This window comes from Protomyctophum bolini (genome assembly GCF_963924005.1).
Source record: "Protomyctophum bolini genome assembly, chromosome: 2".
Lineage (NCBI taxonomy): Eukaryota > Metazoa > Chordata > Actinopteri > Myctophiformes > Myctophidae > Protomyctophum > Protomyctophum bolini.
The window spans coordinates 30,325,149-30,397,237 of NC_137863.1; the positions used below are offsets into that span (position 1 = coordinate 30,325,149).

General features: G+C 41.0%; 1 protein-coding gene and 1 long non-coding RNA gene across 2 annotated transcripts; both read right to left on the reverse strand.

Moving 5' to 3' along the window:
* Positions 1 to 40,726: 40,726 nt before the first annotated feature.
* Positions 40,727 to 42,183, reverse strand: LOC308330550. Its single transcript, XR_013965496.1, has 3 exons — positions 42,110 to 42,183; positions 41,009 to 41,172; positions 40,727 to 40,849 (listed from the first exon to the last, which is right to left on the reverse strand). It is a non-coding gene; the product is annotated as an uncharacterized lncRNA (long non-coding RNA).
* Positions 42,184 to 46,328: 4,145 nt separating this feature from the next.
* LOC308333873 (1-acyl-sn-glycerol-3-phosphate acyltransferase alpha-like) lies at positions 46,329 to 47,186 on the reverse strand (the record flags this gene model as incomplete). Its single annotated transcript, XM_080790383.1, has 1 exon — positions 46,329 to 47,186. The coding sequence occupies one exon, from the start codon at positions 47,184 to 47,186 to the stop codon at positions 46,329 to 46,331; it is 858 nt and encodes a 285-aa protein (XP_080646509.1).
* Positions 47,187 to 72,089: the final 24,903 nt, after the last annotated feature.

Here is a 72,089-nt window from a genome sequence, read left to right on the forward strand (position 1 = left end):
TTTCAAAAAACATGGGCTATAACCCATCGTTTTTGTCATTTCGTCATTTTTTTCAAATCCTCAAAAATGATGAAAAACTACGCGCTATAGTATGCCGTACGATATGGGCTATAGCCCACGGTCCAAAATGATGAGAAACGAGGCTAACTTTTTTTTTCAAAATTTCAAAAAACATGGGCTATAACCCATCGTTTTTGTCATTTCGTCATTTTTTTCAAATCCTCAAAAATGATGAAAAACGGCGCGCTATAGTATGCCGTACGATATGGGCTATAGCCCACGGTCCAAAATGATGAGAAACGAGGCTAACTTTTTTTTTCAAAATTTCAAAAAACATGGGCTATAACCCATCGTTTTTGTCATTTCGTCATTTTTTTCAAATCCTCAAAAATGATGAAAAACGGCGCGCTATAGTATGCCGTACGATATGGGCTATAGCCCACGGTCCAAAATGATGAGAAACGAGGCTAACTTTTTTTTTCAAAATTTCAAAAAACATGGGCTATAACCCATCGTTTTTGTCATTTCGTCATTTTTTTCAAATCCTCAAAAATGATGAAAAACGGCGCGCTATAGTATGCCGTACGATATGGGCTATAGCCCACGGTCCAAAATGATGAGAAACGAGGCTAACTTTTTTTTTCAAAATTTCAAAAAACATGGGCTATAACCCATCGTTTTTGTCATTTCGTCATTTTTTTCAAATCCTCAAAAATGATGAAAAACGGCGCGCTATAGTATGCCGTACCATATAGGCTATAGCCCACGGTCCAAAATGATGAGAAACGAGGCTAACTTTTTTTTTCAAAATTTCAAAAAACATGGGCTATAACCCATCGTTTTTGTCATTTCGTCATTTTTTTCAAATCCTCAAAAATGATGAAAAACGACACGCTATAGTATGCCGTACGATATGGGCTATAGCCCACGGTCCAAAATGATGAGAAACGAGGCTAACTTTTTTTTTCAAAATTTCAAAAAACATGGGCTATAACCCATCGTTTTTGTCATTTCGTCATTTTTTTCAAATCCTCAAAAATGATGAAAAACGGCGCGCTATAGTATGCCGTACGATATGGGCTATAGCCCATGGTCCAAAATGATGAGAAACGAGGCTAACTTTTTTTTTCAAAATTTCAAAAAACATGGGCTATAACCCATCGTTTTTGTCATTTCGTCATTTTTTTCAAATCCTCAAAAATGATGAAAAACGGCGCGCTATAGTATGCCGTACCATATAGGCTATAGCCCACGGTCCAAAATGATGAGAAACGAGGCTAACTTTTTTTTTCAAAATTTCAAAAAACATAGGCTATAACCCATCGTTTTTGTCATTTCGTCATTTTTTTCAAATCCTCAAAAATGATGAAAAACTACGCGCTATAGTATGCCGTACGATATGGGCTATAGCCCACGGTCCAAAATGATGAGAAACGAGGCTAACTTTTTTTTTCAAAATTTCAAAAAACATGGGCTATCGTTTTTGTCATTTCGTCATTTTTTTCAAATCCTCAAAAATGATGAAAAACTGCGCGCTATAGTATGCCGTACGATATGGGCTATAGCCCACGGTCCAAAATGATGAGAAACGAGGCTAACTTTTTTTTTCAAAATTTCAAAAAACATAGGCTATAACCCATCGTTTTTGTCATTTCGTCATTTTTTTCAAATCCTCAAAAATGATGAAAAACTACGCGCTATAGTATGCCGTACGATATGGGCTATAGCCCACGGTCCAAAATGATGAGAAACGAGGCTAACTTTTTTTTTCAAAATTTCAAAAAACATGGGCTATCGTTTTTGTCATTTCGTCATTTTTTTCAAATCCTCAAAAATGATGAAAAACTGCGCGCTATAGTATGCCGTACGATATGGGCTATAGCCCACGGTCCAAAATGATGAGAAACGAGGCTAACTTTTTTTTTCAAAATTTCAAAAAACATGGGCTATAACCCATCGTTTTTGTCATTTCGTCATTTTTTTCAAATCCTCAAAAATGATGAAAAACGGCGCGCTATAGTATGCCGTACCATATAGGCTATAGCCCACGGTCCAAAATGATGAGAAACGAGGCTAACTTTTTTTTTCAAAATTTCAAAAAACATGGGCTATAACCCATCGTTTTTGTCATTTCGTCATTTTTTTCAAATCCTCAAAAATGATGAAAAACGACGCGCTATAGTATGCCGTACGATATGGGCTATAGCCCACGGTCCAAAATGATGAGAAACGAGGCTAACTTTTTTTTTCAAAATTTCAAAAAACATGGGCTATAACCCATCGTTTTTGTCATTTTGTCATTTTTTTCAAATCCTCAAAAATGATGAAAAACGGCACGCTATAGTATGCCGTACCATATAGGCTATAGCCCACGGTCCAAAATGATGAGAAACGAGGCTAACTTTTTTTTTCAAAATTTCAAAAAACATGGGCTATAACCCATCGTTTTTGTCATTTCGTCATTTTTTTAAAATCCTCAAAAATGATGAAAAACGGCGCGCTATAGTATGCCGTACGATATGGGCTATAGCCCACGGTCCAAAATGATGAGAAACGAGGCTAACTTTTTTTTTCCAAATTTCAAAAAACATGGGCTATAACCCATCGTTTTTGTCATTTCGTCATTTTTTTCAAATCCTCAAAAATGATGAAAAACGACGCGCTATAGTATGCCGTACGATATGGGCTATAGCCCACGGTCCAAAATGATGAGAAACGAGGCTAACTTTTTTTTTCAAAATTTCAAAAAACATGGGCTATAACCCATCGTTTTTGTCATTTCGTCATTTTTTTCAAATCCTCAAAAATGATGAAAAACGGCGCGCTATAGTATGCCGTACGATATGGGCTATAGCCCACGGTCCAAAATGATGAGAAACGAGGCTAACTTTTTTTTTCAAAATTTCAAAAAACATGGGCTATAACCCATCGTTTTTGTCATTTCGTCATTTTTTTCAAATCCTCAAAAATGATGAAAAACGGCGCGCTATAGTATGCCGTACCATATAGGCTATAGCCCACGGTCCAAAATGATGAGAAACGAGGCTAACTTTTTTTTTCAAAATTTCAAAAAACATGGGCTATAACCCATCGTTTTTGTCATTTCGTCATTTTTTTCAAATCCTCAAAAATGATGAAAAACGACACGCTATAGTATGCCGTACGATATGGGCTATAGCCCACGGTCCAAAATGATGAGAAACGAGGCTAACTTTTTTTTTCAAAATTTCAAAAAACATGGGCTATAACCCATCGTTTTTGTCATTTCGTCATTTTTTTCAAATCCTCAAAAATGATGAAAAACGGCGCGCTATAGTATGCCGTACGATATGGGCTATAGCCCATGGTCCAAAATGATGAGAAACGAGGCTAACTTTTTTTTTCAAAATTTCAAAAAACATGGGCTATAACCCATCGTTTTTGTCATTTCGTCATTTTTTTCAAATCCTCAAAAATGATGAAAAACGGCGCGCTATAGTATGCCGTACCATATAGGCTATAGCCCACGGTCCAAAATGATGAGAAACGAGGCTAACTTTTTTTTTCAAAATTTCAAAAAACATAGGCTATAACCCATCGTTTTTGTCATTTCGTCATTTTTTTCAAATCCTCAAAAATGATGAAAAACTACGCGCTATAGTATGCCGTACGATATGGGCTATAGCCCACGGTCCAAAATGATGAGAAACGAGGCTAACTTTTTTTTTCAAAATTTCAAAAAACATGGGCTATCGTTTTTGTCATTTCGTCATTTTTTTCAAATCCTCAAAAATGATGAAAAACGGCGCGCTATAGTATGCCGTACGATATGGGCTATAGCCCACGGTCCAAAATGATGAGAAACGAGGCTAACTTTTTTTTTCAAAATTTCAAAAAACATGGGCTATAACCCATCGTTTTTGTCATTTCGTCATTTTTTTCAAATCCTCAAAAATGATGAAAAACGGCGCGCTATAGTATGCCGTACCATATAGGCTATAGCCCACGGTCCAAAATGATGAGAAACGAGGCTAACTTTTTTTTTCAAAATTTCAAAAAACATGGGCTATAACCCATCGTTTTTGTCATTTCGTCATTTTTTTCAAATCCTCAAAAATGATGAAAAACGACGCGCTATAGTATGCCGTACGATATGGGCTATAGCCCACGGTCCAAAATGATGAGAAACGAGGCTAACTTTTTTTTTCAAAATTTCAAAAAACATGGGCTATAACCCATCGTTTTTGTCATTTTGTCATTTTTTTCAAATCCTCAAAAATGATGAAAAACGGCACGCTATAGTATGCCGTACCATATAGGCTATAGCCCACGGTCCAAAATGATGAGAAACGAGGCTAACTTTTTTTTTAAAAATTTCAAAAAACATGGGCTATAACCCATCGTTTTTGTCATTTCGTCATTTTTTTAAAATCCTCAAAAATGATGAAAAACGGCGCGCTATAGTATGCCGTACGATATGGGCTATAGCCCACGGTCCAAAATGATGAGAAACGAGGCTAACTTTTTTTTTCCAAATTTCAAAAAACATGGGCTATAACCCATCGTTTTTGTCATTTCGTCATTTTTTTCAAATCCTCAAAAATGATGAAAAACGGCGCGCTATAGTATGCCGTACGATATGGGCTATAGCCCATGGTCCAAAATGATGAGAAACGAGGCTAACTTTTTTTTTCAAAATTTCAAAAAACATGGGCTATAACCCATCGTTTTTGTCATTTCGTCATTTTTTTCAAATCCTCAAAAATGATGAAAAACGGCGCGCTATAGTATGCCGTACCATATAGGCTATAGCCCACGGTCCAAAATGATGAGAAACGAGGCTAACTTTTTTTTTCAAAATTTCAAAAAACATAGGCTATAACCCATCGTTTTTGTCATTTCGTCATTTTTTTCAAATCCTCAAAAATGATGAAAAACTACGCGCTATAGTATGCCGTACGATATGGGCTATAGCCCACGGTCCAAAATGATGAGAAACGAGGCTAACTTTTTTTTTCAAAATTTCAAAAAACATGGGCTATCGTTTTTGTCATTTCGTCATTTTTTCAAATCCTCAAAAATGATGAAAAACGGCGCGCTATAGTATGCCGTACGATATGGGCTATAGCCCACGGTCCAAAATGATGAGAAACGAGGCTAACTTTTTTTTTCAAAATTTCAAAAAACATGGGCTATAACCCATCGTTTTTGTCATTTCGTCATTTTTTTCAAATCCTCAAAAATGATGAAAAACGGCGCGCTATAGTATGCCGTACCATATAGGCTATAGCCCACGGTCCAAAATGATGAGAAACGAGGCTAACTTTTTTTTTCAAAATTTCAAAAACCATGGGCTATAACCCATCGTTTTTGTCATTTCGTCATTTTTTTCAAATCCTCAAAAATGATGAAAAACGACGCGCTATAGTATGCCGTACGATATGGGCTATAGCCCACGGTCCAAAATGATGAGAAACGAGGCTAACTTTTTTTTTCAAAATTTCAAAAAACATGGGCTATAACCCATCGTTTTTGTCATTTTGTCATTTTTTTCAAATCCTCAAAAATGATGAAAAACGGCACGCTATAGTATGCCGTACCATATAGGCTATAGCCCACGGTCCAAAATGATGAGAAACGAGGCTAACTTTTTTTTTCAAAATTTCAAAAAACATGGGCTATAACCCATCGTTTTTGTCATTTCGTCATTTTTTTAAAATCCTCAAAAATGATGAAAAACGGCGCGCTATAGTATGCCGTACGATATGGGCTATAGCCCACGGTCCAAAATGATGAGAAACGAGGCTAACTTTTTTTTTCCAAATTTCAAAAAACATGGGCTATAACCCATCGTTTTTGTCATTTCGTAATTTTTTTCAAATCCTCAAAAATGATGAAAAACGGCGCGCTATAGTATGCCGTACCATATAGGCTATAGCCCACGGTCCAAAATGATGAGAAACGAGGCTAACTTTTTTTTTCAAAATTTCAAAAAACATGGGCTATAACCCATCGTTTTTGTCATTTCGTCATTTTTTTCAAATCCTCAAAAATGATGAAAAACGACGCGCTATAGTATGCCGTACGATATGGGCTATAGCCCACGGTCCAAAATGATGAGAAACGAGGCTAACTTTTTTTTTCAAAATTTCAAAAAACATGGGCTATAACCCATCGTTTTTGTCATTTCGTCATTTTTTTCAAATCCTCAAAAATGATGAAAAACGGCGCGCTATAGTATGCCGTACGATATGGGCTATAGCCCATGGTCCAAAATGATGAGAAACGAGGCTAACTTTTTTTTTCAAAATTTCAAAAAACATGGGCTATAACCCATCGTTTTTGTCATTTCGTCATTTTTTTCAAATCCTCAAAAATGATGAAAAACGGCGCGCTATAGTATGCCGTACGATATGGGCTATAGCCCATGGTCCAAAATGATGAGAAACGAGGCTAACTTTTTTTTTCAAAATTTCAAAAAACATGGGCTATAACCCATCGTTTTTGTCATTTCGTCATTTTTTTCAAATCCTCAAAAATGATGAAAAACGGCGCGCTATAGTATGCCGTACCATATAGGCTATAGCCCACGGTTCAAAATGATGAGAAACGAGGCTAACTTTTTTTTTCAAAATTTCAAAAAACATGGGCTATAACCCATCGTTTTTGTCATTTCGTCATTTTTTTCAAATCCTCAAAAATGATGAAAAACTACGCGCTATAGTATGCCGTACGATATGGGCTATAGCCCACGGTCCAAAATGATGAGAAACGAGGCTAACTTTTTTTTTCAAAATTTCAAAAAACATGGGCTATAACCCATCGTTTTTGTCATTTCGTCATTTTTTTCAAATCCTCAAAAATGATGAAAAACGACGCGCTATAGTATGCCGTACGATATGGGCTATAGCCCACGGTCCAAAATGATGAGAAACGAGGCTAACTTTTTTTTTCAAAATTTAAAAAAACATGGGCTTTAACCCATCGTTTTTGTCATTTCGTCATTTTTTTCAAATCCTCAAAAATGATGAAAAACGGCGCGCTATAGTATGCCGTACGATATGGGCTATAGCCCATGGTCCAAAATGATGAGAAACGAGGCTAACTTTCTTTTTCAAAATTTCAAAAAACATGGGCTATAACCCATCGTTTTTGTCATTTCGTCATTTTTTTCAAATCCTCAAAAATGATGAAAAACGGCGTGCTATAGTATGCCGTACGATATGGTCTATAGCCCACGGTCCAAAATGATTAGAAACGAGGCTAACTTTTTTTTTCAAAATTTCAAAACACATGGGCTATAACCCATCGTTTTTGTCATTTCGTCATTTTTTTCAAATCCTCAAAAATGATGAAAAACAACGCGCTATAGTATGCCGTACCATATAGGCTATAGCCCACGGTCCAAAATGATGAGAAACGAGGCTAACTTTTTTTTTTCAAAATTTCAAAAAACATGGGCTATAACCCATCGTGTTTGTCATTTCGTCATTTTTTTTTTAACCCATCGTTTTTGTCATTTCGTCATTTTTTTCAAATCCTCAAAAATGATGAAAAACAACGCGCTATAGTATGCCGTACGATATGGGCTATAGCCCACGGTCCAAAATGATGAGAAACGAGCCTAACTTTTTTTTTTTTAATTTCAAAAAACATGGGCTATAACCCATCGTTTTTGTCATTTCGTCATTTTTTTCAAATCCTCAAAAATGATGAAAAACGACGCGCTATAGTATGCCGTACGATATGGGCTATAGCCCACGGTCCAAAATGATGAGAAACGAGGCTAACTTTTTTTTTCAAAATTTCAAAAAACATGGGCTATAACCCATCGTTTTTGTCATTTCGTCATTTTTTTCAAATCCTCAAAAATGATGAAAAACGGCGCGCTATAGTATGCCGTACGATATGGGCTATAGACCATGGTCCAAAATGATGAGAAACGAGGCTAACTTTTTTTTTCAAAATTTCAAAAAACATGGGCTATAACCCATCGTTTTTGTCATTTCGTCATTTTTTTCAAATCCTCAAAAATGATGAAAAACGGCGCGCTATAGTATGCCGTACGATATGCGCTATAGCCCACGGTCCAAAATGATGAGAAACGAGGCTAACTTTTTTTTTCAAAATTTCAAAAAACATGGGCTATAACCCATCGTTTTTGTCATTTCGTCATTTTTTTCAAATCCTCAAAAATGATGAAAAACGACGCGCTATAGTATGCCGTACGATATGGGCTATAGCCCATGGTCCAAAATGATGAGAAACGAGGCTAACTTTTTTTTTCAAAATTTCAAAAAACATGGCCTTTAACCCATCGTTTTTGTCATTTCGTCATTTTTTTCAAATCCTCAAAAATGATGAAAAACGGCGCGCTATAGTATGCCGTACCATATGGGCTATAGCCCACGGTCCAAAATGATGAGAAACGAGGCTAACTTTTTTTTTCAAAATTTCAAAAAACATGGGCTATAACCCATCGTTTTTGTCATTTCGTCATTTTTTTCAAATCCTCAAAAATGATGAAAAACGGCGCACTATAGTATGCCGTACCATATAGGCTATAGCCCACGGTCCAAAATGATGAGAAACGAGGCTAACTTTTTTTTTCAAAATTTCAAAAAACATGGGCTATAACCCATCGTTTTTGTCATTTCGTCATTTTTTTCAAATCCTCAAAAATGATGAAAAACTACGCGCTATAGTATGCCGTACGATATGGGCTATAGCCCACGGTCCAAAATGATGAGAAACGAGGCTAACTTTTTTTTTCAAAATTTCAAAAAACATGGGCTATAACCCATCGTTTTTGTCATTTCGTCATTTTTTTCAAATCCTCAAAAATGATGAAAAACGGCGCGCTATAGTATGCCGTACGATATGGGCTATAGCCCACGGTCCAAAATGATGAGAAACGAGGCTAACTTTTTTTTTCAAAATTTCAAAAAACATGGGCTATAACCCATCGTTTTTGTCATTTCGTCATTTTTTTCAAATCCTCAAAAATGATGAAAAACGACGCGCTATAGTATGCCGTACGATATGGGCTATAGCCCACGGTCCAAAATGATGAGAAACGAGGCTAACTTTTTTTTTCAAAATTTCAAAAAACATGGGCTATAAGCCTATAACCCATCGTTTTTGTCATTTCGTCATTTTTTTCAAATCCTCAAAAATGATGAAAAACGGCGCGCTATAGTATGCCGTACCATATAGGCCAGGGGTGTCAAACTGGCGATCCGCGGGCCGCATGCGGCCCGCGACGTCCCGCATGCGGCCCGCGACGCCCCGCCTGCCTCAAGCAAAAAAAAAAAAAAAAAAAAAAACATTTTTTTTTTTTTTTTTTTAAATCTTTTTTTTTTTTTTTTATAGCCAAAATATACTAATAAGTAATGCTGCATGATATATCGAACATGTACCTTCATCAGAGTGGAGAATATAAGTATAAATCAAGTTGAGCAAAGCCCCTCTCTCTAACAGACACAGTTAACGATCGCTTTTTAAGTGCCTGCCAGACAGACAATCAGATGAAATGAAGGCAGGTGTAGAGTAGAGTGTAGACTAGTGAACTGAACATGTTCTCTTTATATCAAGTACTTCATACCAGCCCCTTATGAAACTACTTCTCCCCAAATCCAAATGGATTTCATTTTCCATCCTGAATGGCAGTAACTAGCATACAATGAGAACTGAGAAGATCTCCACAAAGGTTTACTCATCAAAACTGATTATAAAACTGTAACCATCAAAGCATGCACTCAACATATAATGGTTATGTGACCATGGCATGTGCATAATATAAAATCTTATAAGTTGTATCTGACATTGATTAATATGGGGGGTGGGTTCAATTAATCGATTATTAATCGGCAGAGCTGTCGACTATTCAATTTGGCTGATGGTCACTTTGTGGCATCCCTACAAGTTACAACAAGTGAGTAAGTGACTATCTCTCTCCGCAACTGGTTGTGGCCCCCATCAAGTGACCTTTTGACCAATGCGGCCCTCGCCCCAAGTTGAGTTCGACAGCCCTGATATAGGCTATAGCCCACGGTCCAAATTGATGAGAAACGAGGCTAACTTTTTTTTTCAAAATTTCAAAAAACATGGGCTATAACCCATCGTTTTTGTCATTTCGTCATTTTTTTCAAATCCTCAAAAATGATGAAAAACGACGCGCTATAGTATGCCGTACGATATGGGCTATAGCCCACGGTCCAAAATGATGAGAAACGAGGCTAACTTTTTTTTTCAAAATTTCAAAAAACATGGGCTATAACCCATCGTTTTTGTCATTTCGTCATTTTTTTCAAATCCTCAAAAATGATGAAAAACGGCGCGCTATAGTATGCCGTACGATATGGGCTATAGCCCATGGTCCAAAATGATGAGAAACGAGGCTAACTTTTTTTTTCAAAATTTCAAAAAACATGGGCTATAACCCATCGTTTTTGTCATTTCGTCATTTTTTTCAAATCCTCAAAAATGATGAAAAACGGCGCGCTATAGTATGCCGTACGATATGGGCTATAGCCCATGGTCCAAAATGATGAGAAACGAGGCTAACTTTTTTTTTCAAAATTTCAAAAAACATGGGCTATAACCCATCGTTTTTGTCATTTCGTCATTTTTTTCAAATCCTCAAAAATGATGAAAAACGGCGCGCTATAGTATGCCGTACCATATAGGCTATAGCCCACGGTTCAAAATGATGAGAAACGAGGCTAACTTTTTTTTTCAAAATTTCAAAAAACATGGGCTATAACCCATCGTTTTTGTCATTTCGTCATTTTTTTCAAATCCTCAAAAATGATGAAAAACTACGCGCTATAGTATGCCGTACGATATGGGCTATAGCCCACGGTCCAAAATGATGAGAAACGAGGCTAACTTTTTTTTTCAAAATTTCAAAAAACATGGGCTATAACCCATCGTTTTTGTCATTTCGTCATTTTTTTCAAATCCTCAAAAATGATGAAAAACGACGCGCTATAGTATGCCGTACGATATGGGCTATAGCCCACGGTCCAAAATGATGAGAAACGAGGCTAACTTTTTTTTTCAAAATTTAAAAAAACATGGGCTATAACCCATCGTTTTTGTCATTTCGTCATTTTTTTCAAATCCTCAAAAATGATGAAAAACGGCGCGCTATAGTATGCCGTACGATATGGGCTATAGCCCATGGTCCAAAATGATGAGAAACGAGGCTAACTTTCTTTTTCAAAATTTCAAAAAACATGGGCTATAACCCATCGTTTTTGTCATTTCGTCATTTTTTTCAAATCCTCAAAAATGATGAAAAACGGCGCGCTATAGTATGCCGTACGATATGGGCTATAGCCCACGGTCCAAAATGATGAGAAATGAGGCTAACTTTTTTTTTCAAAATTTCAAAAAACATGGGCTATAACCCATCGTTTTTGTCATTTCGTCATTTTTTTCAAATCCTCAAAAATGATGAAAAACGGCGCGCTATAGTATGCCGTACCATATAGGCTATAGCCCACGGTCCAAAATGATGAGAAACGAGGCTAACTTTTTTTTTCAAAATTTCAAAAAACATGGGCTATAACCCATCGTTTTTGTCATTTCGTCATTTTTTTAAAATCCTCAAAAATGATGAAAAACGGCGCGCTATAGTATGTCGTACCATATAGGCTATAGCCCACGGTCCAAAATGATGAGAAACGAGGCAAACTTTTTTTTTCAAAATTTCAAAAAACATGGGCTATAACCCATCGTTTTTGTCATTTCGTCATTTTTTTCAAATCCTCAAAAATGATGAAAAACGACGCGCTATAGTATGCCGTACGATATGGGCTATAGCCCACGGTCCAAAATGATGAGAAACGAGGCTAACTTTTTTTTTCAACATTTCAAAAAACATGGGCTATAACCCATCGTTTTTGTCATTTCGTCATTTTTTTCAAATCCTCAAAAATGATGAAAAACGGCGCGCTATAGTATGCCGTACGATATGGGCTATAGCCCATGGTCCAAAATGATGAGAAACGAGGCTAACTTTTTTTTCAAAATTTCAAAAAACATGGGCTATAACCCATCGTTTTTGTCATTTCGTCATTTTTTTCAAATCCTCAAAAATGATGAAAAACGGCGCACTATAGTATGCCGTACCATATAGGCTATAGCCCACGGTCCAAAATGATGAGAAACGAGGCTAACTTTTTTTTTCAAAATTTCAAAAAACATGGGCTATAACCCATCGTTTTTGTCATTTCGTCATTTTTTTCAAATCCTCAAAAATGATGAAAAACTACGCGCTATAGTATGCCGTACGATATGGGCTATAGCCCACGGTCCAAAATGATGAGAAACGAGGCTAACTTTTTTTTTCAAAATTTCAAAAAACATGGGCTATAACCCATCGTTTTTGTCATTTCGTCATTTTTTTCAAATCCTCAAAAATGATGAAAAACGGCGCGCTATAGTATGCCGTACGATATGGGCTATAGCCCACGGTCCAAAATGATGAGAAACGAGGCTAACTTTTTTTTTCAAAATTTCAAAAAACATGGGCTATCGTTTTTGTCATTTCGTCATTTTTTTCAAATCCTCAAAAATGATGAAAAACAACGCGCTATAGTATGCCGTACCATATAGGCTATAGCCCACGGTCCAAAATGATGAGAAACGAGGCTAACTTTTTTTTTTCAAAATTTCAAAAAACATGGGCTATAACCCATCGTGTTTGTCATTTCGTCATTTTTTTTTTAACCCATCGTTTTTGTCATTTCGTCATTTTTTTCAAATCCTCAAAAATGATGAAAAACAACGCGCTATAGTATGCCGTACGATATGGGCTATAGCCCACGGTCCAAAATGATGAGAAACGAGGCTAACTTTTTTTTTTTTAATTTCAAAAAACATGGGCTATAACCCATCGTTTTTGTCATTTCGTCATTTTTTTCAAATCCTCAAAAATGATGAAAAACGACGCGCTATAGTATGCCGTACGATATGGGCTATAGCCCACGGTCCAAAATGATGAGAAACGAGGCTAACTTTTTTTTTCAAAATTTCAAAAAACATGGGCTATAACCCATCGTTTTTGTCATTTCGTCATTTTTTTCAAATCCTCAAAAATGATGAAAAACGGCGCGCTATAGTATGCCGTACGATATGGGCTATAGACCATGGTCCAAAATGATGAGAAACGAGGCTAACTTTTTTTTTCAAAATTTCAAAAAACATGGGCTATAACCCATCGTTTTTGTCATTTCGTCATTTTTTTCAAATCCTCAAAAATGATGAAAAACGGCGCGCTATAGTATGCCGTACGATATGCGCTATAGCCCACGGTCCAAAATGATGAGAAACGAGGCTAACTTTTTTTTTCAAAATTTCAAAAAACATGGGCTATAACCCATCGTTTTTGTCATTTCGTCATTTTTTTCAAATCCTCAAAAATGATGAAAAACGGCGCGCTATAGTATGCCGTACGATATGGGCTATAGCCCACGGTCCAAAATGATGAGAAACGAGGCTAACTTTTTTTTTCAAAATTTCAAAAAACATGGGCTATAACCCATCGTTTTTGTCATTTCGTCATTTTTTTCAAATCCTCAAAAATGATGAAAAACGGCGCGCTATAGTATGCCGTACGATATGGGCTATAGCCCACGGTCCAAAATGATGAGAAACGAGGCTAACTTTTTTTTTCAAAATTTCAAAAAACATGGGCTATAACCCATCGTTTTTGTCATTTCGTCATTTTTTTCAAATCCTCAAAAATGATGAAAAACGGCGCGCTATAGTATGCCGTACGATATGGGCTATAGCCCACGGTCCAAAATGATGAGAAACGAGGCTAACTTTTTTTTTCAAAATTTCAAAAAACATGGGCTATAACCCATCGTTTTTGTCATTTCGTCATTTTTTTCAAATCCTCAAAAATGATGAAAAACGGCGCGCTATAGTATGCCGTACCATATAGGCTATAGCCCACGGTCCAAAATGATGAGAAACGAGGCTAACTTTTTTTTTCAAAATTTCAAAAAACATGGGCTATAACCCATCGTTTTTGTCATTTCGTCATTTTTTTCAAATCCTCAAAAATGATGAAAAACGACACGCTATAGTATGCCGTACGATATGGGCTATAGCCCACGGTCCAAAATGATGAGAAACGAGGCTAACTTTTTTTTTCAAAATTTCAAAAAACATGGGCTATAACCCATCGTTTTTGTCATTTCGTCATTTTTTTCAAATCCTCAAAAATGATGAAAAACGGCGCGCTATAGTATGCCGTACGATATGGGCTATAGCCCATGGTCCAAAATGATGAGAAACGAGGCTAACTTTTTTTTTCAAAATTTCAAAAAACATGGGCTATAACCCATCGTTTTTGTCATTTCGTCATTTTTTTCAAATCCTCAAAAATGATGAAAAACGGCGCGCTATAGTATGCCGTACCATATAGGCTATAGCCCACGGTCCAAAATGATGAGAAACGAGGCTAACTTTTTTTTTCAAAATTTCAAAAAACATAGGCTATAACCCATCGTTTTTGTCATTTCGTCATTTTTTTCAAATCCTCAAAAATGATGAAAAACTACGCGCTATAGTATGCCGTACGATATGGGCTATAGCCAACGGTCCAAAATGATGAGAAACGAGGCTAACTTTTTTTTTCAAAATTTCAAAAAACATGGGCTATCGTTTTTGTCATTTTGTCATTTTTTTCAAATCCTCAAAAATGATGAAAAACGGCGCGCTATAGTATGCCGTACGATATGGGCTATAGCCCACGGTCCAAAATGATGAGAAACGAGGCTAACTTTTTTTTTCAAAATTTCAAAAAACATGGGCTATAACCCATCGTTTTTGTCATTTCGTCATTTTTTTCAAATCCTCAAAAATGATGAAAAACGGCGCGCTATAGTATGCCGTACCATATAGGCTATAGCCCACGGTCCAAAATGATGAGAAACGAGGCTAACTTTTTTTTTCAAAATTTCAAAAAACATGGGCTATAACCCATCGTTTTTGTCATTTCGTCATTTTTTTCAAATCCTCAAAAATGATGAAAAACGACGCGCTATAGTATGCCGTACGATATGGGCTATAGCCCACGGTCCAAAATGATGAGAAACGAGGCTAACTTTTTTTTTCAAAATTTCAAAAAACATGGGCTATAACCCATCGTTTTTGTCATTTCGTCATTTTTTTCAAATCCTCAAAAATGATGAAAAACGGCACGCTATAGTATGCCGTACGATATGGGCTATAGCCCACGGTCCAAAATGATGAGAAACGAGGCTAACTTTTTTTTTCAAAATTTCAAAAAACATGGGCTATAACCCATCGTTTTTGTCATTTTGTCATTTTTTTCAAATACTCAAAAATGATGAAAAACGGCGCGCTATAGTATGCCGTACCATATAGGCTATAGCCCACGGTCCAAAATGATGAGAAACGAGGCTAACTTTTTTTTTCAAAATTTCAAAAAACATGGGCTATAACCCATCGTTTTTGTCATTTCGTCATTTTTTTCAAATCCTCAAAAATGATGAAAAACGACGCGCTATAGTATGCCGTACGATATGGGCTATAGCCCACGGTCCAAAATGATGAGAAACGAGGCTAACTTTTTTTTTCAAAATTTCAAAAAACATGGGCTATAACCCATCGTTTTTGTCATTTCGTCATTTTTTTCAAATCCTCAAAAATGATGAAAAACGGCGCGCTATAGTATGCCGTACCATATAGGCTATAGCCCACGGTCCAAAATGATGAGAAACGAGGCTAACTTTTTTTTTCAAAATTTCAAAAAACATGGGCTATAACCCATCGTTTTTGTCATTTCGTCATTTTTTTCAAATCCTCAAAAATGATGAAAAACGGCGCGCTATAGTATGCCGTACGATATGGGCTATAGCCCATGGTCCAAAATGATGAGAAACGAGGCTAACTTTTTTTTTCAAAATTTCAAAAAACATGGGCTATAACCCATCGTTTTTGTCATTTCGTCATTTTTTTCAAATCCTCAAAAATGATGAAAAACGACGCGCTATAGTATGCCGTACGATATGGGCTATAGCCCACGGTCCAAAATGATGAGAAACGAGGCTAACTTTTTTTTTCAAAATTTCAAAAAACATGGGCTATAACCCATCGTTTTTGTCATTTCGTCATTTTTTTCAAATCCTCAAAAATGATGAAAAACGGCGCGCTATAGTATGCCGTACGATATGGGCTATAGCCCACGGTCCAAAATGATGAGAAACGAGGCTAACTTTTTTTTTCAAAATTTCAAAAAACATGGGCTATAACCCATCGTTTTTGTCATTTTGTCATTTTTTTCAAATACTCAAAAATGATGAAAAACGGCGCGCTATAGTATGCCGTACCATATAGGCTATAGCCCACGGTCCAAAATGATGAGAAACGAGGCTAACTTTTTTTTTCAAAATTTCAAAAAACATGGGCTATAACCCATCGTTTTTGTCATTTCGTCATTTTTTTCAAATCCTCAAAAATGATGAAAAACGACGCGCTATAGTATGCCGTACGATATGGGCTATAGCCCACGGTCCAAAATGATGAGAAACGAGGCTAACTTTTTTTTTCAAAATTTCAAAAAACATGGGCTATAACCAGTGGTGGAAAAAGTACAAAAATATTTTACTTAAGTAGAAGTACTGATTCTCTACTTGAAAATTACTTAAGTAAAAGTACAAAGTACCCATTAAGAAAGTTACTTAAGTAAAAGTATAAAAGTACCTAAAATGAAATGTACTTAAGTACAAAAAGTACCCGGTGTAAAAATGTACTTAAGTATAAAAGTAAAAATTACAAAGTACAAGTAAAAAGTACAAGTAAAAAGTACAACATGCTTTTCAAAATGCCTACAAAGAAATGAAGTCCAAAAGTGGCTTTATTTCAACACTCGTCTCGAAACTGACCATTCATTATCAATGGCATTTATATGTTTGTGTTGGGATAAACACTAGAAACTAAACTGGCCACTCATTATCATTACAAACAACTCAGGGTGCAAGCAAGCTCACACAAAAATATATTTCAGATTGGGGTCCACAGTAATTTAGGGGAGAGCCATTGCAATTTGCAAAACAGACATTATAATTGCGTGAATTCACGCATTATAATTAGCCCTTCACTAATTAAGCCCCACCCACTCCACTTTGCAGGGCAAACTGTCTCCCATTGAGATGCATGTAAATGTGTATTACATTATTGGGGGATAAAGTTGAAACCGATATCAACTTTAACGACCATCCCGTTCGACAGACATGCAATGCACGGTAAAGACGGCCTACAGTGATTATTATTGCAATCACCTGGATGGGTGAGTCGTGTAACATTCCTGACGTTAAGATGTGTATGTGAGTCCCATACACATGCGCTGCATCTGCTGGTTATTGCAGTTCTGTTTTCGTCACATAATGTGACGAAAACAGAACTGCAATAACCAGCAGATGCAGCGCACGTCAGACACACACACGCACACACGCACACACACACACACACACACACACACACACACACACACACACACACACACAGCGCGGCGCTGTTATTTATTCACCGCACCAGAGAGAGACAGAGAGAGAGAGAGAGAGAGAGAGACACGGGCGCTTCTTGTCCAGCTTTTTCAACGCACCGCACCACCATGCTTCTGTGTGAATGTGAACGAATGAGTGAGGCGATGACTTTATAAACTTTATGTGGAAAATGCGGAGATTGCGCATATTTCGCGTGGAAATGTGTAGCGAGTAACGAAAGGTGTCCAATTTTAATGTAGCGGATTAAAAGTACGATTTTTTACTTGTAAATGTAACGAAGTAAAAGTAAAAATACAGAAAAATAAAAATAGTAAATAAAAGTACAAATTCTCAAAATGTGTACTTAAGTACAGTAACGAAGTAATTGTACTTCGTTATTTTCCACCACTGGCTATAACCCATCGTTTTTGTCATTTCGTCATTTTTTTCAAATCCTCAAAAATGATGAAAAACGGCGCGCTATAGTATGCCGTACCATATAGGCTATAGCCCACGGTCCAAAATGATGAGAAACGAGGCTAACTTTTTTTTTCAAAATTTCAAAAAACATGGGCTATAACCCATCGTTTTTGTCATTTCGTCATTTTTTTCAAATCCTCAAAAATGATGAAAAACGACGCGCTATAGTATGCCGTACGATATGGGCTATAGCCCACGGTCCAAAATGATGAGAAACGAGGCTAACTTTTTTTTTCAAAATTTCAAAAAACATGGGCTATAACCCATCGTTTTTGTCATTTCGTCATTTTTTTCAAATCCTCAAAAATGATGAAAAACGGCGCGCTATAGTATGCCGTACGATATGGGCTATAGCCCATGGTCCAAAATGATGAGAAACGAGGCTAACTTTTTTTTTCAAAATTTCAAAAAACATGGGCTATAACCCATCGTTTTTGTCATTTCGTCATTTTTTTCAAATCCTCAAAAATGATGAAAAACGGCGCGCTATAGTATGCCGTACGATATGGGCTATAGCCCATGGTCCAAAATGATGAGAAACGAGGCTAACTTTTTTTTTCAAAATTTCAAAAAACATGGGCTATAATCCATCGTTTTTGTCATTTTGTCATTTTTTTCAAATCCTCAAAAATGATGAAAAACGGCGCGCTATAGTATGCCGTACGATATGGGCTATAGCCCATGGTCCAAAATGATGAGAAACGAGGCTAACTTTTTTTTTCAAAATTTCAAAAAACATGGGATATAACCCATCGTTTTTGTCATTTTGTCATTTTTTTCAAATCCTCAAAAATGATGAAAAACGGCGCGCTATAGTATGCCGTACGATATGGGCTATAGCCCATGGTTCAAAATGATGAGAAACGAGGCTAACTTTTTTTTTCAAAATTTCAAAAAACATGGGCTATAATCCATCGTTTTTGTCATTTTGTCATTTTTTTCAAATCCTCAAAAATGATGAAAAACGGCGCGCTATAGTATGCCGTACGATATGGGCTATAGCCCACGGTCCAAAATGATGAGAAACGAGGCTAACTTTTTTTTTCAAAATTTCTAAAAACATGGGCTATAACCCATCGTTTTTGTCATTTCGTCATTTTTTTCAAATCCTCAAAAATGATGAAAAACGGCGCGCTATAGTATGCCGTACGATATGGGCTATAGCCCATGGTCCAAAATGATGAGAAACGAGGCTAACTTTTTTTTTCAAAATTTCAAAAAACATGGGCTATAACCCATCGTTTTTGTCATTTTGTCATTTTTTTCAAATCCTCAAAAATGATGAAAAACGGCGCGCTATAGTATGCTGTACGATATGGGCTATAGCCCACGGTCCAAAATGATGAGAAACGAGGCTAACTTTTTTTTTCAAAATTTCAAAAAACATGGGCTATAATCCATCGTTTTTGTCATTTTGTCATTTTTTTCAAATCCTCAAAAATGATGAAAAACGGCGCGCTATAGTATGCCGTACGATATGGGCTATAGCCCATGGTCCAAAATGATGAGAAACGAGGCTAACTTTTTTTTTCAAAATTTCAAAAAACATGGGATATAACCCATCGTTTTTGTCATTTTGTCATTTTTTTCAAATCCTCAAAAATGATGAAAAACGGCGCGCTATAGTATGCCGTACGATATGGGCTATAGCCCATGGTTCAAAATGATGAGAAACGAGGCTAACTTTTTTTTTCAAAATTTCAAAAAACATGGGCTATAATCCATCGTTTTTGTCATTTTGTCATTTTTTTCAAATCCTCAAAAATGATGAAAAACGGCGCGCTATAGTATGCCGTACGATATGGGCTATAGCCCACGGTCCAAAATGATGAGAAACGAGGCTAACTTTTTTTTTCAAAATTTCTAAAAACATGGGCTATAACCCATCGTTTTTGTCATTTCGTCATTTTTTTCAAATCCTCAAAAATGATGAAAAACGGCGCGCTATAGTATGCCGTACGATATGGGCTATAGCCCATGGTCCAAAATGATGAGAAACGAGGCTAACTTTTTTTTTCAAAATTTCAAAAAACATGGGCTATAACCCATCGTTTTTGTCATTTTGTCATTTTTTTCAAATCCTCAAAAATGATGAAAAACGGCGCGCTATAGTATGCCGTACGATATGGGCTATAGCCCACGGTCCAAAATGATGAGAAACGAGGCTAACTTTTTTTTTCAAAATTTCAAAAAACATGGGCTATAACCCATCGTTTTTGTCATTTCGTCATTTTTTTCAAATCCTCAAAAATGATGAAAAACGGTGCGCTATAGTATGCCGTACCATATAGGCTATAGCCCACGGTCCAAAATGATGAGAAATGAGGCTAACTTTTTTTTTTCAAAATTTCAAAAAACATGGGCTATAACCCATCGTTTTTGTCATTTCGTCATTTTTTTCAAATCCTCAAAAATGATGAAAAACGGCGCGCTATAGTATGCCGTACGATATGGGCTATAGCCCATGGTCCAAAATGATGAGAAACGAGGCTAACTTTTTTTTTCAAAATTTCAAAAAACATGGGCTATAACCCATCGTTTTTGTCATTTCGTCATTTTTTTCAAATCCTCAAAAATGATGAAAAACGGCGCGCTATAGTATGCCGTACCATATAGGCTATAGCCCACGGTCCAAAATGATGAGAAACGAGGCTAACTTTTTTTTTCAAAATTTCAAAAAACATGGGCTATAACCCATCGTTTTTGTCATTTCGTCATTTTTTTCAAATCCTCAAAAATGATGAAAAACTACGCGCTATAGTATGCCGTACGATATGGGCTATAGCCCACGGTCCAAAATGATGAGAAACGAGGCTAACTTTTTTTTTCAAAATTTCAAAAAACATGGGCTATAACCCATCGTTTTTGTCATTTCGTCATTTTTTTCAAATCCTCAAAAATGATGAAAAACGGCGCGCTATAGTATGCCGTACCATATAGGCTATAGCCCACGGTCCAAAATGATGAGAAACGAGGCTAACTTTTTTTTTCAAAATTTCAAAAAACATGGGCTATAACCCATCGTTTTTGTCATTTCGTCATTTTTTTCAAATCCTCAAAAATGATGAAAAACGACGCGCTATAGTATGCCGTACGATATGGGCTATAGCCCACGGTCCAAAATGATGAGAAACGAGGCTAACTTTTTTTTTCAAAATTTCAAAAAACATGGGCTATAACCCATCGTTTTTGTCATTTCGTCATTTTTTTCAAATCCTCAAAAATGATGAAAAACGGCGCGCTATAGTATGCCGTACGATATGGGCTATAGCACACGGTCCAAAATGATGAGAAACGAGGCTAACTTTTTTTTTCAAAATTTCAAAAAACATGGGCTATAACCCATCGTTTTTGTCATTTCGTCATTTTTTTCAAATCCTCAAAAATGATGAAAAACGGCGCGCTATAGTATGCCGTACCATATAGGCTATAGCCCACGGTCCAAAATGATGAGAAACGAGGCTAACTTTTTTTTTCAAAATTTCAAAAAACATGGGCTATAACCCATCGTTTTTGTCATTTCGTCATTTTTTTCAAATCCTCAAAAATGATGAAAAACTGCGCGCTATAGTATGCCGTACGATATGGGCTATAGCCCACGGTCCAAAATGATGAGAAAACGAGGCTAACTTTTTTTTTCAAAATTTCAAAAAACATGGGCTATAACCCATCGTTTTTGTCATTTCGTCATTTTTTTCAAATCCTCAAAAATGATGAAAAACGGCGCGCTATAGTATGCCGTACGATATGGGCTATAGCCCACGGTCCAAAATGATGAGAAACGAGGCTAACTTTTTTTTTCAAAATTTCAAAAAACATGGGCTATAACCCATCGTTTTTGTCATTTCGTCATTGCCGTACGTATGCCGTACGATATAAAATTGCGGAAATGCGGAAATGGTAATTGCGGAAATTGCGGAAATGGAAATTGCGGAAATGGTAATTGCGGAAATTGCGGAAATGGAAATTGCAGAAATGGGAATTGCGGAAATGGGAATTGCGGAAATTGCGGAATTGCGGAAATGGAAATTGCGGTAATTGCGGAAATGGAAATTGCGGAAAAAACACTCCGCAAATTTTCCGCAACACTACGCAATTTGCTAATGTTTCTCATCCTCCGCAACACTCAATTTTTCCGGTAAATACAACACATTGAGCAGGGCACTGCAGGGAGTTGAACCCCGTTCCGGTAAACCAGAAGTACGACACCAGTGCCTTAGCTTTTGTGTATTCAACTATTTGGGTAACATGTGAGCTTTATCCTCTAATTCATTTATATGACAGACTGTCTAGACAGACAGACAGACAGACAGACATCTTGCAATGCTATGTATTCTTGAGCGGTGCCTCCACTCCATTGCAACTATGTGTCAAACAAGAAGCAAGAGTGCAACACATGTGACACTTTGAGGTCACATTCAGACCGTTGCACACGCACATGCATGCACACGCACAGGCATCCTCTGTTTCAGAGTTCAGGATATGGTCACCCTAGAACCTTCTGAATAACAGAACCCACACATCAGATAATAGTAGGAGAGGAGAGGAGAGAGGAGTCAACTAATGTTGTCCATTTATCTGTTTGCTTTTAAACTTTTATGCCACTGAAGCACATTCAACGGTCTGTGTGTGTGTGTGTGTGTGTGTGTGTGTGTGTGTGTGTGTGTGTGTGTGTGTGTGTGTAATGGTCAGTGTGAGGTCGTAAAACTGCGGCCCTGGAGAGCCAATTAAAATCGATGGATAAACAGAGAGCTGTGTTAGTGTGTGGGAGTCTTAAAAGTCATATCAATTATATATACTGTACTGCACACACACACACACACACACACACACACACACACACACACACACACACACACACAATTGGCTCACATCCCATTAATTTTGTGCTAAAATGTTGTGATTTTCTTTTAGGGTAATTCAGTCGTGTAAATGTAAGGCTTTTGTCTACATTCCATTCCTTATAGTCTATCTAGTAAAACCCATAGAGATATATATTTTATATATTATACAGCAATATTTTGGCTCAGTAGCGCACGTGAAGAGAAAACAGACCTCGCTGAAACAGTTAGCAAAAATTGGCTAAATAGTAAAAGCTGTAACGTCCAGACTCCATTACTAAGCCACCTGAGTCGTGTTCATATTTTCGTAATTTTCGTGTCAGAAAAACAATATTAACCACATTATTTTTAAGTCTTAATTACTTAACCTCTTAAACGCCACGGGGGTCCGGGAGGGAAAATCTCAAATATCGGAGTTGGAACCTGAGACCTTGACCAGCCCCATTTACCCGCTGAGAGCTGTTCATGAGGTGGACAGCCGTTCCCCCGCCCGATTGGGGCTCAAAAGGTTGGGAAACTTCACCCTTTTTGCAAAAAAAATATGTTAATGACGTTTAGAAGCTTTAGAACACTTTCCTGGGGGTCTTTGTGTGTGTAATATGTGGTTTTAGATATTTTAGATTGTAGCAGTGAGCCTGTTGTCTCTGATGTCATGGACACTGAGCTCACTTCCTTCCTGGACTACATGTTGTCTCAGTAAGACAGCTCTCCCCCCTATCCACAAGGAGGAGCAGTGCACCAAAGAATTATGGGAATTGTAGTCCAGGAAGGTAGTGAGACCAGTGTCCATGACATCAGAGACAACAGGCTCACTGCTACAATCTAAAATATCTAAAACCACATATTACACACATGTATAAATACCCCCAGGAAAGTGATCTAAAGCTTCTAAACGTCATTAACATATTATTTTTTTGCAAAAAGGGTGAAGTGTCCCTTTAATCTATAAACATCAACAAAGTTCTGGTAATTATGTCTTCTTCGCTGGTGTAAAAACCTTATGGTTCGATCGTCGTCGCGTGGTGGTGCTATTACGGCCACATTCAGTTACCTATCAAATTCAGTTCCTCTCCTGTTGGGTCCATGAAGGCAGGTCACAGAATCGGACGACTTCACCCTTTTCATGTAACACCGTATGATATCTGCGTGGATATCAGAGCTGTGATTGGCTAGCAATGATCATGTGGGCAGTGCTATTACACAACATTTTATTTAGATACCTATGGAATTGAGTTTCCCTCTCGTACGTTGCGTCCATGAAGGTCACAGAATTGGATGACTTCACATTTTGTGTAACAGTGTTATGTCTGTTGCAAATACAGGTTCATCGCTCATGGCGGAATATTCCGTCATATAAAATCCAATCGTTGTCTGCTTCTGACGGAAAGCTTTTCAATTATATAAAATGGGATCGCTGTAATCCATTTTTTGACAGCTCCTGTCGCTTGGCCATGCCTTCTTCAGCGATCCTAGACATGTTTCTCGCATGCGCACTGCCATTCACTTACGGCCCGACTAAACTTCTCTTTAAATCTCCATGTTTTGATCAGGCAATGTCTTCATTTCTGACTTAACCAATCATCTCGTTTGGAATATAAACACTTCTAAAGAGAGATCAGACGAGGTAGCATGAGGTAGTAATGTTAGATTTCACCTCCCGCTACATCTCAGACCACTATTCGAAAAATTCCCCCGGCAGACAATTTGTTAAATACCTGCCAGCCCATGTCAATCAACCATGCAACGCACAAGACAGCTGTGTGACGTGTGCTGTTCTGCGAATTAAATTCACAGAATATGTTGTAGAACCTGGCAAAGAAAAAACATACGGTGGTTTGAAGAATGAACCTATCTTCCAAAAGATAAGTCCAAGACTTAAGACAGACATTCGTATCGTTGCAAAGATGCATATATCCATGCAGAAGAAGTCAAGAGGTTTTGTATTGGTCTCTTACACACCACCGCAAATATTGAATTGTTGACTGAGTGTAAACAAAAATAAATACTCAAATCTCCATGAATTCAAGGCTTCGTGGGGTGACTGGTTGATAGAAAATATGTATTTATGTCGGGTTGAAGTATTTCTTTAATGATGTGCTGTGAAAATATTCAACTACTGCACACCAAACCTAACAATGGAGCGTGTGCGTGTGCACATGCTCGTGTGTGCGTGTGCAGACTTTTGAAGGTGATTTATTTCCTGTTTAATCAAGTTTGGCAGAGAAGGCTCAAGAGCTCACGCGTCAAGGTGTGTGTGTGTGTGTGTGTGTGTGTGTGTGTGTGTGTGTGTTTGTGTGTGTATGTGTATTTATAGCTTGGTTTCAATCCGTGTTCCTTGCAGCTGCATTCAGGAGATAGCAGCTTAACACAAACATGCATACACACGCGCACAGAGAGAGAGAGAGAGAAAGAGAGAGAGAGAGAGAGAGTTTGCTATAATAAGATCATAGAACAGAGAAGTGTTTGGGATCACATGACCCCTGTAGTGCCGTTCTATTGGACCAGGACAAAATCCTAGCAACCATTGTTTGCCTAGCGATAAACTTTTTTTCTGGTGACTTCAGTACATCTAGCATCTAGCAAGCAGCATCTATCTACAGTCATAGATGGATACAGTATATTACATCTAGCAAGCATCTATCTACATAGATTGATATATTACATCTATAGCATCTATCTACATAGATGGATATATTACATATAGCATCTATCTACATAGATTGATATATTACATATAGCATCTATCTACATAGATGGATATATTACATATAGCATCTATCTACATAGATGGATATATTACATATAGCATCTATCTACATAGATGGATATATTACATCTAGAGCATCTATCTACATAGATGGATATATTACATCTAGAGCATCTATCTACATAGATGGATATATTACATCTATAGCATCTATCTACATAGATGGATATATTACATCTAGCATCTATCTACATAGATGGATATATTACATCTAGCATCTATCTACATAGATGGATATATTACATCTAGCATCTATCTACATAGATGGATATATTACATATAGCATCTATCTACATAGATGGATATATTACATATAGCATCTATCTACATAGATGGATATATTACATCTAGCATCTATCTACATAACAATTTAGGCATTTAGCAGACGCTCTTAATCCAGAGCGACTTACATTAAGCAAGAAAAAAAAAAAAAAAAAAAGCATGGGAATACATCACATAAAAACATTTATCATGAAACATGCGTAAGCTAAGAAAGTAACAGTGGAATATCTATAATGAAACTATACACGTATATAAGCTATACATCTATACTACTATGCTATACATATGTACTATGACGTGCTATGACAATAGCACATACAATGCACTTATGCTGTCTACATAACATGCTATAAGTCTGTATCAAATGCTATCTAAGTCTACAGAATTGCTATCTAAGGGGGTGGGGTAAGTGCTATGGGCCATGATGGAGTCTGAAAAGGTGGGTTTTCAGACTACGGCGAAAGATTGGGAGTGATGCTGCAGTTCTGACTGCAATGGGAAGTGCATTCCACAGTTTTGGAGCCAGAAGGGAGAAGAGTTTGGGACGTGTGGAGTGTTGTCCCGGCGTTTTTAGTGAGGGTACTTCCAGCTTCCCTGCGTTGGCTGATCTGAGTGAGCAGGAGGGTTTGTAGGGTTCGATCATACTTGCAAGATATGGGGGAGCCATACCTTTGGTTGCTTTGAATGCCAGCATCAGAGTTTTGTATTCTGTGCGGGCAGCGACCGGGAGCCAGTGGAGGGAACGGAGCAGGGGGGAGACATGTGAGAATTTTGGCTGGTTGAAGACCAAGCGAGCTGCGGCATTTTGGATCAGCTGGAGAGGCTTAAGTGCACATGCTGGTAGGCCAGTAAGGAGGGAGTTACAATAGTCAAGTTTTGACAAGACTGTTGTCTGGATTAGGAGCTGGGCTGATTCCTGGGTGAGGAACGGTCTAATTCGTCGTATGTTATAGAGTGTGAACCTACAGGATCGAGTGACAGCTGTGATGTGAGTTTTGAACGAGAGCTGACTGTCCAGGACAACACCAAGATTCCTGGCTGTTGGGACAGACGTTACCAGGGCGTTGTCTACGGAGATAGTTAGCTCCCGCATAGGGCAGGACTTAGCTGGGAAGAAGAGAAGCTCAGTCTTGTCTGGGTTCAGTTTGAGGTGGTTGGAGGACATCCACTGTGAGATGTCAGCCAGGCATGCGGTGATGCGCTCTTCCACCTGAGTGGCAGAGGGGGGGAAGGATAGAAACAGTTGTGTGTCATCAGCGTAGCAGTGATAGGATATATTGTGAGCAGAGATGATAGTGCCAAGGGATTTAGTGTACAGTGAGAAAAGGAGGGGACCAAGTACAGATCCCTGTGGGACCCCAGTTTGGAGGGTTCGGGGGGATGATAACAGACCTTTCCAGGAAACCTGGTAGGTCCGGTCGGTGAGGTAGGAAGAGAACCACTTTAGTGCCGTTCCACCGATGCCTAGATCCGCTAGGGTGTCTAGGAGCAGCTGGTGGTTCACTGTGTCAAATGCTGCCGATAGGTCTAGGAGGATCAGTACTGCAGAGTGGGAAGCAGCTCGGGCAGCATGTAGTGCTTCTGTGACTGCCAGCAGGGCAGTTTCTGTGGAGTGGGCCTTCTTAAATCCGGACTGGTTGGGATCCAGCAGGTTGTGCTGTGAGAGATGGAGAGAGAGCTGGTTGGAGACAACACGTTCCATGGTTTTAGAAATAAATGAAAGGAGTGATACCGGTCTGTAGTTCTTGACATCTGAGGGGTCAAGAGTTGGTTTCTTGAGGAGTGGTGTTACTCTGGCTGACTTGAGGACAGATGGGACGCAGCCTGAGGTTACTGAGGTGTTGATGATGGAGGTGATGAAGGGGAGCAGATCAGGTGCGATGGTCTGGAAGATTGGAGACGGGACAGGGTCAAGAGGACAGGTGGTAGGTCTAGAGGATGTCACTAGTTGTAGAACCTCGTCTGGGGAAAGAGGAGAGAAGGAGGACATGCATGGTATGTTGGGGTTAGTGTTGGTTGAGTCAGATGCCACTTTATGTGGGAGGGGAGGAAAGGAGCTGCTGATATCATCAACCTTCTTCTCGAAGTAGTTGACAAAAACATCAGCAGTGAGGGATGCAGGTTGAGTGGGGGGAGGGGGTTTAAGGAGGGAGGAGAAAGTGGAGAAGAGCTTCCTTGGGTTAGAAGTACAGGATTGGATTTTGGTGTGGTAGAAAGAGGTTTTAGCAGTGGTTAGTGAGAGGGCGAAGGCAGAGAGGAGTGAGTGAAAGTGGGAAAGGTCATCTGGTAGCTTTGTCTTGTGCCACTTTCTTTCGGCTGCCCTTAGAGGTGTTCGTTCAGATCTGAGAGTTTCAGATAGCCAGGGAGCCGGTGGACATGAGCGAGCTGGCCTGGATGAGAGCGGGCAGTGTCGGTCGAATGCAGATGAGATAGAGGAGAGGAAGGATGAGGTTGCAGTGTCAGGTGAGAGGGAGAGGAAGGACTCCAGGGAGGGTAGAGAGGAGAGAATAGAGGATGAGAGGGAGGAGGGGTTTAGGGACTTGAGATTGCGTCGGGAGGTGACGTTCGGAGGGTTAACAGGTTTAGGCGGGAGGGTGGAGAGAGAGAGGGAGAAGGTTATGAAGTGGTGGTCAGACCTAATTAAAGGGGTAACAGAGAGTGTGGAGGGAGAGCAGGCTCTGGAGAACACAAGGTCCAAAACATTACCAGCCTTGTGAGTGGGAGGGGAGGGAGATAGGGAGAGGTCAAATGAGGCCAGAAGGGATGTAACGGGAAGATACTTCTCTGCGGTAGGAAGGTTGAAGTCACCCAGTAGAATCAGAGGGGTGCCATCTTCCGGAAACGAGCTCATCAGAGAGTCTAGTTCTTCCAGGAAGTTCCCGAGAGTTCCTGGAGGGCGATAGAGCACAATGAGGATGAGGGGGACTGGCTGTGATATTGAGATAGCATGAAATTCACATGTGGACAGAGAAAGGTGAGAGAGATTTAAGACACGGAAATTCCATTTGGGGGATGTTAGTAGCCCTGTACCACCCCCTGTACCTGTTTGGCGAGGGGTGTGGGTATATCTATAGCATCTATCTACATAGATGGATATATTACGTCTAGCATCTATCTACATAGATGGATATATTACATCTATAGCATCTATCTACATAGATGGATATATTACGTCTAGCATCTATCTACATAGATGGATATATTACATCTATAGCATCTATCTACATAGATGGATATATTACATCTATAGCATCTATCTACATAGATGGATATATTACATCTAGCATCTATCTACATAGATGGATATATTACATCTAGCATCTATCTACATAGATGGATATATTACATCTATAGCATCTATCTACATAGATGGATATATTACATCTATAGCATCTATCTACATAGATGGATATATTACATCTAGCAAACATCATCCATCTACGGTGTCCGTTTTGTGGTTGGACAAAAATCCTTTCTCTCCATCCACTACCATTGAAATAAGGTTTTTTTTCAGTTGCTTCGTATTGATGTTCTGTGCATTCAATTCTTATTTAAAACTTGGTGTCAGTAAAAAGGACCATCACAGGTGCAGCGTGGTGACTGCAGGGTATATCATGTTAGTTTTTCCCAAAAATTATGTTTTAGCAAATTCAACATAAAGCAGAAAGAGCCTGCTGGTTAGTCAGTCAGGGACCAATCAGAAGGCTGATAAATGATGAACTGTCTCCTTTCCTCCTTTCCTTGTGACCTTTGCATTATTTTCCTTTGAAGTCAAGGAGAAGTCCCCCCTGCCATATCACCCCATATCCACCCAGTTACACCATCATCTACAATGATGATCTCTCTCACGCACGCACACACACACACACACACACACACACACACACACACACACACACACACACGCACGCATGCACGCTCGCACGCATGCACACACACACACACACCACCACAATGATGGTCACTGATCAGAAAGAATTCATAATCACGAGCAATCACAGTCACTGCTCTCTCTCACACACACACACACACACACACACACACACACACACACACACACACACACACATTATCTGATTAAGATGCTTTTAAACACAGAACAAAGATCATATTTAGGCCAGATTAACAGTAAATACATTAATGGAACCTAAACATGACATGACGCAAGGACAAGATAATGCATCTCTGTCTGTCTGTGCGTGCGTGCGTGGGTGCGAATAGAAGCGTTCCTCAATGCTTTGGCGTGAACAGTGAGCAGTGCGCAATTCGATTGGACAAACACCGAGCTCGTTAGAGAGAGATGGAAGTCAAAGGTCATTATAGGAAGAACAACGGAGGTCGTTAGCAGAACCATAGCTTGGCTGGGTTTATGTGAGACACACGTACGCACACACGCACACACAAACACACACACACGCACAAACACACACACGTACGCACGAGCGAGCGCACACACACACACACACACACACACACACACACACACACACACGCACACACACACACACACACACACACACACACACACACACACACACACACACACACACACACACACTAACACTTGTATTAGGCTACTATACTTGTGAAGACATCAACATTGTAGGAGTGCATGCCATTATAATGAATGCCTGTTTTATATATATAATATACCGCAAGGCTAAAGCCGAAAAATAGCAGATCTACGTAAATCTAACACCGGCAAGAAAATAAAGAAAAGTACATTTATAAATCATGTTTAGGACCAGTAAAAAAAACGTCTATTTGTCAAATAATTGCTACACTTGTGGGGTCATTCATCCAAGTGAACGGACGCGCGCACACACACACACACACACACACGCACGCACGCACGCACGCACGCACAGTCACACCCCGTAGAGAGAGACAGCAGATGAATACAGATTTAACAATAGAGTGGATTGTGGGTCAGTTCATAACGGGCACACTTTAAAGCTTACCACTGTTCTCTTTCTGCTTCTGCTGCTTACTGTAAGCTGCTTGATGATTACACACAACCAGACCCACAAACACACAATACAATACAGGCTCTTACAAACAACAGAGTTATAATTCTGATCCATAAAAAAAAATGAAAAAAAATGAACAAACGCAAGCTCTTAAAAAGCACTTTAAACACCACAGACCGACAGACAACAGCTTGTAACGGATTAGAACCTTTATACAACTCTCTCTCTCTCTCTCTCTCTCTCAAGTCTTGGTATACGAGCAGATTAAAGTTATCTTCTGAATACATGGAGTGGATTAATGGACTGACGGGGTTTCCCAGGGGTTGGGTTGACCCCTGCAGGGCCGGGGGCCCCCTGCGGCTACCACTTTAGGGCTACCGAAGTTGAAACTGACCTATAGTACGACGTTTGAAGAAAACTTGCCGATCTACAAGCTCAAAATGTGTCGCACTGCGACGCGCTTTGTTTTTGCATTTAAAGCTGCTATATAAGCAATAATATATCAACATTTGAATGACTTTTTTTTTGTATTCAGACAGCCAGCATGAGTAAAATGTTCCCTTGTCTCTGTGACTCATCTCGGGACCGCAATTTGCATTCAAAGATTTTCATAGAAGCTTTGTCATTGGTCGATTTGCTTGTCTACTTCCTGATTGGTTAGACATTTCGACCGGGGTTTTTTCGACCAATAACAAATGAAAGCTTCTAAGAACATCCTTGAATGCAGATTGTGTCCCCTAGATGTGTCACAGAGGCTACATTTTTTGGGAGCGTTTTACTCATTGCTGGCTGTCTGAACACCAAAAAAATAAACCGTCGTTAAACCGTCATTACATTTTGACATATTATTGCTTATAGCAGCGTGCCAGCGTTAATAATAGTTAATTTATCTTTATGATACATTGGACTTAGATTTTAATACTACTCAGACGCATGTCTAATAGCCGTCTATTGCTCAGTGGGCTAGTAATTTAGACTGATGTTAATTCCTTCAGGTCAAGTTATAACCATACAAATATCACTTACCCTACTTTGTTTAAAGTGCAGTGACAATTGTATTAAAATATACCATTTTTAAAGGGCACAGTGTGGGTGTCTTCCCCACAAGTGCACGCACGCACGCACACACGCACCAACAATTCAAGGGGTCTTACAGCACCGATCGAAGTCAAAATGACAAGAAAAAAAAGAATGTTAGATGATGATGATGATCGTTGATCACAACACTGCCAAAATAACCCACAGGGGCACACACACACACACACACACACACTATACTGGCAGTCAGTCATCTTGGCTCGAACAAAGAGCAGAGCCAAATCTTCCATCTTGGCAAACATTTACTATATCTGCAGTTATTTGCATACCGTGTTTGGTGTGTGTGTGTGTGTGTGTGTGTGTGTGTGTGTGACTAATAGAGTGGATTAACTGAATATTTCTATAAGCCTCCCAAGATCACTCATGCACACACACACACACACACACACACACACACACACACACACACAGTAGACAGAAAACCTTCTGGACTAAAACAAATGATAAGAAAACAAAAAGACTCATTGGGAAAAAATAATCTAGACAAAACCAGAGCTAATTGGAATGCTGTTTAGCTCAAAACAGAGAATTTCCCAAAATATTGCATTTTACACAGCGATGCACATAAAGACCGCGCACGTGCGTGATCGACCGTGCACGCGAGGATTTCGGCCGGTTTTAGGAAGATTACATCCAATATTAACCAAATTAGAGAAAAAATGGTAATTTTTGCTCCGTTGAACCCCCGATGAGTGACATTGATTGACAGTCTGTCAATTCCGTCATAGAGAGGTTTGTATCTTTAGCAGTTTAGAGTTCAAGGGTTAATACACTGGGAGGTGAATGGGTGAACAGTCCAGACCATGCAGCGTTCTCGCTTCCCACATTCACACACCAATGGTGGCGACAAGGTGGGATTCAGTGTCTTGCCCATGGTCATGTGGACAGGAGGAGGGATTCAGTGTCTTGCCCATGGCCATGTGGACAGGAGGAGGGATTCAGTGTCTTGCCCATGGTCATGTGGACAGGAGGAGGGATTCAGTGTCTTGCCCATGGTCATGTGGACAGGAGGAGGGATTCAGTGTCTTGCCCATGGTCATGTGGACAGGAGGAGGGATTCAGTGTCTTGCCCATGGTCATGTGGACAGGAGGAGGGATTCAGTGTCTTGCCCATGGTCATGTGGACAGGAGGAGGGATTCAGTGTCTTGCCCATGGCCATGTGGACAGGAGGAGCCGGGATTCCAACCGCCGACCCACGGCTCATTGGATGACCTGCTGCTCTACCTCCTTATGATATTTAATATATAACTCAATACTACACACACACACACACACACACACACACACACACACACACACACACACACACACAATGCTGACCACATAACTGCAAATAACTGAGTTATGACCCAATTAAACAGACCTCATACAAACACATCCATAATGTCAACGCTCACACGCACACGCACACACACACACACACACACACACGCGCGCGCGCGCACAGAGAGAGAGAGATATTGGCTGACAAAGGTAAAATCATTATGTTGTTTATATTTAATTATCACACCGTCAAATGACCTCTGCTCAACAATTAAAGTGTGTGTGTGTGTGTGTGTGTGCGTGCACACTCGTGCTCAGACAGACAGACAGACAGACAGACCCACACAGAGTACCGAAGTCCTGATAGGCCAGTCAATGTAAGCTAAAAAAGAGGTGTGACCCAACATATATTGCAATAGTAATAATTATTGTTCAAGGTTGTTTGTGATCGTTATAGGGTCATCCAATTAACATAAAAAAATATGAATGAAATGCTTTAAGTAGCATGTGACGTGTCAAACTAGGACGTTTTCATCATTCTGAATCCATTGCAAGCATTAGTTTTTGCACAAAAACCGAGAAACCGCTCCTTGGCCGTCATCACAAATGTGATGATGTTTGGGCACATTTGGGCCTAAGTGGCTATGGCCGAATTTTTCTCATTGACAAGTTTTTTATATGTTATTTGGATGACCCTGAGGATCATAAAATAACTTGAACGATTACGATTGCAATTTATCTTGGTTCAAGCCTCAGATTGACTGGCCTATGACGTCAGTCCCGCTAGCCCCATGCAGGCTCACAGAAATCAGATAAATCTTACCATTGTGTCATACAAGAACCGAGCTCCAAAAATAAACAAATCAGCCTGAAATGATCGATCCATCTATTTATAAATGAAGAAACTGTCATTACATTTCGCTGCGTAGTGTTAGTCTGGGAGGCATACTTTGGCTGACATCCCAAAAGGCAGGCAAGTGTACAGACAAGACAAGACAAGACAAGACAAGACAGATAGACAGACAATTTCAATTCAATTCAATTCAATTCAATTCAATTCAATTCAATTCAATTCAATTCAGCTTTATTGGCATGAGAAAACAAACGTTTACATTGCCGAAGCAAGTGTCACAATACAATAAAAATAGTTGAAAATGGAGAAAGTATATACAGTTGGACAGGTACAGCATTTTGTTATCAGAGATATGTCACAAGGTATACAGACAGACAGACAGACAGAACATGCTAAATTAAATTCAGAAAATATGCGCGGGCGCACGCACGCACACACACACACACACACACACACAACACACACGTCTCTTGGACTCATACCCCCCGTGTTCCTATAATTGAGTCATTAATAGACTGCTGTAAATGGGCCTAATTACTTAATTCAATTTAGCTAATTTCTCATTCTCGTGTGTGTGTGTGTGTGTGTGTGTGTGTGCGTGCGTGCGCGCATGCGTGCATGCGTGCGTGCGTGTTTGCGCACACATGCTAATTAGCAGAGTAAATTGATAGTTATTTGTCTTAATTGATTTGAAATGGTTAACGAGGGCACGGTGCCAGCTGATGCTAATTGGATCGTTCCCTCGTGGTGTTCAGTGGTACAACATCACCAAGTACATTTACTCTAGCGCTGAATGTACTTCAGCAACTTCATTTATGAAACCCCTGGTTTCATAAATGTTGATTTTTTTTATCCCACGATTTTGCAACCCATTTATTTCACCCAGTGTCAATTATCTAATCCTGGGCGCTACACTTCCTCTGCCAACCTGGGGAGAGCAACAAACTGACCTCATGCCTCAATGCATGAGGCATGAGTTTCCCCGGCCGGACGTAGCGCGTGGAAGGAACACGTCATTCTGACCAGTTCCTTTCCCCTCCATCAGGCGCCCCGGCTGGCCAGGGGGAGGTAGTTTGGAGACCAGGATTACTGCATGTCTTTTTGTGAGGGTACCTACCTACCTTAGGGGACACGGGGAGAACATGCAAACAGAAAGGCCCTTTCGCCAACCCCGCCATGGGTATGGGCACTGATGACGCGGAGGAGAGAACACACCCCAGCGCCCATAGCGTCCCCAGTGGGAATCAAACCCAGGACCTTCTAGCTGTGAGGTGACAGCACTGCCGACTGTGCCACCGTGCTCCCATGATTGTCTGGCTGTAGAGAACAGAGTCGGAAAGTTGGAGATCTATGTCCCACCGGCTATGCAATACCCGTTGTACAGTGTATTTAAAACGGCAGGCGACAGCCAGACACATTTTCCGGAAGTGCTTTATTTTCTAGGGGACCCGGCAACTACTGAAATGTTCAATGAAACAAAACTTAAATTAGGCTAACGACAACAATGGATGATAAATACAACTAAATTAAACAGTTCCTTGGTTCATTGGTTTGGGGAAAAGGAGGAATTGATTCTCCGCTGTTGCACAAATGGTAAATCGTGCATTTATATAGCGCCTTCATCCAAGGCGCTTAGATTGTGCATACATTCACCCATTCACACACACATTCATACACCGATGGCAGCAGAAATCATGCAAGGCACTAACCAGCACATCAGGAGCAATTTGGGTTCAGTGTCTTGCTGAAGGACACTTCGACACTAACTCTGGGGGAGCCCCGGGATCGAACTGGCAACCTGGTGGTTTCCACGCGACCACTCTACCTCTGACCTACCGCTGCGCATGCAGGCACAAATGCAGTTGTTTCCCAACCCGGCTTTCTTGTCATGGCCAGTGGCCTTGTTGGGTTGAAGGGCACTCACAGTTGTCTTTTCGTCATAATAATATAATCATTTGGTTGTAAGGGCGCTAAACAATCACAAACTCAACAGCAAAACAAATACAGAACAAAAATATATAGATCTTTTTTGCCTCCTCAGGGGCAATTAAGCCCAGAAGATGAACCCAATGGAACTCTTCCAAATGTCCTTTTGTCTTTAGTTTATAGCCGACTTCAAGTTTAGATTGAAACCCCCCTAAATGATTTTTTTAAAATGTGTGTTTTGTTTTAAGCGTTTTATTCCTACTAACAACAAACTGTAGACATTGTAATGGGAGTTGCTGACAGATTCAGCTTGCAGAGATCTGAATCTTGAGATTCTTGAGAGAGTAAATTGCGATACTTCGGCACCTTTAGACAGAAATGTACTCTGTGCTCTTTGGATCAATACAATTATACACAAAACAATATGCGACAAATACACTTAGATGGTCCTTGATAAAGAAATGTTTGAGAACCACTGGTTTCAACAACAACAATTAAGCAACAAAACTTTAGAAACAAGCCCCCCCAAAATTAAAACACAACCAGGAACTATCAATATTTACAAAGAGACTTTACAGAAAAATAAGCCCACAGTTGCATAATAATAAGCATAAACACTTTGGTTATTTATACTTTGGATTGACAAGCTCACAATGCATTCTAATATTAATGCAACACAACTTTCAGCGAAGAGCTGAATATTAACCCACTAAGACCTCAGACCAGATTCTATCAAATCTATTCCCAAATCCTCACAAATGTATCAGAGGTGCACTGGTGCTCAAACAATTTCATGTAAAGGATCCCCAGAATTATCTGTATTTGACCGCCGACACCCCATCTGAAAATATGTTGCTCCAGGGGGGACTGCCCATAACTCCAAAGTCCCATTATAGTCCGAACATGCGCTCCTCCAGTACTTTTGGTTATCAGAAGAAAATATATGAGTTAAAAACGTTTGCTGTACATAATATATATTCAAAGATTTGCGCCACATGTTGACGATTTAAAAATAAATAGCAGATCTACAAGCTCGTATTGACGTTACGAGCTTGTAGATCTGCTATTTTTTGACAGCTAATAAATAATGATGAAAAGTTATAAGGTGACACAGATCGCGTCCTCAGGTCTAAATGGGTTAAGATACAGATATCAATGTGTATTGGGTACATGCTTTAATATTTATATGTCCAGCCGTATCGCTCACCCTTCACTCATGTATTATTAACACACGTCTCATGAATATGAAACAGCCATGAAATATTTGTGTTGTTTCATATAAAAATAATATGAGACATTTCTTCACCTTGTATCTGCACCTTCCAGAGAGCAACACACACGTGTTGAAATATTAATGCATGCACACACACACACACACACACACACACACACACACACACACACACACACACACACACACACACACACACACACACACACACACACACACACACACACACACACACATATGCACTCTCACACACACACTCTCACTCCTAGAATCTCATGGACAGCTCATCACAGGTGTGCAACTTCAATCGGCCAACATGACAGACTTCTGAATAACGTGCACGTGCGCACATGCACACACTCAGCCATGCACGCACGCGCGCGCACACACACACACACACACACACACACACACACACTCCCTACAGTCCATGGTTCAGTGTACAAGATATTTATTGAGTTTCCCTTCAGAGGAGAGGAGAGGAGAGGAGAGGAGAGACAGTATTAGTTCTGATATATCAATGTACTACTAGTATTTCCAGCATACATAGTAGTATTAGTGGAGGAGCTTAGCGTGATTTTGCGCTAATTCGTCACAAAGCGACACATTTTGCACATATGTAGCCCAGGGCATGCGTAGGCACATGCACCGGCATAGGCACACCGGCATAGGCACACCGGTGTAGGCACACCGGTGTAGGCACACCGGCGTAGGCACACACACATTTCGGGAGCGACGCGAGACAGTCACAAATGACAACCGAGTTATGGAGGTTTGAAAATCCTGCTGTGAACCAAGGTAAATGGAGAGGGTTTTTAACGTCCCATAGCTGGTGGTGAGAGAGCCGTTGCATATAGCAACCGGATCATGTTAGCTAAGAGGATTTAAAGTATAGATGATACTGGATTTAGATACTCTTCTTTAGATCTATCTGATTTGATTGATTGATTGATTGATTGAAGTATTTATTAACAGTTTGCAGAATTACAGTACATTTCAAGCACAATTCAATACAAAGACTGTTAACTGTGAGTGGATGACCCAATAAAGCATTACATTTGTTGTAAAAACATTTAAGAGACATACAAATATACAATTCATCATAAGGAGTTAAAAAGGGAAAAGATATACAGTGAGGGGAAAAAAGGGGTGGGTGGGTTAAAGTAATCTCGGATGACTATGAATTAGATGAGAAATACTAAGTCTGGCATATTGTAACAAATTGCACTAATACTACTTAATTGTGAAATTATAAAGGCTATGATTATTCGGGGGCCAAATTTGGACAACTCACCTTGCCTGACGGTGTCCCTGGATCCGTCATGTCTTGACCTCTCCCTCCGACTGTGGGCCCTGTGATCATGTCTGGACCTGTCAGAGTGACCGTGGAGCCACTGCTATACCTCGAGTCGTGGCTGACACTGTGCCTGGAGTTGATGCTGGATCTAGACCTAGAACATTAGTGGTTTCATTAATTATTGGACATAAAACATCATGTCACACTGGAAAAAGACCAACCCTTACTGGTTGACCTTGGATATTGACAATCACACCTCTGATACATATATGGTTCAATGCCCCTGCTGACAGGTGACCTAGCTAGGCCAAGCTTAGATTAAATACAATTACAATGTATGATGATGGTAGAAAACAAAATGATGTGTGAAAGCCAAAGTTATTAGCTTTATTAGCGGCGGTGGCTCAGGAGTAGAGTGGCTGGACGGTAACCGTAAGGTTGCCAGTTCAAACCCAGGCTCCCCCAGAGTTAGTGTCGAAGTGTCCTTGAGCAAGACACTGAACCCATAATTGCTCCCGATGTGCTGGTTGGTGCCTTGCATGGTTTCCACTGCCATCGGTGTATGAATGCATGTGTGAATGGGAAAATGTAATGCACAATCTCTGTAATGCGCCTTGGATAAAGGCGCTATATACATTCACCATTTATTTACCATTTATACATAATATTATGTATAAATGAAAAATAAATGGTGAATGTAATATTATGATAATATTGCACAAAAAGGACAAGAAAGCAAATGGCATCAAGCTGAATGATTGATACCAAACAATACCTTAGGAGCCCTGCAGTCATCTCCTGCGTGTTGAGTTGGTCTCCATCCTGCTTCAGCTTCAGTCCCTCCACATGGTTCTGAGTTGGTCTCCATCCTGCTTCAGCTTCAGTCCCTCCACATGGTTCTCCAAGCCTTTCCTCAGAACATCCTCCAGGGGTATACAGGATATTTGATGTGATGGAATGACTTCCTCTCCACAGCTGAAGAGACTGGATTGGCACCTGATGTGATAAAAGTATAGGTTCCTTCACTGTAGTGGTGTATTTTTATTTGGAATTAGAATCCGTCAGTGACTACACTGACATGTTATTATGTTACAGTATTAACTGTCCTTGAAGGGACACTTCACCCTTTTTGCAAAATAAATATATGCTAATGACGTTTAGAATAGAACTGAAACACAACAGGGCATTGTTAAGCATTCAATCCAATTTAACAATGCTGTGTACTAGTCTGTGATACTCTAAAATGTGTGAAATAACATGAAAAACAAAATCACCACTTGTATGCTGTACAGAATAATGACAACTGTACACACACACACACACACCCCGTGAGGGGGCGGGGACAGTGCTGTAGTTGACAGCTTCTAATGGAGATGGGAAATCAATAATAACACACAGTAGCAGAACACTGTGTGTGTGTGTGTGTGTGTGTGTGTGTGTGTGTGTGTGTGTGTGTGTGTGTGTGTGTGTGTGTGTGTGTGTGTGTGTGTGTGCGTGCGTGCGTGCGATAGACAGATAGAGGTTACAGGGACCTCTGACTGTGACCTGACTCCCCTCTTCTCTCAATAGGATGATACGCACACACACACACAGTAAGTGGGCCTGGTGCCAGGACTCTGAGAAAGAGCGAGAGAGAGAGAGAGAGAGAGAGAGAGAGAGAGAGAGAGAGAGATGGATTAAGACCAATACATTTTATGTTAACAGCATCCCAATTTTAGGGGAAAACCTTGCTGAAAATATCCAGTCTGCAAGCTTCCGGACTAGAGGTCTTATAGATCTACAAGCTCTCACAGGTCTTATAGTTCAGATGGGATGTGGGCGTGGTATGGAGCTCCATGTACATCAGATGGGATGTGGGCGTGGTATGGAGCTCCATGTACATCAACACCTTGTTTTTGAGGGGTGCTGGCCCCGCCCCCTCATACAGTAGGCATGAGCAAATACTCTTCTGGAAAGAGAAATCTGCATCTCCATAAAGCTAGTCAAGATACAGCAGCACAAAGTGCTCTAAAATATCCTGATGGATGGCTGTGTTGACTTGATAACAGCCCAACACCAGCAATAAGACACATAGCACCCCAAATCAGGATGACAGTGCATCCAATCCCACTGACTTGACCGCACAGAAAGAGTATTAATTCACAAGATAATCATGAATTGTCTCAATGGAAGAAATGCCAATATTATCAAGTAAAACAAATGTTTATTAGGGTTAGGGCATTTCCACAAATGCGATAGGTATACATATATAAAAGCCCACGTCAGTCATCTTCACCAATTTTCTCCACTACCTTCGACCCTCTTGCTGTAGGTCGTGTCACCTCCGTAACCACCTACACAAATACAAGAGAGAATACATTAAACCACCATCAATTTTAATTGTGCCAGAGATAGATAAAACAATTTTTTATTAGTGAAGAATTTCCACAAATGCGATAGGTATACATATATAAAAGCCCAAGTCAGTCATCTTCACCAATTTTCTCCACTACCTTCGACCCTCTCTGGGTCCCTGCAGGTCCCTGGCTGGGTCCCTGCAGGTCCCTGGCTGGGTCAGCTTGGCCTTCGATCTCCTGGATCATCAGCAGGGCTTTGGCTGGAAGGCCATCCTTCCTCTCCTCCACTGCCCAGTTCATCGTGACGTATACCACAGTACCTATGGACAACAGCAAGCACAGAAGGGATCATTAAAAACGTGGAATGCCCTGGCTGACGGCATCCATCATCAGGAGACCACCACAAAAAGGGGAGATTTTCCTATAAAACGACTTTTTGTGCAAGCCTTAATGTCTGACTGTCAATTATTTTACTAATAAAGTATTCAATCAGACCATCTTGAGGCATTTTTGTCTAAATCAGTGATATCAACTATTCCCTGTCTTTCTGTAAAATTGAAAAAAATCGCAGTACTGAAAGGCAGTGAGCATCGACTAATAGTAAACAGAAATAGCTCAAACATGAGAAGTACTGTACAACACGCCACCTTACCCCTAAATGTTTTTACCCTAGATATTTTTTTAGGAGGCAAGGAGCTATTGGCCAAGCAGTTGAAATACAAACTCAACTAGGCATATGAAAAACAATTACTTTAAACCTATATACATTGGATATGTGAAAATGGAGATGTACAAGCTCACAAGGCCTGCAGGTCCTTTGTGTAATCAGTGGGACTGGGACCAGGAGCAGCATAGTGCCATGATTACACACACCCATTTGCCGTTTCCACTCCCACTGATAAGACACGGAAATGTTTGAGAACTACTAGTTCAAAAATTTGGAAGAAAAGTGCAAATAAAACTACATTTTAAGAAACTAATCTTTAGTAAAGGGCTCAAGCTTGTTTAGAAGCAAGCCCAAATAAGCAACTAGGCCATACACTTCAGAAAAAGGCCCAAATGTGCAAATACATTTTAAAAGTAACCCCAAAGAAGAATACAACCCGACTAAGCAAAGCCTAATGCACTTTAAAATACAAGCCATATTAACCAGCAACTTAACAAAACTACATGCCAAAAGTCACGTATAATACAGACATGTGGAATAATGCATATGTTCCAGAAGGCAGGACACGGTCGGTAATCATTATCAATCACCTTTAGTTGGTTTTCAGAAGAGAGTGCAGTGATAAGGTGTTGTTGCTGCTTGGTGAGCTGAGAGATGATGAACTTGAAGGAATCAGGAAATGCTCTGCTTTGGACTGCAACCTATTTAAATAGTGTCAGTGGGCGGGGCCTGTATGTGTTTCACTGAGGCCTGATTGGATGAATGGGAGGGCTCAGCATCACTGGCAGGTTTTTAGTTTGACCCTTTTAACTATTAGCAAAAAAAAATAACATGGAGTAGTCTAGTCTTACATTTTATTTTTGTCAACATACATTGGAATGCGAACATACAATTTGAAAATGTATTACAATGTCACAATTTTAAATTATAGTAGGGCAATAGAGCGTATATTAAAAAGGGTAAACAAAGAAAAGGTCCCACACACTGTCAGACTGTCTGTCCTGATGAAGGTCTAATCGACCGAAACGTCGACCTAATAAAGAGCAACATTTTGGCAAGTGCCTGACAGTGTGCTTGACTTTTTCTTTGACTTTCAAAGATACCCTTTTTAAATTATAGTACCCTAAAATGGTAATAAGTTAAATGGTGCATTTATATATAGCTCCTTTATCCAAGGCGCTTTACATAGATTGTGCATTACATTCACCCATTCACACACACATTCATACACCGATGGCGGCGGAAACCATGCAAGGCACGTACTAGCCAGCACATCAGGAGCAATTTGGAGTTGAGTGTCTTGCTCAAAGACACTTCGACACTAACTCTGGGGAAGCCCAGGGTTCGAACTGGCAACCTTGCAGGTACCATCCAGCCACTCTAGCCCTGAGCCACCTCCAAGTTAATAGGTTGTTCATCTGGATACAGACTGCAGGGTCGGGCCCAGTTCTTGGATGAAGTGACTGGGGGACGTCCGGACAGGTGAAGCAGAGTTAGGGCCGATTCATACTTCTATTTGGACAGGTGAAGCAGAGTTAGGGCCGATTCATACTTCTATTTTACCGCTGTTTCGGCGCTGTAGTGCCGAAATGATTTCGGCTCGTCAGACATTTTCAGTAGCACCGAAGAGACACCGATACCGAAAGCAAACGAATTCCCTCAAAACACAGTTTTTTGATACAGAAAGCAAACGAATTCCCTCAAAACACAGTTTTTTTTATACAGAAAGCAAACGAATTCCCTCAAAACACAGTTTTTTGATACAGAAAGCAAACGAATTCCCTCAAAACACAGTTTTTTGATACAGAAAGCAAACGAATTCCCTCAAAACACAGTTTTTTGATACAGAAAGCAAACGAATTCCCTCAAAACACAGTTTTTTTATACAGAAAGCAAACGAATTCCCTCAAAACACAGTTTTTTGATACAGAAAGCTAACGAATTCCCTCAAAACATGTTCTATAAACATCATTGATGAATTAATGGCTTTTTAAAATGTATATTATGATAAGTTTCAGTGATCATATCTATAGAAAAGTGTCTCTTACCATGCGACTATATCTATATGCAGTCAAGGGAAACATTCTAAATCGGCCTCTAACTTGTTTCATTTTCTAAAGTAGTGTTCCTTGTAGAGTGGCAACAAGGATCTGTGCCTGTGATCTGGCAAGCCATGACTCCTACTTTTAAATAAGTAGTATTTAAAGCATCTGCGTTTGAAAACCCAACACGCCACTGTTTATTCCGGTGGGAAGAACTCTGAACTTTCCCCCGGCTCCACCCCCCCAGCTATATTGACACCCCTGATGACAAAAGTCTGTGTGAATGTATTGGTTGCGTTATTAGACGTCCCTGTTCTCCCTATGCGCTTATCCGTTAGTGGGTATACTGGGTTTATGAATGTTACATGTCTGTCCTGTTATTGTCTTGTATTTATTGTTACTGGCAGAGCTGTGTTACTTATGTTGCCTCTTCTCTTGGCCAGTTCAAACTTGTACAAGAGACGTCAGTATCAATGTGCTTTTTACTGGTTAAATAAAGGTTAAAAATCAAAAAATGTAATGGTGATGTGAAACAAATGGTGCCAACACAAACATTAAACACCATTAACAATAGAGAGACAATGACTTAAATGACAGATGACGTAAATACTCCCTTCATTGTCTATGCGTTTACAAAACAAACATTGAACTAAAGACAACCATTAAACCTGTATATAGGAGGGGCTAGCGCCCCTCAAAAAAAATCACACCCATGTGAAGTGAGGAGCGCTCTTCATCGTACAACATCAATTACAACATAATGTTTGCTTAAGCAATGGGTGCTTAAACAAGCATAATTGAAAGACAAACATTAAAGCTAGCGCCCCTCAAAAATAATAATAACTTTATTTATATAGAACCTTTCTATACAAGGTCACAAAGTGCTGTACAACAAAAAAGTTAGCCGCCACATTACGTAAATCTGGAAATCCATGCATTAGAGGAGCTAGCCTTCTTAAATCCTTTAAAAAAAGAAAAAGGTTATTGAAAAAACACGGTCCCCTCACGTATTGGGACAAATATCAGTCATGAGAACCAAGGGTATTTTTGATGAACCTGGTTAAAATGGAGTTTGAATTTACAATGGGTTTGTAATTTTGTATAGGAAGGGGGGGGGGGTTAAAATAATTATCAAATATCTAAATACTGAATCCAGCAATTTACAAACTGTCTGGACCCTGGGGTGAAAAGCATCAGTAGACCATAAAATGACAATGTTTGGAAAACTCATCCTTCAAGTTTTTAAAGAAAAAAAAGAGTTTTTTTAATCATTAGTAATTATGAATTATTTTATCAAAATCTTATTACTTTGCCAATTAATTGGCCCACTCACAATATCCTCACAGCCTACCAGTGGGCCCCGACCCAATATCCTCACGGCCTACCAGTGGGCCCTGACCCAATATCCTCACGGCCTACCAGTGGGCCCTGACCCAATATCCTCACGGCCTACCAGTGGGCCCTGACCCAATATCCTCACGGCCTACCAGTGGGCCCCGACCCGTGGGTTGGGTGCTGGCTGCTGGTCTAAACGCACATCAAACTGCGGGGGTCCGTGAAATGAAACGGAGAATCACGGACACTACACAACAGAACGTTCTTCTCACGACTGACAAGAAACAACTTTTCATACTCATTTTACTGCCAACCTAACTGAGGTGAACCCCCCCCTCCCACTCAGTATTCTGATGGAATCAATCCCAGCTGTTGTATTGTAAATCATCTAGCGCAACTATTTTAATACGTGGATATTGGGACGTTTGGACACTGTCCACTTGGAGGTATGTTTGTCCATTTATTGTGACAGTTTGTGTTTTTGTATGGTAATCTGGAACCCCGCTCCAAGACCAAATACGAGGGCCCCAAAATGACAGTTATTCTGTTGATACGGGTTGTTGTTGTTCAATATCACTCTCGACAATTACGCAGCAACAACACCTCTCCTCATCCTCTCGTCCCTTCACAATAAAGTGTGTCCCTTTTGCTGCACATTTTAACCAGGGTATTAACAGGATGAGAGAGGGGGCCAAGGGTATAGCGGGGAGCTCTGACTGACGCCTGGTTGTCAGTCAGAGCTCAGAGGCCCGTTTCAATTGAAGCTGGTGAAACATAGCATGGGCCTCCTATGTGTATGGTCACAGTAGAGTCCGTAGAGTGCTCACCTTTGGGCCGCAAGTTCATGGGTTCGATCCCGGGCACCGCCAACTACACAGTGTATGAATAGCACGGCTTGGGTGGGGGAGGTCGTGGGGGCTGATGGTAGGTCAAGGTTCAAGGTTTCTTTATTTTGTCTCCCAAGGAAGAAATTTGTCTAGGTGTGGCTTTCCACTTCAGCAATCCATCTCACAGGGTATCAAGGTATTGTAACAGGGATAGACTCCATCTCCCAGGGGTCTAGAAATGTTACAGGGACAGACTCCATCTCCCAGGGGTCTAGCACATTGTTACGGGGACAGACTCCATCTCCCAGGGTGTCTAGTGCAATGTAACAGGGACAGACTCCATCTCCCGGGGTGTCTAGGCATTGCTACAGGGACAGGCTCCATCTCCCAGGGTGTCTAGGCATTGTAACAGGGACAGACTCCCATGTGTTACCGGCTGATACCGACAATACACCACTCCTAACCTATACTCACCTAACCCTTAAGAACACAGTTTGGTCCATGGATACACTACACCGTACAGAGAGGGTTCAGTGGCGGGCTACTGCCACAGCTTACGGCAACAAGAAATGTTGGAGGCGTCCAGGAAGGCTGCCCGCATTGCGTTAAGAGATGTTGGAGGCATCCAGGAAGGCTGCCCGCATGGTGTCGAAGGCCTTCTCAGAGAGCGAGGCCACGTCCTCCGCCGTCATGCCCGCCGTCTCCATCTTGGGCAGGACCCTCACGCGGATGGTGCCCGAGCCGAAGCGCCTCTCCCCCTGCCGGTAGAAGCTCCCGTAGGACGAGAACACCACGGGGATGACGGGCACCTGCGCGCGCACCGCCAGGTGGAACGCACCCTTCTTGAACGGCAGCAGGTCGCCGCCCGCCTTGTTGCGCGTGCCCTCGGGGAACACCCACAGCCGGATGCGCTCGCTCAGCATGGTCGCGGCCGCCTCGTCCATGGCCGTCTTGGCGTCCTGCGTCCGGCTGCGGTTGATGAAGACCATGCCGCCCAGCCAGCAGACGGCGCCCACCGTGCCCAGGTACACCAGCTGCTTGCGGGCCACCATGGTGCACCGGTCGGGTAGCACCTCCATCATGCCCAGGATGTCTAGGGAGCTCTGGTGGTTGGAGACGATGACGTAGGGGCCCTCCTGAGCGAGCAGGCGCTCGCGCCCGCTCACCTGGAAGCGCAGGCCCAGCAGGTACTTGACGTGGGCCACCATGCCGCGGACGATGCGCATGTTCTCCACGTCTCGGCCGCCGCTCATCAGCAGGCACAGCGGGATGGCGAGCAGCGCCAGGAGCATCATCCACACGGCGTAGAAGCTCTTTTTAGCGTAGTAGAGCAGCGTGGCAGCGGTCCTCTCCGCGCGGGCGCTATGACGCCATCCTTCTTCTACGCACAGGAGTCCGGCAGCGGTCCCCAGCAGGATCATCAGAAGCATCAGGGAGAGGACGGCGATCCACGGTGCATTCATAACGGACGGTACCGCCGCGAAACAATAACCGCAGAGTAAAATGCCAAAGATTTGCGCCAACTGGGTCGCACGGCGGCTCCAAAAGATATACATCAACAAAATCACAAAAGACCGTTACGGAAAGGATAAAAGGGTCACAATTGTAGTCACAGATGTTTGATTATTGATGCAGGACAGGTGATGTGATTTAGAAGCCGTTACGTGATATGATCTAACAATGAGTCCTGTTGTGTGATTGGACTAAACGAGATGAGGTTCCGGTGTTCTAAAGAACAAGTGCGTTCCTGAGTTTGTCGCTACACAATCCGTTTCACACGCACCTGGTTGCTGTCTGAAGAATCACACACGTTGAACAAACTGGAAAGAATCCAACAAAGACGGATCGTTGCCTGGCGGCGGGAGTCAGCGTTCCATGCAGCTGTGGAAAGGGAGAGAGATGTGATAAGCGGTTTCGAACGCAGCGCATTATAACGATGTGTGGCTGTCGTCATCACGATGATGTAACAAGACAGTCATGGCCATATGTGGAATTCCTGGGCAGACACGTCCAAATATGGGGGTGCTTGCGCGCAATTGGTGTCCAAAATGATCAATCACATAAGAAACGTGCACTGAACACAAAGTCTGTTATGATTCTAAGTAACGGTTGGTACCTCGAATACTTCTCTTGGAAAGTCTGGTTCATGTATAAATCATATTAAATGTATAATTCAAACACACTGCCCATTTCTGTTTCTGCAATCTGGTGACTGGTGTCAACAAAAATGTGACACACACACACACACACACACACACACACACACACAGTTGCAGTGACCAAGAAAAGTGAGATTTGTGTTCAACAAATTAACAAGTGCATAATTGTTATGAATTTTGACATATTAAATCCCAGTTTATAGGCATTTTATCTCATTTTAGCCACCGTGGACGCCATCTTGAAAACGATGCCTTTCTGGTTGTTCGTCGTTCCTAAACTTTTAGTATTTTAGTAAGTACCAAAATTCATAAACTAGTTGCCAAATCTTTACAAGTCCGCCCCCTGCTATACTGTCAAGTTGCAGCAGACCGAAAAGGTCTGCTGTGGCGGATGAAAGCCCAATCGAAGACCGAGATACCTCCGAAATACCAAGAGTGCCAGTCCACGCCACCAGTCCATTATACAGGATCAACAATCTATACAATTATAATCGTGCAACGGACATTTTACACCTGGTTGCATGTTGAAAATAATACAAGCCCACAGCGCGTCGCAGCGCGGAAAAACTTGAGCTTGTAGATCTGCTATTTTCAGCAAGTGTAAAATCAGCCATTATGACGGCATCAAGGCCCGCCAAAATACATTTTAGTCGACTAAATCAACTGTAGATTTAGTATGCTATTTAGTCGACTAAAACTAGACTAACACTAAAACATTCCAGGTGACTAAAATGTGACTAAAACTAAATGAAGTTTCATTCCATGAAAGACTATGAAATGTGCTGCCAAAAACAACACTGGACCAAAACAGACACACAAGAAACTAAAATAAAAGTATAAAGGTAATAAGATCACATGGCATCGTTCTCATACAGATCATCACTCGCTATACTGGGAATAGTTCAGCTATTAAACGACCGTCCTGCACCTGAACATCCTCAACCGGGAACAAAAATGGCTGCCAGACCCTATAGAATTCCCGGACAGAGCCCCTGGTGGAACATTTGAGCTTCTCAAGTTTTAGGTGTGCCTGCATCACATCTCCGACCCAGCGTCGATGCGATGGGGGAACGGCTGATTTCCAATTGAACAAAATAAGGCGTTGCCAATAGGGAGGAGAAGGCTATAGCGTCAGATTGGATGACAGATACCGTGTCATTTCACCGAGGACCACTCCAAACAGCAATGAAGGGGTTAGGAGTGATCTATTTGTCACAGATGTAGGAGAAGGTCTCACAAACCGAAAGCCAGATGATGGGCACGACCAGAACATATAGTCCGGCAGTCGAGGACGGGTGGGAAATTTATTTTTAATTGGCCTAAAATATTGTCTATATACGTTCATGAATCCACTTGCTGACCGGCGGTCGGTATTGGGCTTTTTTTTATAGGGGTTTCTTGTGACCCCTATACAAATGATAGCTTTAACATCCTATAGGCAAAAATGGCAAACTTTATTTTTGCTTTAAGTAGCACGTGTCAAACTAGGGGGTTTTCATAATTTCTTTTCATGATGTTAGACGTCTGTAGATGTCTGTAGACGTCTGTAGATGTCTATATACGTCTAGACGTATGCATTGCTCACCATCCCCTTCTATCTATGTATAATGATAAGAGCGCCCCTCACTTCACACGGGTGTGATTTGTTATATATACTGAAATACTGTATAGCAAGAAAAATGCACTGTATTCCAACTGTATCAGAGCAACGGACTGGATGGAGTCACCTGACCGGGTGGGTTAGCTGCTGGATGATTGACAAGGATTACTGTAAGAAATCTGAAGTGGAGGAGAGGATTAGTGAAGGAGTGGGAGGGAGAGGAGAGGAGAGGAGAGGAGAGGAGAGGAGAGGAGAGGAGAGGAGAGGAGAGGAGAGGAGAGGAGAGGAGAGGAGAGTGTTAGTAATTGAAAGATAAAATGGTAATCATTCTGAAGGATTAGAGCTCTGCTTTTTTATTTTGCAGAGAGAGAGAGAGGGCGAGAGAGAGAGAGAGGGTGAAGGAAGAGGAAGAGAGCGATGAGGGTCATTAAAGTGTTAACAGTGACTTGACACTTGTATTATGAAGAAAGATGAAACGTATAAGAGGCATTATGTCGGAGAGACAGACAGACAGACAGACAGACAGACAGACACATTTGAAACGGACAGTAATATAACTGAGACAGACAGCATAGGAGAGACAGACAGGACAGCTGAGAGGGAGACAGTGTGGGAGAAACAGACAGTTGGAGAGACAGACAGACAGTAGGACAGCTGAGAGACTTACAGTTGGAGAGACAGACAGAGAGACAGTCAGTAGGAGAGTCAGACAGTAGGACAGCTGAGAGGGAGACAGTGTAGGAGAAACAGACAGAGTAGGAGAGACAGACAGTAGGAGAGAAAGACAGGTGATGTGAATAGTGTTTAAGTCGCTGCTCCTGGCAGCGATCCAATCATCATTTAGCTTCTTTATTGTAGAAAACAAATTAATTTGGCTGCAAAAAAATGAGCAACAATGCACGTGCACGTGCGTGAATGCGTGTGCGTGCATGCATGTGTGTGGGTGGCGCACGTGTGTTGAGAAATAGACAAATAGAGAGCAGCAGGAAAATGGTCCACACTGGAAAGACCTAATAACAATAATTAAGAAGTAGTGAATTTATAGCTGGTCTACAAGCTCACAACGAGACGCGTTGTAGATCTGCTATTTTCAATGGTGTCTTGTATTTTCTCACAATAATACAAACGTGCGTGTGTGCGTATGTATGTGTGTGTGTGTGTGTGTGTGTGTGTGTGTGTGTGTGTGTGTGTGTGTGTGTGTGTGTGTGTGTGTGTGCGTGACACTGCTGTGCTTTCTAATGATTTTCCAAATAAGTGTGGGGGGGGGGATTATTGGGGGTGGGGTAAAATGTGTGCCAAACACAAATTGAAAAATGGAGAAATGTTTTTAAACTTGAACGAGGCAATTAACTCCCTGGCACAGACAACTCTGTGTGTGTGTGTGTGTGTGTGTGTGTGTGTGTGTGTGTGTGTGTGTGTGTGTGTGTGTGTGTGTGTGTGTAACTATATCGTGTCATTGTCCATGAACCAAGGTAAATCCAATTACAATGTGAGTTTGTCAGCTTGTTGTACCGAAGTTTCTTTCAGTGGAGACTCCTGGCTAAGGTAAAAGCCCCCCCCCCCCTCTCTATGTATTGAGCAGGTCGGCTAATTCTTAACGCTGTGGCGAATTATTGTTTAAGCTGCGACGTATGAAGAATAAGCCATGGCGTAATGAAGAATATGCATGGCTAAAACAATACGTCGCAACGATTCGTCGTCCGCCATGAAATTATCTCGCTGTCTCTCACGCACTCAGGCTCTTGCTGTCTTGAAAAAAAAAAAGGTTCTGTACAGTGCTGCACAAGGTGCCCTTTTTTCACTTGAGCACCTGCCCCTCTAAATGTCTGTGCACGCCGTGCACTGCTTGTGCTGGACATCAATGTTCCATTTTTGCCACGGATGGACATACACAACGAGTGGACGGTAACATTACCAGAAACACATGAATAGACAGCCCAGAATGACCCTAACAGGTCTGTCACTCTGAGAGTGTACATATGGAACCAAATGGACCCTAACAGGTCTGTCACTCTGAGAGTGTACATATGGAACCAAATGGACCCTTACAGGTCTGCAACTCTGAGAGTGTACATATGGAACCAAATGGACCGTTACAGGTCTGCAACTCTGAGAGTGTATACATATGGAACCAAATGGAATAGAATTTCCCATTAATTTCTCCCCATAGACTTTCCCCATAGAAAGTATTAGTTTAATTATGCCTTGGATAAAGCCAGCTCGGCTCCTGACAAATCATGACAATTGAGAGATTTTCTTCTAATTATTTGTTTGGCCCAGAAAACTGTGTTTATTTTCATGATTTGTCAGCAGCTGAGTTGTCTTTGTCCGAGGCTTAAAGGTCTTTAAATAAATTATTTCTGAAACGTCTATGGGAACAATGAATGGGAAATTCTCTTCCGAGCCACTCGTCGTCATGGGGAGAGTTTCCCCGGACGGACGTAGCGTGTGGAAAGAACACGTTATTCTGACCAGTTGCTTTCGCCTCCATCAGGCGCCCCCGGCTGGCCAGGGGGAGGTAGTTTAGAGACCAGGACTACGGCATGTTTTTGTGAGGGTACCTTCTACCTACCCTAGGGGACACGGGGAGAACATGCAAACTCCACACAGAAAGGCCCTTTCTCCAACCCCGCCTTGAGTATGGGAGTTGTTTTTAAATGTAAAAAATATGTATATATAATTTTAGGGACACAGGGTTAGGCATTTAGAGGTTAGGTTTAACGGTTGGAATTAGATTAAAACATGATTGAGTTGTGTGCCAGTGTCATGATGCAACCGGGGAAAATAATTGCTCTAGATCTACAAGCTCACAACGTGTTGGCTTACAGATAAACAATGTTTGCTGTTGCATTCAGATTGCAGTGCTACAGTGCCACCCAGTGGTAGGTGTGTGCATAGCACCACAACAAGTGAAAGTTGCTCTGTCAAATGTGTACTTGAGTTAAATCTACTATATATATATATATATAAATATAAATGTATTGTTGTGTTTGAACTTTGAAATGTAGACATTTTCCAAAACAAAATCAAAGAAAGGTCCAAAAAATATTGAAAAACTTGTGTCTGTTTGATTGATTGAAATATTTATTAACAGTTTGCAGAATTACAGTACATTTCAAGCACAAACTCAATACAAAGACTGTTAACTGTGAGTGGACGACCCAATTAAGCATTACACTTGTTTACAACAGGGTCCACCATGTTCAATTCATCAAAACGTACAGAGACGTACAAATAGACACTTCTATATAGTTAAAGAACAGGACAGGAATGCATCATAAAGGAAGCAAAAAAGGGAAAAGAAACATATACGAGGGGGAAAAAAGGGGGGGGGGGGGGGGGGGGGGGGCGGTGGGGAGGATTCAGATTTTACGGGGGCCAGTTTCGAATTGCAGCCGTCCGTAGGTGCCCTTTGAGAGGTTTTGAAGGAGTCAAGGGATTCACATGTCTTAATGACTGTTGGTAGGGCGTTCCACATTTTGGTGGCATAGGAGCGAAAATAATTTAGTCCCTTGTTTGTGCTGAATCTGATTTGTACATGGTTTGTTGCACTCCCTCTGGTGTTGTGGGCGTGGACTTTGTTGACATTAAGGAAGTATTTAGACAGGTACATGGGTATCTTGGCGGTGTATCGAATCTTGTGGACCAGACCCATTGCAAGATGAGGTACTCTGTCGTCGACCCTAAGCCATTCCAGAACACTGTTGAAGCGCTTGGCTAGCTTGGACTTGCATTTAAGAAGTTCAGAGCATTTTTTGTCTCTGGCTTTCATTGCAGTCAGTATGTCCGAATTCATCCATGCTCCGAGCGGGTTTTGACCCTGATGGTTCTTAAAGGAGCCATGTTGTTTAGTACTTATGTAAATTTGGTTTTAAAGCCAAGCCATATGCTTCTTCAACTAGTGAGCTTCTGAGCTCATCGGACCAATCCAGACTCTCCAGTTCAAGGTTAAAGGCCTCGCTAGAGTAGGTTTTGAGGTCCCTAGATATGACTGTTTTGTGACAGTCAGACTTTAGTTTTTGTGGGTACAGAAAATCATAAAATTATCACTAAGCCAACAGTCTGTCCGTCTGTCTGTCTGTCTGTCTGTCTGTCTGAACCAGTGTTGATTTAGTCGACTATAGTGACTAAATGTTCACTGACGAAAACTAAATAAAAACTAGACTAAAATGTTAGGGAGGAACTAGTGCATGGAGAAGAGATCCAGTAGAACTAAAAAGACCAGTCGTTTTTATGTTTGGTTGCGCTCTGAAAATAGCAGCTCTGCAAGCTCACAGCGCTTCACACTGCAATGTGTTGTGAGTGAGCTTGTAGGTCTGCTATTTTTCACCATATGCAACAAAGTGTAAAATCAGCCATTACGACACCATGCCAAGGTCCATTTTAGTCGACTCATGTCATCTCTCTGGCACACACACACACCTCTCTCTGTCTCTCACACACACACACACACACACACACACACACACACACACACACACACACACACACACACACACACACACACACACACACACAGTATTATTTTCGTTCGGTACCCATGCTTTCCTGTTTGTTAGGCTCACTGTAGCCGCTAATGTGGCGGTGGCACAAACAAACACACACACGTCGGTGGAATAGTGGAAATGGCAGATCTACAAGCTCGCAAAGCATCACATATTGCAGATTGGGTACATTTCAAATGAAACCACAACTCAATACAAAGACACACTAATAAAGCATTACGCTTGTTTTTCAATTCATCAGAACATTTAGAGACCCTTCAGTATTCCTCCAGAGTACCAGTGGTGAATTCATGTTGTTGCATTCAGTGGTTTAACACTGACATCTAGTGGTCAGTGTGGAGTAGTGTCACTGGGCCACATGCAGGCAGGCCACATGCAGGGAGGCCACATGCAGGCCTCTAATGTTTGTGTTAGGGACAATATGGCTTACATTTTCCCTTCATTGTCAATGGCGTTTTTAAAACAAACATTGAACTAAAAACAAACATTAAACCTGTATGTATGAGGCTAGCGCCCCTCAAAAATCTACACTATAGCTGAATATAGGAGGGGCTCAACAATCACACCCATGTGAATTGAAGGAAACTCATGACATACACAATATGACATTATCAGACACTCAATGGCACTCAATGGGAATTTAATGAATTTAGTTTGTGTAGGACAAAGTTTGTGCACATACACTAAAAGCTGGATGTAGGCGCCCAAAAAAGTGTTAATGTGGGGGTGGACTGGACAGGTGGGTGGGTGGGTGGGTGGGCGAGACATAACCAAAAACAGGCTAGCCCTGATATACCTCACCACGCTTCTGCATGCAGCCTTATATTCCAGCCAGGGCTCTGAGGTCTGCTGAGCAGTCACTACTAACTGTCCTCGAAACCACAAAACGGACCAGGGGCGTTTGCTTCAGCCGCCCCCACTCTCTGGAACAAGCTACCTTTCCCCATCCAATGCCTAGTCCATTGAGGTGTTCAGATCCTTATTGAAAACCCACCTTTTCTGCTTGGCTTTTAATGATTGTCTTAACCCTAGAACACTAAACATTTTTTGTTACACAATCACTAAACATATAAAATATTCCATGCAAAATATTTCTCATCAAAACATATTACAGTACAGCAATACATGGCAACTTGAGGTACTCTTCTTGAATATTTCATCATGATTTTTCACAAAGAACTAAAAATCCACTCATTCCTCCACTCATTCCTAAGACATGTGAGAATGGGCCAGTGAATAAAAAAATGTCCATTGGATTTGGTATCCATTCTATCCAGGAGCTCCTGGATAGATCTAAGTCTGGGTTATCTGGAGCTCCTGGATAGATCTAAGTCTGGGTTATCTGAGTGGATCTCCTGGATAGATCTAAGTCTGTTAGGCATTTAGAGGTTAGGTTTAACGGTTGGAATTAGATTAAAACATGATTGAGTTGTGTGCCAGTGTCATGCAACTGGGAAAACTGCTCTAGATCTACAAGCTCACAACGTGTTGGCTTACAGATAAACAATGTTTGCTGTTGCGTTCAGATTTCAGTGCTACAGTGCCACCCAGTGGTAGGTGTGTGCATAGCACCACAACAAGTGAAAGTTGCTCTGTCAAATGTGTAGGCCTACTTGAGTTAAATCTACTATATAAATATAAATGTATTGTTGTGTTAGAAATGTAGACATTTTCCAAAACAAAATCAAAGACTTTCCAGAAACGTCCAAAAAACATTGAAAACTTGTGTCTGTCCAACTGTCTGTCTGTCTGTACCAGTGTTGATTTAGTCGACTATAGTGAGTTAATGTTCACTGACGAAAACTAAATAAAAACTAGACTAAAATGTTAGGGAGGGACTAGTGCATGGAGAAGAGATACAGTAGAACTAAAAAGACCAGTCGTTTTTATGTTTGGTTGCGCTCTGGTGTTGTGCTCTGAAAATAGCAGCTCTGCAAGCTCACAGCGCTTCACACTGAAATGTGTTGTGAGCTTGTAGGTCTGCTATTTTTCACCATATGCAACCAAGTGTAAAATCAGCCATTACGACACCATGTCAAGGTCCATTTTAGTCGACAAAATACACACACACACCTTTCATGTCATTTTCGTTCGGTACCCATGCTTTCCTGTTTGTTAGGCTCTCTGTAGCCGCTAACGTGAGGGTGGCACAAACAAACACACACACGTCGGAGTGGCATTAGACTATCAAGCTAGAGTTACGTCAAGATGCGCTACATACCCTGGCACGAACGTGACGAACGACTGTTATCCCACGGCTTTCCGGTGGCTTGTGCATTTCCAAATCTTGAACCCATCCGTCTGTAAACTGTTTGTGAGCTTCAAGCGATTAGCTAAAGCGACAGTTGAACGTCTCTTTAGTGTAAGGGCCGATTCATACTCCTGTTTCGGCGCTGTAGTGCCGAAATGATTTCGGCTCGTCAGAAAATTTCAGTAGCATCGAAGAGCCGACTTTAGGACGGTACCCGCCCCCCCGAACCTCAAATGACGTCTAATTGTAGGCTCTACAGCGCCGAACCGACTTTTATTCGGCTCTAAAATAGGAGTATGAATCGACCCTAAGTCAGCCAAGTCAAACATATACGGCCCGCGAGATGATTTAATCCGGCCCTCCACTTGTAGAGCATAAATATCTTTAAAAAAAAGTAAGTCTCTAGCACATTCCTGTCAAATGATTTTTGAAAGAAATATAGACCAAAATGCTCAATCCCAGTTCTGAGCTGCCCTCCCTAACTAGTCTGATTGCTGTCAGCTGTGCTCAATTGAATGGACTGTTAAGGCGACGCATGCCTCTGCTGCTGCGTGTCGAAGAGTACTATACTTCTCCAGTACAAGGGTCTATTATAACCGAGAAGAAATTATCATATATCCCACCACTGCAGATTATACATATTTTTTAATGATGTTATGAAAATAACTTCTCAGAAACTGGTCCCTGATATTCAGGAAGCAGCAAGTGAAAACAAGACAGATAAGAGATTAAATGTCTTGGCTTTCATTTATTTATTTCCCCTTCAGTCAATAATGTAAGTGGCCTCCCCCTGGCCAGCCGGGGCGCCTGATGGAGGGGAAAGGAAATGGTTGGAATAACGTGTTCCTTCCACGCGCTACGTACAACCAGGGAAACTCCCCCCTGTCAGGTGTAAAGGAGCAACTTGGACACTCAGGCATGAAGGAAGCATGAGTTCAAGTCCGTTGCTCTCCCCTTGTCCCCCATATATGGGGACTAGGTTCGTGGAGGGTGTGTAGAGCCCAGGATCACATTAGATGATTGACAAAGGGGTGAAAAATGGGTTACAAAAATCGTGGGATAAAAAAAATATAAAAAAAAAAAAAAAAATGTAAGTAGCTATTCTTATTATAATTTGTGTGATGTAGTGTAGCTATAGCATGCACAACAGGAAGAAAAACAAAGCCAAGTGACAGCTGTGTATACGTAAACATGTGTGAGCATGCTTGCAGTCCACGACTGCATGGTTTCACCGCTCCGGCCCTCTAGAAGTCACATTTCGTCCAATTTGGCCCCCACCCCAAAATGAGTTTGACATCCCTGGTGTAAGCACTAATACCGCAGACGAGATATCCATAAATATTGTTCTCTTCGACTGGAGGTAGCAGTTCGTTGTTCAGACTCCACTCTTTGCCTGGTAGTTCATATGGATCAACACCATTAATGAAACACAATTTGTCCTTATAGCGTTTTTGTGAGTCCATGTCCAACTTCTCCACGTATGTCCCCTTGTTTTTAGAGTTCGCTCGTAACATGGTTCCTGCCTGCAATAGTTCTGATTTCTGAAGTTCTGATGCACTGTTGTCAATCTGCCTTACAGCCTACCTGCCTGTCAGCAATCATCACATCCAAAATGGCACCCCCCCTGAATTTGCATACTAAAGGTGCAAGGTTTGCAAGGCCTATTGCGAAAATATAATCGTCCAGGTGAAAATCACCCATGTTTAGTGTTCTAGGGTTAAAGATGGAGTGCCACGATTTTTTTCCACCCTAAAACATGATTCTCGGGTATTATTATACTATAAGGAGGTACAGTATTTGTTAAAATCATGCTTTTATGTGGACACACCAATTCATTAAGTATGCCTGGTTTGCCTGGTGGGTGGTGATGGGTGGTGATCCACCTGAACTGAAGCCGCACCCACAGCTGTAGTTGTATGATAAATAAAGGGGGAGGGGTTAGGGGAGGGGCTGATAGTGTGATGACACTATATTACAGTTCATTTCATTGGCCCGTTTGACTGTCAAGGGTTCAGCCTCCAGGAAGAATACAAAGTTAAACACCATTGCACATAAAAACGATTCCAGGGTGTCTAATGAAGTACTGTCACCTCATAGACGCATGAAAAACTGGAAAAATAAAAAAATGGTGGCACTCCATCTTTAAAGTATGTGTTTTATGATGTCCTTATTTGTCTGTGCACTGAAGGGCGCTGTTGATGTTCTGTTTGTTTTAACCTGTACAGCACTTGGTCAGCTTCTGTTGTTTTAAATGTGCTATATAAAGTTTGATTGATTAGATTTGATAAACAAACTTCTGACTGAGACATAACCATAAACACCCATCAACAAGATTCAAGGGTGCATGTCTTTGGTCCGACAGTCTGACACCCTTCCCCAAACCCTATACTCAAAACCTATAACCCTAGCCACAGGTGAGTCTTAACCGGCCACATATGTCAGCACTACGGTTGCATCTTAACCGGCCACGTATGTCAGAGCTGCGGGTGTGTCTTAAACCGGCCACGCATATATGGGCATGCCATGGGCATAATACTGATGACATAAAATCTCCAGATATGGGCATAAAATGGACAGAGATACGAAGATATCTCCGGGACACTATTACTATTCTATCGGTCGGATTGGCAGGGGACATATATAAATCGGGGGATATATAAATCCAATATATAAATTCCATATTTGGACAAACTCCATAATTGGTCGAGACCGACGTCATAATTGGTGACGAGGCAGTTCGACTTATAGACTGAATACAAGCAGTGAGAGCAGCATTAGTTATTAAGTCATTCATAGTGGTTGGACATTAGCCACAAAGAGAAGCCCTCGTATACCAAACAAACTGCATGAACAAACATTACAGCAGAGAAACCTGCAAGCATCTGCCTCCGTTTGGTGATAGCTACTATCCACTAACTCAGCAGACACTAAATCATAGCAAGCACTGTGCCTCCTGTTGCCCGTAGTGTATAGGAATTAGGACTGCTCTTCCAGTCAGTTTTAAACCAGTATATATTACATCTCAGTAATGGTAGGACAGGACAGTCAGGGGGCCAAAGGCCAGTTCAGCGGGATCAGCAAGCACTTCAACGCATACACAATAGTGGGCAGGAGGAACTGTGTGCTGGCCACCTTCGCCTCGCTGCTGGCCGTCGGCCTGGTCTTTAAACTGAAGCCCAAGAAACAGCTTGCGGCACCAGCCCAAGCTAGACTGCCAAATCACTAAAGGAGGTCATTCAAGTGTGGCTCAGGGGTAGAGTGGTTCGAAGACACTGAACCCCTAATTGCTCCCTGATGTGCAGGTTGGTGCCTTGCATGGTTTCAACTATCATCGGTGTGAATGTGTGTGTGTGAATGGGTGAATGTAATGCACAATCTATGTCAAGTGCCTTGGATTAAAGGTGCTATTTATAAATGCACCATTTGTGGAAAAGGTCATTCACAAAGCAAGGAGGTGATGTTTGTGGCGAAGGTTCCAACGAGAGGAGCATGCAGGTCCCAGCATGCAGCAGGCTCGCCACATCAAGGAGAAAATTAAACGTGACTCTGATGAAGACCGTGCAGGTCGAAACCTTATGTACTCGTTTATTTTTGTACTAGCACTTAAATAAAAGGCTTAACGTCTGTGCTGCTCCTCTCCTTCCTCTGCCACTGTTGTCCTGCTGCCGTGATGTATCGGACCAGCCGTTCCAGGCTGAAGGCGTGTTGGTATTCCCATAGTTATTGTTGAGAAAATGTAATAGTTTGTACAAAAAGTTTGGGAAGGAGCCAGCTTAGGTGGTTCGGGCATCTGGTTAGGATGCCTCTCTGGTGTCTCCCTAGGGAGGTTGTCGAGGCACGTCCCACTGGGAGGAGACCCTGGGGCAGACCAAGGCGCAGTTGGAGGAAACACATCGACTCACTGGCCTTGATATGGCACAACATTCTGCAATTTGCATGGACGACCATAGTTATAACATACACAGCAACCACCATAGACACCATATTTGCATGTATCTTTAAACACTCCTCTCTTGATTGAAATGTATGTACTGGTATATGAGAGAGCGTGGATTTTGGTTCAGATGTGCAGGTACTTGAGGGTTAAGTGGGGGCAGTTAACCAACTATTGACCAGTCTCACAAGAACACTGAGAGCTAGCTTTGAGAAATGGCTTTATTACAAACACTGAAGTCCTTCATCAGTGAGCGACTATCTGCAGCTGCTGAAGAGATATTTGTGACTGTTGGAAGAATTAAAACAGAGTACAAGCACAACATAATGTGCGTTTAGCAAAAGATCCATATACGTGTGGCCTGGGCCTCAATCCACCCGACACTGAAACATATCATTATTACGTCACCATCGAGAGCCAGTGCAAGAAAAGTGGACTGGTAAAGTAATCAATTGGCAGATATGGGGTTGCCATGGCAATCAATTGGTTGAGGCAGAGGCTGGAAATTGCACAGATGAGGGGACTTTGGCTGATTAGCTCGTACATTGCATTGCCCGAAGATCCATGCAATTCAGCTTTTTTCTGTAGTTTAGTAGCCAAGAGACGAGCAAGCTAGCAACACAGTCAAATCATTACATTTTTCTGCAATAAAGTGCAACTGTAATGAAACTATGCAAGTGCAACCTGTATTATTTACTTTCTTTTAACTTTTTTGCAACAAAGTACTTGTCCTGAACACAGGCACTGTTCACAAAGGCAGCATGTGCAACAACAGATATACCATGTGAATGTACGAGGTCAAAGCAACAATATACTGTACAGACTGCTTTGCCAAACATGTAGGCCACTGTAATTGAAAACAAAGTGTGTCTGTCATGTAGAAGACAATAGTCCCACAGTAGCCTAGTAGCAATTCAACCACTTGAAAATGCATTGAAAATGCGTCCTTTAGTTGTCACTGCAGTGTACGAAAAAACCCCAAAGAGACACAGGTAGGCTATATAACATAAGAGGCTATATCTCATCAAATGGTGGCTCAAATACTGAATACAGTCATAATGGACCTAAATTGATATCAAAATAGTTGAAAACCACTGCTGTAGCCTATAGGCTGCTACTCACACAGGCTGTAGAACAGTAGAAGTGATGGTGTCTTCCATCTTGTGACTTGTGACACTGACTGGGACAGCTTCGGGAAAGTTGATTAAGTAGTCTCTTCATTTTTCAGTTCAAGTGGTAACGTTTAACGTACATGTGTAGTGTCCTTCTTAATGCTGTCTTTCACCTCAATCATCATCTGCATGCAACGACGACGCACAGTCAAATGGGGTGTCAACAGCTGCTTACTGTTGTGTTGCCACCTTTCCTCCATCTTGCCTAGAATGAATAGGAAGGATAGTGCACGGAGGTGCGGCCTAGGCTCCTGTGGGAGGTTTGCACATGCTCAGTGTAAACAGGAACTGCGATGATGGAGTGTTCCAACAGAGGTGCTAGTACAAAGTTGATTTTGTTTTTATTTAAACTGTGGAAAAAATGTTGTGTATAACAGACTGAATATTTTGAATATTTTCTTTTGTGGATTTTCCATGTTCTTTAGTACATGTGTCAAACTTTTATTTTTGTGAAATGACAAAGGAACATGGATACTGTTCATTCAAGTGCTGTGGATGATACAAAACATTTGAAAAGGGAAGGGTGGCTGCTGTTTAATTCTCAACTGTTCTGGATCTCATTATTTACATCACAAGTTATGAGCTTTCTATCTAGCACCACTCCATCATCGCAGTTCCTGTTTACACTGAGCATGTGCAAACCTCCCGCAGGAGCCTAGGCCGCGCCTCCGTGTACTATCCTTCTTATTCATTCTAGCATCTTGCTTGCCCCCAGTCTTGGATAATATGAGCGTTCAAGGTCCTCAGAGGTCAAATCTGACTTCCCGGCTATGCATCTGAAAACAGACATTATGGTATTTGCTAACCATTGCACAATTGTGTTGCTTATATCCACGACACCCTATATGAGGGCTATCTCTTGATCTGTGTGCTATGAAGAAAGGATAAACATGGCAGTTACATCTTCCGCAATATAATGTTCATCCACCAGATGTCAGTGCTTTTAAATATACAAATCAGGCACAAAGCCTTTGCTGAAGAAAGCTTTGCTTTCAGTAAATATAGTCCATCGTTTGTCATCCGTTTTCTCATCCCTGCAATCATGGCGTCGATGACAGCTGCAATGACTTAGCATGTGTCCTCATTGACTCCTGGTTGATGTACCAGCAGTAGAGTAAGACGGTTGTGACTCTTTGTGGTTTGTGCACAATGAATGATAGCTTGAACACAATTGGCTATAACGTAGACGTCCACATTCCACCTCCAGAACTATCAAGAAGATTGGCTTGACACAGCATATGATTCATGTGAGCTGCAGCGGTGAACAGCATCAACGTACAAAGTACATTTACTTGATTAACTGCACTTAAGTACATCTCTTGAGTATCTTTACTTGAGCATTTGTATTTTTGGATACTTATCACCAACTATAGCCGTATTTCAAATCCAATCAAGTAAAAATAGCCGAAGCTCTCAGCACATCATGATGCGTTGTGAGATCTGCCATTTGCACAAAGTAGGCTATTTATATTTTTAGAAAGATTATGGAAAATCTTTGAAATATTTTGTCAACAAATGTTGTGAATTTTGTAATACGTTTGAATATTTTTTTAAACCATGTCCTTTTGAATACGTGAATACCGTCAGTATTCTTAAAAGCAAGTGCTTTAACTCAAGCACAAATTTGACTGAAACCTTCACTTGTAGTTTGGCCACGAGTATCTCTATATTAAACTATACACTCACTCACGTACTTGTGTTGAGTGCTTTGTCCACCACTGTTAACTTGTGACTCTATATGCACAATGATAGTGTGAACGGCTTTAAACTGTCTGCAATCACCCAAATCCAATAGACACAGTTGACACAGCACAGGAATCTTTTTGCAGACCACTGTTGCTCAAACAGGTGTTGTTTTTATGACATAACTCTTGCTCTCCCAGTTTGTTTTAATGGGTGAGCACAATAAATGGGCTGAATGAAGTCTTCAGATATTTAATGGTGAAACAGAGGTGCCAGTACAACCGAGCAAGGTGGGATGTTTTTGTCCCAAAATTATGTGGCTGTTAAAATATCATGTCTGTTGCCTTTTGACTGTATTTTCACTTACACCTGTGTGTGTGATATGAAGTGTTGTATGTTTAACTTTATGTGCTCTCAGTCTCAATGCATAATAGTATTGCTGTTGGGAGGAAACCTCCTAAGTAGGTTTTTGATTTTTCTTTTCTTTTGCATAAATCAGGGCTATTGAACACCCTTTATGTCTGTGTGTTGTTTTGAAAATATTTAACCAATGGAAAGTAGTAAAAAACACTTTGGACAAAACCTCTTAACTCCATTGCATCCTCAAACTGTCTGCTAAAACAATTAACTCCACCACCTCTCATGCAAGTAATTGACAATATATAAAGTCACAACACCAACTTTGATGAGGCAGCATTGCTTTGTTTTGAAAATAATCTTAATTTCCTGAAAAATTTATATTTTATTTTTCATTTCCTGAAAAGTGTGCGTGTGTGTGTGTGTGTGTGTGTGTGTGTGTGTGTGTGTGTGTGTGTGTGTGTGTGTGTGACTTTCAACCACTGATATGATGTGTGTGTGTGTGCGTGCGTGCGTGCGTGACTGTGTGACTGTGCATTTTTTATTGCTTTCTATATACACAGTAAAGCCTTTACTGTAATTACATCCTTCAGTTTGCCACCTGTTAGGGTAGGCTACCAGTTACTTTCTTACTGAAAATTGATTATCACTGCCTTTTTATCCTTTCAAAAAGGCATTACCTACCCGTGACTTTATCCAAGGCGCTTTACAGAGATCGTGCATTACATTCACCCATGCTCACACACATTCATACACCGAAGGCGGAGGAAATCATCAGGAGCCATTTTAGGGGTTCAGGGACTTGCTCAAGGACCCTTCGAGATCGAACCTTCCCGGTTGACCAGCGGCCACTCTACCCTGCCCTGAGCCACTGCCGACTGCTGGCCTTGTGACCAGGTCACAAGGCCAAGTGAACATGCTGAGCATGAGGTCCTGGACCCCCATTTGATATGATCTTCATCTCTGGGACCCTAATCTACACTGAAACAAGATCCTCATATCAGTGTTAAGTTAACTCTGAGAGTATACAAAATCAATTAGAAGCAAATGGACCTTTGCTTTTTTTTACAAACCTATTAGGGTCCATTTGGTTCCTATCAATCATTTAGCTGGGGGACCCCTGGGTGTCCTTGCACCCCACGGACGGGGATCAGCGGACTCGCACAGGGATGCACCCTGTGACCCTTCCTTACGAGCCCTGACTAGGCCACCTTGCCTCCACTAGCGCCCCAGTTAAAATTGCAAGTGGAGTCATTGTTGTGGCCTATACAATAACATACTATGGAAAGTATTCCGATGTGACCTATCCGATACAAAGGCAGCAAAATAGCTCAGGCTATATGGCTAAAACCACACGGGTGCGTGATGCTGCTGCATGGCTCCTTTGATGGCAGGCCTGTTTACATGGTATCCCTGTCTGTCAGAGGCCTGCAGAATGCTCCCATGTTCACCCACAGAAGACACTCATCACAGACTCACAGATGGCTTCTCTGGTGGCGTAACATGTGGCTCATTATGATGGGTAAAATGAAACGAATGGTGTTTATGTTACCGTTCATTCTGATGTCTGCGTTGTTTTTTTTCCTTTAAAAGACGGCAAAAGGGATGAGTGAGGGACAGAGAGGGAGGAAGAGGGAGGAGAAGACAAGGAAAACAAACAACCTTGAATGGAGGAATAAGACGAGAGAAGGGAGATGTGAGCTGTAGTGTGTGTGAAGGCATAAGTGGGACCCTAGCCGAGAGTTATGTTTAGTATAGGTGCAGCAATTTGTCAAATCATAACAAACCAAATGGAATTTAAGGGAATTTTGCCAGTGTGTGTCGATGCACATATAGTCGTCCATGTGATATCTTAATTGCTCTCTCTCTCAGTGCATATACTGTACCGGTATATGGTACATGGGGCACATGTACATGTTTGTTGCACAGAAATGCACCTTTAATCAAAAGGGTGTGTGTGTGTGTGTGTGTGTGTGTGTGTGTGTGTGTGTGTGTGTGTGTGTGTGTGTGTGTGTGTGTGTGTGTGTGTGTGCGTGCGTGCGTGTGTGCGTGCGTGCGTGCGTGCGTGTGTTCTCCTTGTGTTCACATTAAAGCCATGCCAAGGTTTACATTGAAACTAGAAGGCTGAAGCCACAGTCTGGACATCATGCTGTACTGTATGTGCTCATGTTCTAAATGTGTGTATCCTTCTTCTGTCATGCTAGAATGTACTGTATAATTTTGTACTTTTTCAGTGGATTTCACATGTCTGTCACATGCAGTAAACTGTCAAATCCACAGTACCCATTGAACTCAAATTGAAGAAAAAAAACAGGCTTAAACTAGAAATGCACTGCCAAATTGCGCCTTGCACACAAGGCCATAGGCCATACATGGCCTACTTGTGCGCAAGCAGAGCACGCAAGTAGTGCATACTAACTTAGGTCTAAAGACCCATTTTTATAGAATAGCCTTTGCATCTCCCTGATTTTTTATCTGTTTGTTATTTTACATTTTCTACAGTTTTTTCTTTTGCATCTGTGATGTATTCGGTTATTATTGATGTCTGACTGTTCAAAGCACTTTTTAACTTTGTTTAAAAAAGTGCTATATAAATAAAGTTTTATTATTATTATTATTATTACAACTGCTGCTCTAAATCCTTTAGACCCATTATTGACCTTATACAGTACCAACCTTGAAAGGTGACGTACCTTAGTTACGTCACCATCAACAGCCAATAAGGGACCACCATCCTTATCCCATCAACAGCCAATAAGGGACCATCATCCTTACCCCGACATACATACATATACACACAATACACACACACCAGGGCCTGTTTCACGAAACTTGGATTAACTAATCCAGGATTTAGGCCAAAACCAGGCTTTTTCAATCCTGGTCTTTACAGCCTGGTTTATTCCGTTGCACTAAAGCCAAGTGAGGCTCAGAATTGGCGGATTTGGCGAGCCGGGATCAGCAAGCCTGGCTTAATAGACAGTCTGGCTTTTTGTCTCTAGACCCATTATGTGGATCACAGATTTACTGATCCTTCTTCTTCATGGGGTATTAAGGCAGTTTGCATCCTTAATAGTTGCATTACAGCCCCCTTCTGTATATCTCATTATCTTTACTAATCTATTCAAGACTTACTGATACAAGGACTTAAGCTTCTAAAAGAAATACTGCTGCTGTAATTAAAGAGAGAACATACTCTCAATAGTGGATAGACTGAATGATTAACTACCCCAAAAATATAGTTTACATTTTACCACTACTATTAACTTAAAAGCATTGTAAGTATAATGATATTGTCGCATTGTGATATTTGGCCATAACTCCCTCCTCTGAGGGAGCTACCTTTGGGGTTGTTGTCCAGACAGGGGCCAGACTGGTGAGGGTCATGGGTTCATGTAGCATGCCAAAGTTTGTGCTATTGCCATTGAGAATGCATTGGGCGTTTAAGTTAAATAACTCAGAAACTACAAAACATTTCAAAGTAAAAAGTTCCAGCATGTGTCTCCACAGTAAGCTGAATTTTACAAAGTGTGAATGGAGTTTCTAGGTGAAAGTGATTTTTTGAAGTGCCACTATCTGCCTATAAATGTCTCAAATTTGAAAGCACTATATTTCTAAAACTATGAAACATTTCAAAGATTCCTTTTCAGGCAGCATGTCCACCGTAGGATGAACCTAAATACAGTAGTTTGAATGGGGTTTCTAGGTGTAAGTTTGTAGGACTAGTAGTGGGTGAAACGTTACAATGGTAATATGTTGTAAAACAATGAGTAATGGTAATATTTAGTGGTTTTCACTTTTACAAAAACAAAAAATAATAATATAATATAATTATTATTCTTAACCGTGCACTTGCACGACAGCAAACCTATTCATGGGGAACATTCACCAAAAGCAGCTGATCTACAAGCTCACAAGCTGTCATGATGTTGTGCAGCCTATATATTTTGGTTATTTGATTTCATATAGTGCTTAAATTAGTCCTTTAATGCAGACCGATACAAATAAGGCAACATAAACCCATAATAATTGAATAAATCTGGAAAACATCATTGGTTTGTGATCAGTTTGACTGCTTAATGAACAATAAAGACATCAGGATTAGGTTAAACCTGGCTGTTAGCCTGGTCCGGAGCAGGCTAAATCCAAAGCATAAGTTTCCATGGTAACTAATGTAGCATCACTTTCATGAAACCGAATCAAGCCTCAACATATCCAGGTTAACTGGTTAAGTTAATCTGGCAAGATCAACCAGCTTTCATGAAACCGGTTAAGCACTGATCCAGGATATATTAAGCCAGGATATGTGTTAAAGCCCGGCTTAATCTCTAATCCAAGTTTTGTGGAACGGGCCCCAGGGGGGCAGTCAGACAGATATTTTGTGAAGCCACCAAGGAAATCGGGATTTCCTGAAAGTTCATATAATGGCCTGTTGTGGCGCTGTCATTGGGCCCAAAAAAACCCATAGGCCCATAGAAGTCCATGTATTTGGGCCCAACTTCACCTAGACTGTATTACCTTAATAAACATGGTCATGAATACTTTCTGCTTCCAGTCACTAGTTTAAAGTCTCATTTCTAATGTCATAATATTCTTTTTGGAAAATGATGGTCCCATTAATAAAATAAATGACCATAAAGTCGCGTATGTTCTGAGGGGCGTGGCTACCGTTACAGTCTATGATCGGGATTCCCCACCCACTAGAGTCAAAATAAAAACCAACGGAGAAGAAGGGGGGAAGTCCCGCCTCGTTGTCTGGGCCAGCCAATGGCCAGCTGGGCCCAAACGGATCTAGAAAGATGGCGATGTACAATTCAAGGACTGACAGGCTTCATTTTACGTTCATGTTAGACCCGCGGAACGCTTTGTCCATATTTTTTACAGTCTATGGCGCACACACACACACACACACACAAACACACATCTCGAGTTACGTGAATTACAGACGTACAGATGTACACCACACACACGCACGCACAGAGACTTGGTGCATTTATAGATAGATAGATAGATAGATAGATAGATAGATAGATAGATAGATAGATAGATAGATAGATAGATAGATAGATAGATAGATAGATAGATAGATAGATAGATAGATAGATAGATAGATAGATAGATAGATAGATAGATAGATAGATAGATAGATAGATAGATAGATAGATAGATAGATAGATAAATGTAATGAGGCTTTATCCCTTCATACTATCATGAATGTATTTTTTTTGCACGGTGGTCCAAAAGCAGAGTTCAAGCGTTTGAAAAAAAAAAAGTGGATTGTCCGCACACAATATAATTCTGCTACCCGTCCTCTTTATTTCAACCTATATAAAACAATAACGTTTCAGAAAGCCCGTAGGGGAGAAACGTTGCGGACAATCCACTTATTTTCTTCATTTGATCCCTTTTTGGGCCCAACACCGTATTTAAAAACTGGGATGTGCATATCATTTCCTTCTTTACCATTTCTTTACGCTAACCCCGCACCGAAAACACACTGGTCAGCCTATATTGTAGAATACACAACACAACATAGGATGTATTCAAACATAGGTTACACAAGCCAATGCAGTTACTATGAAACGTAGTGATGATGAAATATGTACCACATTTCTGACACTTCAGGTCACTAAACGAGCTCTGATGAGGTCATTACTAATAAAGATGTGTTTATCCTGGCCGTAGCCTGGCGATGTCTAATTACCTGTAAGGATTATGACTCCAGTCCAGGAGTTTCTGGTGTCACAGGTCGTGTTTTTTGGCCCAAGGCTCGGGAATGTGACCCCAGTGTCCAGTGACCATGCCTGGACTTTCCCTCTATACAGCCTGAAGCTAAGATGACCAGGTGCACTGGGACAAGAAGGATGACGAGTGCCATATAAGGCTGAAGGAGAGGAAAGAAGTAATGCACTGCTCATTTGTTGTATTAATAATATACTCGCAGAGTTAACGCTCCGGATTTCACTTTGTAGGCCGAGGAAGACAATAGGGTTTGATTGAGGCGGGGGAATGTGCCCAAAATAGGGATGCCAGGGTTAATTTGAAATCATGAAATCATGCATATTATAGATTTGATAACATTATTAAAAGCAGGGGCTTTTGGATTTATCCCCCAAATCACGTTGTATCAAGATGTTTATTGAATCTTTATTGAATCACCCACTGCATGATTTGGGGAACCTACAGGAGTGGTTGGCAAACTCCGCCCCTTTGCAACCGAGTGGCTGGCAAACCCCGCCGCTGGAATCCACGAATGTATGCATTGGAATAAAACATCTATCCATATATGGGCACAAAAGGGAGTCGGGACACAGACAGACATGCAGGCACAACGTGTACCCTGATAAAGCCCCCCAACACTGACCAATGTTGTTTTTGGCAACACATTTTAGTCGTAGTCTCTTCAATAGTTTTCATTTCGTCACATTTTAGTCACCTGGAATGTTTTAGTGTTAGTCTAGTTTTAGTCGACTAAAATGTATTTTGGCGGGCCTTGATGCCGTCATAATGACTGATTTTACACTTGCTGAAAGTGAAAACAGTCGATCGCAGTGTGACGCTTTTTTCAGCATGCAACCAAGTGTAAAATTCCGTATACTGGATCTCTTGTCCACTAGTCCCTTCCTAGCATTTTAGTCTAGTTTTTAGCTGTTGACGAAATTGTCAATATATTTAGTCTTAGTTTTAGTCAAAAAGGTAGTCGACGGACATTTTTCGTCTAAGTTTTAGTCGACAAAAACAACACTGACACCGATGTAGGTGTGAGGGCTGCCTATATCGTCCCGAACCACAACTATAATGAATGGGTGGAAGGTGGGTGGACATCACAAACGAACAGCGAACAAAAACACTAGCTCGTTCAGGGATCTACATGACTCTATGCACACCATGGGGGCCATGTTTGTTCCCCAGGAGGCCTGTTGGGGGCTCCGAAATTCTTGGCCGAAACCGAATATCGAATATAGGAAACAGTTGGCCGAAAACCGAATACCAAATATCCGAATATGATTAATATTATATATATTTTTTCCTACCATTGCTGTCATGGCCGTACCTTAAAGCTACCTGATTTATGGCAAAATAAATGTTTATGGCAAAACCTTAAGATGGAGTGCCACGATTTTTTCCACCCTAAAACATGATCTTTAGGTATTATTATAATATAAGGAGGAAGAACTTTTTCCAAAAAGTGTACAGTATTTCAGCCCACCAGTTCATTAAGTATGCCTGGTTTGCCTGGTGGGTGGTGATGGGTGGTGGGTTAGGGGAGGGGCTGATTTTTACTGTTTATTTCAATGGCCCGTTTTAATGTCAAGGGTTCAGCCTCCAGGAAGAAACCCTAAATACAAAGTTAATACACCATTGCACATAAAAACGACCCCAGGGTGTCTAATGAAGTACTGTCACCTCATAGACACATGAAAAACTGGAAAAATTGTGGCACTCCATCTTTAACTTAATTTCACTATTATCACTATTATGGGTCCATAAAACATTTATTCAGCTCTTTTGAATGCATTAATTGCATACACTATTCGGTGATATATTTTCTGCCTATTCGGGCTGAAACCGAATAGGCCGAAAATGCATTTTTTGCCATTTTCTGCAGAATATTTTCTGCAGAATATTTTCTGCAGAATATTTTCTGCAGCGAAATATTCGGTGCATCACTAATATATACTGTATCTGTTATCCTGTTTCTCTCTGTCTGTCCGTCTCTATGATTGTTTGTTTAAATAATAAATATGTTTTTGTGGATGCTTTTTGGATGTACTGAATGTAGATTCAGGACTGGACATGGCCCCTGCTTGGCAAGCCTTCACAAATGGGGCAGTAGCCCCAGCCCACTGTGTTGCGTGTGGTGAGGAACAAACTATGCAGCACATCATTGAAGTTTGTCCTCTCCAAAGACAGGAAGGAGGATTAGTCACCCTCCAAATACAGCAGACCAGGAGGCAAAACCGCTTGGCTTAAAGGACTTTGCATTCGCTAAATAAATTGTGTGTTGTTGTCTTTGAGCACACTGAAACAAGTTGTCTGAGAAACGAGTTGAAATGAGTTTGACACTCCTGCCCTGCCTGCACTATAGGCTGTGCTGCACCAAAGTGCTTTGAACCAACCGGCAGGACATTGCCATCGGTAGAGCCCAGGTCAAGGACCAAAGTGTTACCTTGACCGACCAACATAGCATATCCTTATATCCCCATGATAAAACTACTACTAGCATGATACAAAAATAAATAAAAACTATACTGTGTATGCAATCAAGTCAAACCATTCCACAAATATTGTGAACCCTCATTAAATGTGTTGAAAATTATCCTGCGTTTGTACAGATGTGTTCAACTTGACACACATGTTCTGTTGCATTTCAGCCGTACATACCCCCAAATGCTGAAATGCTGGAATTGTTTGTTTTCCCTGAATTAAAACCAAAGCCCCAAAAGAGGCCTATGTTCTTGTAATGTGTGTTTCTGCTGCTCACCTCCTGCATGGGAGGCAGGAATAAAGAACCGTGACTCTGCCTCTCTATTCACCACCCCAGTTTACTTTGAACTGTCACCCCATTTAGTCTCAGAGGAGAACGTTGGTGGTGGTGGGGGGATTGGACAAGAGACAAGAGTCCCTCCCAGCTTTGAGACAGCTAGCCCTGTGGTTCTGGTTTCTCTCTCTCTCTCTTTCTCTCTCTCACTCTCTCTCTCTCT